Genomic DNA, 72089 nt, shown 5'->3' on the forward strand with positions numbered 1-72089 from the left:
CCTGCTGCGAAAATACGCAGAAAGTTTTCTTGAACGATCTCCAAAATTTTGATTGTGGGGTTTAGGTTGGCTGGGTATTCAACGTCCATCCAACAACTTCCGGGAGTAATTTTATTCCTGGCGCATAAGCGACGTCAGCGCGGTAATTACTGTGGCAAATTGAACAAACTACTGTAAACATCAGATGTGCGTTCGGTCAGCCACTTGTGAGCAGAAGTGTTAAATAGTGGACGTGCGGATGTAGTGTGAGAACATTGTAGTCTCACAAATCGCAATGGAACAACATCTCTTGTGTTCAAAACATTCTCCATAATGTTTTGAAGAAGAAGATAAAACTGTGTGCAAAACTTATCCTGCTTACCTTCAATCCCGAGTAAAAACAACAACGCGTGGTCGTGCCATAAATTGATTGAAATGCAAAAGGTGAAATATTTTTTTCTGGAAAAATCGTAACGTGTGACGCGAGTTGGTGACATCAATACAAACCTGCTGCGAAACAACAGAATGGAAAAATTAACGTGGACGTCAACGATTTAACGACATAACTGATACTCAAGCCAATGTGTTGCGTGAGTTGAACAACATCCGAAAGAAGGAGTTTCACATGATTTGTATGAAGGTGCTGGTTTACTCAAGGGAGGGATGGGAGAGGGGGCGAGACTTTGGAGAACACCTCGAGCGTTAAAACAACCATTTTTACATTTTTCTGTTTTTATTAAGCCAGCTTCTAAACCTTTAGGCCTGTTAGCGTAAATAACCTCTGAGATGAATTGTAATCTTGTCTCACACAGTGTACATATATCATATTTTTACTGACATATAACAAAAGTGTAATTTCCGTAGTGACGAGATAAGATGCGAAGTATATCTTTCACGCAGTTCCGTATGAGTGCTCTGTCAGTAAGTTTACTCCATTACTCCGTCTTGAAGTCAACTTTGGTTAGACAGTGAGTATTTTGTGTTACGTGGAGGCTTTGATAAGCACATGAAGGATGTCCGCGACGGTCACTTGGTCTCACGGCATCTCACATTTTTCACCTCCGCTTTCGGCGAGGAGACGCATCGTCTCCGGCAGGTCGCTGGACACTGGCCTCAGAAAACGACCGGCAACCTGTTCCACATCAGAGGGCGCCCACGCTTCTCCATCCCGCGATGGCCTCAGGAGGAGCAACCTGCAGCACTGCCACTCCATCGTCTTGCATATGGGTTTAAGGGGTGCGTCGCATCACACAGCCGGAAGTAATTCGAAGTGTCTTCTCAGTAACACCATCAAAAATACCAGAGTAATACCTGCTATTATATCAAGATCATAAATCTTCAATAGAGCTGCTTCTGTAATTTTGTGATTAAATTATGAAATGTAAAATGGCAAACAGGAATGAAATTACAATGAAATGAATATCCCTAGCTGCATACAGGCGTTGATATAAGTCACCGGGGACAGTTGAAAATATGAAAATGTGTGCCCTGACCGAGAATCGAACCCGGGATCTCCAGCTTACATGGCAGACGCTCTATCGATCTTTTTTTTTTTTTTTTTCTTTTTTTGACACTTTGTTCGGTATTGTTCGTTGTAATTGGTAGTAGCCGACGTCACATGACATCCATTTAGGTTCTCCGTTGATCTGTTCACTCAGTTTCTTGTTACAAAGGGTAGCTAAACCTCTGACCGAACACGCTGAGCTACCGTGCCGGCTGCCATCCATCTGAGCCATCGAGGACACAGAGGATAGTGCGACTGCAGGGACTTATCTCTGGCACGCCTCCCGTGAGGCCCACATTCCCAACTTATTGTCCCGCACTATATTCATAGTGCCCCTGCCCATTATACTCATTACTCGTGGCTTTTTTGCCGAGTCCTTTAAGAGTTCGGGCACTGTTTGTGCATCCGCACAGAAGATGATGGTCTAATGGCCGGTGAGCCATAGCTATATACATATATATATATATATATATATATATATATATATATATATATATATATATATATGGTATCTGTTCTTTCGGACATGTCCGAAAGAGTTCAGACGATAAAAGAGCACAGAGTTGAGAATGGAAAGCTGAGAGGTGGATGGAACATACAAAGGGTGTATGTAGGAGAAGAAAAATTTGAGAAGAGAGGAGAAAATACGTGAGGATGAGAGAGAATATACGGTATTGAGCCAAGAATTTGACAGAGCATTGAAGGGCCAAGTAGAAACAAGGCCCTTGGAATAGATGATATTCCTTCAGAATTATTGACATACTTGGCAGAGCCAGCCACGACAAAAGTATTCAACCTGGTGTGCAAGATACTTGTGACAGGCAAAATATCTTCGGACTTTAAGAAGAATATAGTAATTCCAAATCCAAAAAAGGCAGTAGCTGGAAGGTGGGAATCTTACCGAAACACCAGCTCGATAATACATAGCCGTAAAATAATGACACGGATTATTTACAGAAGGATGGAAAAACATACGACTTGAACAGGGAAGAGGTAGCGATTTGGTTCAAAAAGGTTCAAATGGCTCTGAGCACTATGGGACTCAACTGATGTGGTCATCAGTCCCCTAGAACTTAGAACTACTTAAACCTAACTAACCTAAGGACATCACACACATCCATGCCCGAGGCAGGATTCGAATCTGCGACCGTAGCAGTCACGCGGTTCCAGACTGTAGCGCCTAGAACCGCTTGACCACTCCGGCCGGCAGGTAGCGATTTGGGTGAATTATTAACACTCACCTTTTCAACAGTGAAACTGCATTCGGAGTTTGGCTTTTCAAAACATCTGACAATTGAAATTACATTATTCAGTAAAATTACATCCTTTTTACTAAATGAAAACCTTTCTTTGCTGACGTATCCACAAAAAATTAGATCTGTACAGCAAGTATTACCTAACATCACTAAAAGCATAAAGACAAATCATTAAATTACCTATACCTGTGCTAACAAATCTAAAAAACGTTAGAAAACTTTTGAAAATTTGTGGTTAGTTCCTATGGGACCAAAGTGAAGAGGTTATCGGTCCCTAAGCGTATGGTGTTTTTTAAAGACATAGAATTTTTCTTAAATATTTTCATTTATCAGCCAAAAGAATTTCATGTGCATTTCAAAGTATTTCGGCCAACACTGCACACCGCTGAGTCGGTAACAAGTGTATTTCATTCTTCTTCATGAGAGAGCAGAATATAACGCGATCCACCGTTGATGATTTTGAGGTAAGATTAATTTCATTTGGTTGTTATGTGCACAGGGGCCAAAGTTATCAGTTTTGAACAGGGCCAGAAGATTTAGTACCAAATGGCCTGAATGTATTTTGCAGTGACTGTATTTCCTTATTGGAATTGAGAGTTTCATTACCCAACCAGTTCGTACAAAGTTTTGGTAATACTAACACAGAGTATGCTCACCATTTTCATTTACAAGAAGCTGTACGATAACTCTAATTTTATATGCATTCCCAGTTCAGGTATTCATTTAAGTATTTGAATGACATATAAAGGTCGTTATTTATTTAAGTAATTCAATAAATTTTGTAAAGAACGTGACAAAGTATTTCCAAATGACTCTTCCACTTTGCAACGGAGTGTGCGATATTTTCAAACTTCCTAGCAGATTGAAAGTTTATACTATACTGGGCTGAACTCATAGCTGTGCCTTTCTCTAATAATGCACAATCTGCCTGAAATTTTCAAAATAGTACGCACCTCGTTGCAGAACCAAGGATTCCTTCTGGAAACGATCTCTTAGGCTTTGGCTAAGCCATTATTCACAATATGCTTTTAGTCTCGGAGTAGTAGTGTCTACGTTTGTAAGAGGTCTGCGAAGCTTGGAAAATATGGGAGAGGTAATGGTGGATGTAAAACTGTGAGGCCTAATTGTGAATCGCGCTTTAGTAGCTCAATCGGTAAAAAATTGTCCATGAAGAGGTAAATCCCTGTTTAGCACACTCTTTAAACTGAAAGGGATGTGACAGACCTCTTGCATATAATTGTTCTCGCTATCAAGTTATTTCACTGCTTAAGGCTTGAGACTGTGGTAATCTTACTTTTATTTCCACCCTTTTATGAAGTGTACCAACACCATTCCTTTATTCTAATACGGTGTGTGAAGCTGAACACATGATAAATTTGGTATGAATGTGTTTCTTGTGCGTGACGGGAATTATCAGTGTGCTAATCCAGGCTTGTTTATCTTTGAGATACAGCGAATAAGCAAAGAAGTGTAACTGTACCATCAGAGCAGGCTGCTTAGGTCAAACATGAACATTCAGAATCATACGGTTCCTGATCAGTTGGATACTGGAGCGTCTGTTTCACTCATGAATCGCAAAACTTATGATGTTAGCTACCTACAGTGGTCAAAGTATCCCAGTTTTAGGACTGTGGAGTTTGCCAGGGAAGTACCGTGGACAAACTCAAGTCGCTTCTTTTCATGTATTGTGTTCACCATCATCTGTAAATATTTTTGGTCTTGATTTATTTCATGTATTCTCCTTAACTGTGCGCCATGACTTGCTAGCCCTCACTAAACGTGTTCCCATAAATAGTGTTTCCGACCTATGTCAAGAGATTGCTGACATTTTTTCGCCAGGCTTAGATTGGGTGAAAAATTTTCAGGCGCATATTGAACTGAAGGACAACGTACAGCCTAAATTTTTCCGCGCTCGCACAGTGCCTCACGCGCTTCGAGACGAAGTTGCTAAAACATTGCATGAACTTGAGGAACAAGGAGTGATTGAACCAGTGACAGTATCGCTATGGGCTTCACCGTTGGTTAGCATCAGGCAAATTGCGACTGTACGTGAATTTTAAAGCTTCCGTCAGCCCTCCACTTGTTGTTGCAACGTGTCCTTTGCCACGTCCAGAAGACTTGATTGACAAATTGTGTTCAGGCAAATATTTTTCTAAGTGAGATTTGCAAAATGCATATCTTCAAATTCCTGTGGATGACAAATCCCAGAAGATTCTCGTCGTGAATACGTATTTAGGTCTCTAAAAATTTAAGAGGCTTCTGTTTGGATGTTCCTCTGTACCGGCACTGTTTCACCAGTGCTTACAGACTATTTGTGCGTCGATTCCTTCAGTGTATAATTACCTAGATGACATAGTAGTTTCTGGTTCTACGCAGCATGAACATTTGCATAATTAGAGATAGTTATTTGAAGTGTTACGTGAGAATGGACTGAAACTCAATAAGGACAATTACCCTACTTGGGACACGCAATAAACTCTCAAGGCATCCATCCAAGTCCGGATCATTTAAGAGCAATATCAGAGCTACCAGCACCTAAGACAGTTATAGAATTACAATCCGTCCTTGGGAAGCTCAATTATTACATACGTTTCTGCCTCACGCATCATCTCTTGCAGCACCGTTACATCGACTATGTCGAAAGAACATTCCGTTCATTTGGTCGCCTGAATGCGAACGTGCCTTTCAGCAGCTTAAATCTGCGTTGTTATCTAGTACACGTCTTATGCCCTTCGGTCCTACAAAACCTCTTGTCCTTATGGTTGACGCTTCCGATTTCGGGATCCGAGCTGTTCTTGCTCACAAAATTGGTTTGCGCGATCGCCCGATAGCATTTTCATCGAAGCTACTCTCCTCTGCGCAGCGTAACTACTTGCAGATCGAGAAGGAAGCTTTCGCTTTGATTTCTGGAGTTACGAAATTCCACGACTTCTTATATGGTCTAAGTTTACCGTTCTCACCGGACATAGGCCTTTGACGTCTTTGTTTCACCCGTTAAAGCCCGTGCCTCCGCGTAAGGCTCAAAAATTTATTCGTTGGGCACTATTTTTGTCACAGTACCGATACTTCTTGTATCGGCCTACTGCCCAGCACGGTAACGCCGACGCGTTATCCTGATTGCCAATAGCTGAAGAACCGCTGTTCGACTCTTCCGAACAGGCTTGTATATACAGTGGTGTGAAAAATGAAGATGTAGGAAGTTATCCTGTTGACTTTCGTCGTATAGCCACACCAACAGCTAACGACCCAGTATTAAGTGTTGTTTTGCGTTATGTCACTACGCAATGGCCTTTGTCTAAAAATCGGATTGAAGATCCGTTGGTTCGTCGTTTTTTTTTTTTCTGCTCGACTTTTTTGTCCAACGGGGTGTCATCTGTCATCTTGCTCCGCACACAGAAACGATCAGTCTCTTGTTATTGTTCCACGTTCTTTGCAGTCAGCTGTGATACGAATTCTTCCCTAAGGTCATTGGGGCATCGTACGGACAAAATAGTTAGCTCGCCGTCACTGTACCTGGTTTGGTATTAATGCTGACATGACCAAGATTTGTTCTTCTTGTTCTGTGTATCAAACAATCAACAGCACCGCAGAAATTTTTCTCCTGGCCTAAGACAACTTTGCCATGGAATCGCTAACATTTAGATTTCGCTGGTCCTTTGTGGGACCCACGATGGTTAATTCTTGTTGATTCTTTTAGCGGTTTTCCATTTGTTGTTCGCATGTCCTCAACGACATCGGCTGCAACCATCAAAGCCTTGTCTTCTATATTTTGCTTCGCCGGCTGAATTGTTGCATGGTTGTCCTCACAGAACTCTGATGAATTTGTTCCATCCTCCACACCGCGTTTCTTTGCCACGGCAGACCCACAAATTCTTGCCAGATGATATTGTCTATTTTCGTCATTTCCGCGGCAATCGCCGATCGTTGAAAGGGCGCATTCTTGGCCGCGCTATGTTTATCATATCCGGTCCATCTGGTGAGGTGCGCAGCCTCTTCAGTCGTGGGGTCTCTGCCGCTTGCCCTATGTTTCCAGTGTCGGCGCCGACGGGGCTGCCACCGCGGGGACATCTTCCATGCTCTCCTCGCCCCTGCGTGCCAGCGCCCCTAGCTTCGCCTTTACCATGTGAGGACGCGCCAGCACGGACGCCATTACTCGCGCCGGCGTCGCCCGCAGTGCCAGCATCGCTGCGGCGACCGGATGACCATATGGACCAGATTGTCTTCAACTGTGATCGGGCACAGTGAAATTCCGGTTATAACGCCGTCCACCGCCGTCGAACAGTCCGCACTTCCTGGTTTCCAGTCTTTATTGCCGGTCGGGTGCCTCGACCCAGTGGAGGTCGACCTTTCGGTTCCTCCCATATTTGTAGAAGCGCAGACACCGCATGTTCACGTGCACCATGGAGTATGTTTCCAGGTGTTTCCTGTCTCTCCTCGGTCCGAATGGCAGGGTGCGGGTGGGCATGCCTCGGCTGCTATCAGGCTCCCCACCTCCTCGACTACGTCAGCATGGGGTCCTCCACCCGGTGGAGCCATATTCAACGGCCACTCGCAGATTTGCGGGGGAGTAATGTGGTATCAAAGTACGATACCACACTTGTTAGGGGTTGCAGTTATCGACCGCGGTCCGTATTAGTACCGCTGGACCCGCAATTCGCGACCAGCGCCGCTACAGCCGCTCCGCGTCTTATATCAAGTTTCTAGCGAGCTCTCGTCTACTCTTGCTCGGAACGTCCAGTAACAAATTAGCATAGCCTTCAGCTGATACGAAGCAACCTCTAACAAGGCGCTTAGTAACGCATGGCGTAAGTGAGGCCTCAATGGCTATCTACAGGGTGATTCAAAAAGAATACCACAACTTTAGGAATTTAAAACTCTACAACGACAAAAGGCAGAGCTAAGCACTATCTGTCGGCGAATTAAGGGAGCTATAAAGTTTCATTTAGTTGTAAATTTGTTCGCTTGAGGCGCTGTTGACTAGGCGTCAGCGTCAGTTGATGCTAAGATGGCGACCGCTCAACAGAAAGCTTTTTGTGTTATTGAGTACGGCAGAAGTGAATCGACGACAGTTGTTCAGCGTGCATTTCGAAGGAAGTATGGTGTTAAACCTCCTGATAGGTGGTGTATTAAACGTTGGTATAAACAGTTTACAGAGAATGGGTGTTTGTGCAAAGGGAAAAGTTCTGGACGGCCGAGAACGAGTGATGAAAATGTAGCACGCATCCAGCAAGCATTTGTTCGCAGCCCAGGAAAATCGACTCGCAGAGCTAGCAGAGAGCTGCAAATTCCACAATCAACTGGATGGAGCGCCACGACATTGGCACTTATCTGTCCGTAACTACCCGAGGCGATGGATCGGCCGCCAGGCAGCCTGTGACAGAGCACTTCATCACTGGCCTCCAAGAAGCCCTGATCTTACCCCCTGCGATTTTTTCTTATGGGGGTATGTTAAGGATATGGTGTTTCGGCCACCTCTCCCAGCCACCATTGATGATTTGAAACGAGAAATAACAGCAGCTATCCAAACTGTTACGCCTGATATGCTACAGAGAGTGTGGAACGAGTTGGAGTATCGGGTTGATATTGCTCGAGTGTCTGGAGGGGGCCATATTGAACATCTCTGAACTTGTTTTTGAGTGAAAAAAAACTTTTTAAATACTCTTTGTAATGATGTATAACAGAAGGTTATATTATGTTTCTTTCATTAAATACACATTTTTAAAGTTGTGGTATTCTTTTTGAATCACCCTGTATTTATAATTATATGTATGCAGCCAAGAAGAATCCTGTACAACCAGTTAAGTACAATATATATTATTTTTTACCAACGACTTGTAATTGTTTTAGTCGTTGCAGATCCAGACTATGCAGCCAGCACCTTACCGACGTTACTGACAAACCTGCTGTGATTTATATCTCTATTTAGCACTGGACAACGGCCTTGCCGCAGTGGATACACCGGTTCCCGTCAGATCACCAAAGTTAAGCGCTGTCGGGCGTGGCTGGCACTTGGATGGGTGAGCATCCAGGCCGCCATGCGCTGTTGCAATTTTTCGGGGTGCACTCAGCCTCGTGATGCCAATTGAGGAGCTATTCGACCGAATAGTAGCTGCTCCGGTCAAAGAAAACCATCGTAACGACCGGGAGAGCGGTGTGCTGACCACACGCCCCTCCTATCCGCGTCCTCACCTAAGGATGACACGGCGGTCGGATGGCCCCGATGGGCCACTTGTGGCCTGAAGATGGAGTGCTTTATTTAGCATTGGCCCCCAGTCAACATTGGCAACGACTCGTTCGTCGTCATCATAACAGAAACACCACACATTACCATGTCTAATACGGTGTAGGAAGACTGGTGACATTGAACACAGTTACAGTCGTCTCGGAATGGATAAATGTAGGTCATGTATGGTTTAAAGGGAATAGTCCAAATAGTGCTAAGTTCAGGTAACGGTAAAGGAGTTGGATAGCGATCAAGCACTCTTTTCTTCTAAGCAGACCACAAGGGCTTATCAGTATTGAGATCTGGTCACTGTGGTCGCCAGGGGAGATGCGACAATTCATCCTCGTCTTCACAAAGCCAGTCCTGGACGATGCGAGCTGTGTCAACGGGGATCCTGGCGGTATGTAGCACATCACCACCATTCGGGAGCAAAATCTGTATGTACGATGGGATGGTCACACAATCCTCGGCAGTACACTAGTATAGGGGTATCGTCTTTCATTAGTAATTAACAAGTCCTCGCTTCCGGCTTCGCTCTGCGTTCAAGCTTAACTTTTGAATAAAAAACATCAGCAAAGGCGGCCGAAGACTTCCGGTATGAGAAGTCACCCTCATTCTGCCAACGGCCTTGTCAAAGAGGGCGGAGGAGCGGACAGAGGTTCAGGGCACTCTCTTGCACTTGGGCTGAGAAACTGCCCATAACGGCGGAAGAATCACGAATGACCAATGACCAATGCCAAGAGGATGCAGAAGGCAATGGAAACCATTGCACTAAAGACACATAACGTATGTCCACAGAGCACGTGGCTTGCGATTAAAAAAAGTGTCATGATGATCTTTCCATTGGCAGACGATTCCGGAATAGTCCCTCATTCATATCTTCGCGAGGGGACTGCAAAGATTTTTACGTCAGATTTATGTAAATGAGAATAAGATTGAAGAACCAACAAAAGGGCAGGTTCTAAGAGTCGCGGATTGAAATGTCACATGTTTGAACGTGATAGGGAAACTAGAAAATCCGAAGAGGGAAATGCTAAGGCTGAATCTAAATACAGTGGGGGTCTGTGAAGTGAAATGGAAAGAACACAAGGATTTCTGGTCGGATAAGAAATATCAGCAGCAGCAGAAAATGATATAAGGGGAGTAGGATTCGTTATGAACAGGAAGATAGGACAGAGAGTGAGTTACTGTGAACAGTTCAGTGATGGTGTTGTTCCCACCCAAATCGACAGCAAACCAACAACGACAACAATAGTTCAGGTTTACACGCTGACATCGCAATCTAATAGCCATGGGGGATTGGAATGCGGTTGTAAGGGAGGAAGTAGAAGAATGGGAACGACAGAATGTGGACTTGCTCCTAGGAGTGAGAGAGGAGAAACACCAATTGAGTTCTGCAACAAATTACGGTAAGTAACAGCGAATACTCTATTCAAGAATTACACGAGGAGAAGGGGGTACATCTGGAAAAGGCCGGGAGATAAGGGAAGATTTCAGTTTGATTACATCATGGTCAGGCAGAGATTTCGAAATCAGATACTGGATTATACGACGCACCCAGGAGCAGATATAAACTCAGATCACAGTGTAGTAGTCATGAAGAGTAGGCATAAGTCTAAGAGATTAGTCAGGAAGAATCAACGCGAAAAGAAGTGGGATGCGGAAGTATTAAGGAATGACGAGATATGCTTCAAGTTCTCTAAGACTATAGATACAGAAGTAAGGAATAGCTCAGTATGAAGTACATTTGAAGAGGAGTGGAAATCTCTAAAGAGGGCAATCACAGAAGATGGAAAGAAAAACATAGGTACAAAGAGGGTAACTGCGAAGAAACCGTGGGTAACAGAAGAAATACTTCGGTTGATCGATGAAAGAAGGAAGCACAAAAATGTTCATGGAAATTCAGAAACATAAGTCTCTTAGGAATGGAATAAATAGGAAGTGCAGGAAAGACAAAGCGAAACAGGTTCGTGAAAAATGAGAAGAAATAAAAGAAGAAACGATTTGTCAGACGGTCTGACTCAGTATATAGAAAAGCCAAAACAAGCTTCGGTCAAATTAAAAGTAAGGATGGCAACATTATGACTGCAATGAGTATTCCACTGTTAAATGCAGAGGATAAAGCAGATAGGTGAAAAGAGTACATCGAAGACTTCTGCAGCAGGAAGACTAGTTTGATGACCTGATAGAAGAAGAAACAGGAGTCGATATAGAAAAGACCCACGGATCCAGTATTAGAACCAGAAGTTAGAAGAGCTTTGGAAGCTTTAAGATCGAATAAGGCGGAAGGGGTAGTTCAAAACGTTCAAATGTGTGTGAAATCTTATGGGACTTAACTGCTAAGGTCATCTGCCCCTAAGCTTACACACTACTTAACCTAAATTATCCTAAGGACAAACACACTCACCCATGCCCGAGGGAGGGCTCGAACCTCCGCCGGGACCAGCAGTGGAAGGGGTAGAAAACATTCTATCAGAGTTCCTAAAATCATTGGGGGAAGTGGCAACAAAACGACTATTCACGATGGTGTGTAGAATGAGCGAGTCTGGTGATATACTGTCTGACTTTCGGTAAACATCATCCACACAATTCCGAAGACTGCAAGAGCCGACAAGTGTAAGAACTATGGAACAATAAACTTAACAGCTAATGCATCCACATTGCTGACAAGGATAATATAAACAAGAATGGAAAAGAAAATTGAGGGTGTATTAGACGATGAACAGTTTGGCTTTAGGAAAAGGAAAGACACCAGAGAGGCAATTAAGACGTTGCGGTTGACAATGGAAGGAAGAAAAAAAAATCGAGACATGATCATAGGTTTTGTCGACCTTGGGAAAGCGTTAGAAGATGTCAAATGATGCAATATGTTCGAAATTCTAACACAAATAGGGGTAAGCTATAGAGGAAGACGGGTAACGCATAAGAATTAGGAGCGAACAATAAGAGTGTAGGACCAAGAACGAAGTGCTCGGATTAAAAAGGGTGTAAAACAAGACTGTAGCCTTTTGTCCCTACTGCTGCTTCAGCACTAAAATAACCCACGAGTTCGGAGCAGGGAAGACATGAAAAGCAGACAAGCAGTGGCAAAAAGAGGATCCCTACCCAAGAGAAATATGCTAGTATCAGACGTAGAACTTAATTTGAGGAAAAAATATCTGAGAATGAACGTTTGGAGCACAGCAATGTACTGAAGCGGAACATGGACTGTGGGAAAACCGGAACAGAAGAGAATTGAAGCACTTGAGGTGTGATGTTACAGAAGAACGTCGAAAATTTGATGGACTGATAAGGTAAGGAATGAGGAAGTTCTCCAGAGAATCGGAGAGGAAAGGAGTATATGGAAAACACGGACAATAGGAAGGGCCAAGATGGTAGGACATCTGTTAAGACATCACGGAATAACTATAAATAAATGTCGTACGACTAGGGCCTCCCGTCGGGTAGACCGTTCGCCGGGTGCAAGTCTTTCGACTTGACGCCACTTCAGCGACTTGCGCGTCGATGGGGACGAAATAATGATGATTAGGACAACAAAACACAACACCCAGTCCCTGAGCGGAGAAAATCTCCAACGCAGCTGGGAATCGAACCCGGGCCCTTAGAATTTACATTCTGTCGTGCTGACCACCCAACTACCGAGGGCGGACACGGAATAACTTACACAGTGTTAGAGGAAGTTGTAGAGGATAAAAACTGTAGAGGAAGACAGAGACAGGAATACATCCGGCAAATAATTGAAGACGTAAGTAGCAAGTGCTGCCCTGAAATGAAGATGTTCTCACAAGAGAGTAATTCGTGGCGGCAGCACCAAACCAGTCGCTCTCATTGGCAGTAACGCGACCTCGGAGATTAACTATGGGGCCCACGGAGTACACCCCCGCCATGTTCTACTGTTGGGACATAAACTTGGACAGAAGCTGGAAACCGTGTGAAATAAGATCAAATGACTTTCTTCCATTGCTCCCTAGCCAAGGTTTTATGACTTTGGCACCACGTATTCACGTTACTGTCATTTGCATCAATAATGTTTGGTTTTGAAAATCCAGCTCGTCTTGCAGTCCGATGCTTATTGATTTCGCTTCGTGTTGCTTTGGTGCTGATAAAAAAATGGTGCAAATGGCTCTGAGCACTTTGGGACTTAACTGCTGAGGTCATCAGTCCCCAAGAACTTAGAACTACGTAAACCTAACTAACCTAAGGACACCACACACATCCATGCCCGAGGCAGGATTCGAACTTGCAACCGTAGCGGTCGCTCTGTTCCAAACTGTAGCGCCTAGAACCGCTCGGCCACCACGGCCGGCTTTAGTGCTGATAGGATTTGCGAGTGCAACATTCAGTTCTTAAGTGAAGCATTCAGCTGTCTTCTTCTCGTTTCTTGTCAAAATCTTCTTGAGTAACCATGTGTCACGATCACTCAGCAATCTCTTTCGTCCGCGTTGAGACTTAGCAGATGATGTTTTACGCTTTCCCTGTTTAGAGTATGAATCTTCGATACGGCGCCTCTTGAACTCCGACGTGATGCACTCACAAGAATACAGAAGACTGCTCCGACAACGAGTGACGCTAGCAACGTACTGAGGCCTTTACACAGGTGCCGTTCGTGGTCAAACACAATAGCGCAAACTACAGTATTGGCTAGCATTTGCATGTATGTTCAAGCATATACTTCTCGCGGTCCCATACTTTTGGCCTTGTAACGGATAATCTCATTTTTGACACTCCTCATTGTTTTAGTCTTTCTTCGGTCTACTGTCAGTCCATGATGTGGCTCATCATACTGTTCATATCATTGAACAGATGATGCCCTCGTAGCTACTCACTTTTGCTGAGGTCAGTAACATCATCAGTGAATCCTATAATCGGTACGATACTTCTACTGTAGCAAATGTTAGATTTTTGTGGCGAACTGGAAGTTGTTTAGTAAGGTAAGGTGGACTGAAAGACAGGTTATAGCTATAATTACTCCATCGTAACAACGAATTTCAATTTAACAATTACATAATTAATACTTATAACTTATAACTGACTGAAAAATATCGCTCAGTTTCACTGCAGAAGATACGCCACTTTCTTTATTTCAGCGAGTTGTCCGTGTCGTAATATACGGTAACTGCATATGTGGTTAAGTCCATAACGTTGTAACCTATAAATTTACCAGACCTCAAATTTTAGCAAAAAAGTTTTGAATGCATTTTACTCCTGGCATGAGTCACATAGACTATGCAACAACAAGAGTAAAAGGAAACAGAACGAGACAATTACGTCATATCCGAACACAAGCAACTTTTGTCATTCTTATTAATAATACTACCCTCATAAAAAATTGGTATAGTACATAAATTTATATTAGAGGATACAATAAAAAAGGCAAACAAAAGAAATTATGCTGCAGGTAATAATACTTACGCATCCACACAAGTCATTGTTGTCCCCATTCTCCGACTGATATTTTTGAGTGACCTACCAAACCTTTCAACCGAACTGCTAACATTTACAAAGAATTCGGAACGAATTGTAGCTAAGCTCCCACTACAACATAATTGTCATTTTGAGACACAGAGACAAAGTTTGACAAAGATATGTGTTCACCTGTGTTCGTCTTGTTTAATATAATTAGAGAGAAAAGTATTTACCTACGAGAAGTAAAGGGAATGAGCTGTCACGAAATATGTGTGCGTATGTGTGTTCGTGTGAACTTTATCGTTAATTTGAAACCGTTACTGATTTCATAAATGAAATCCACTATCTATATTCCTAAAGTAATTTAAACATTTAATAGCATCTCATTACGTAAAGTTGATCAATCATCCCTCTACTTTCATATGAAAGCTATAATAAAAAATAAAGTTAGAACAAGCAACACACAACTGTTAATATTAGGACCGTATTTATTTACTTGCAAAACCGGTTTGGCACACGGTTCTCAATCCTCCTACTAGGTGAAATCTATTTACCGCTGTCAGCTAAAAAGCCGTTCAAAGCTTAAATAAATCTGAGAATAATATTCGCAGTTGGGCATTTCTTAACTGAATATAAAAATTTTCTGCCAAGAAGGGACGAAAACTCAGTAAAGGAAAAATGTAATTCGAATGGTTCAAATGGCTCTGAGCACTATGGGACTCAACTGCTGAGGTCATTAGTCCCCTAGAACTTAGAACTAGTTAAACCTAACTAACCTAAGGACATCACAAACATCCATGCCCGAGGCAGGATTCGAACCTGCGACCGTAGCGGTCTTGCGGTTCCAGACTGCAGCGCCTTTAACCGCACGGCCACTTCGGCCGGCAAAATGTAATTCGCTTTGGCACGTTTTCAGCATGTCATCCTTTTATTTCATTCGGCCACACAGAGCGTTACGTCACTACTTCCCCGCACATTTCATGCACATTCTACCGGTTATATTGAAATATATAATTGAAGCGCTACTGCATACGAATATAGTTATTAGTTATCTCATTGCTAATTTATTCATAATTTCCAGAGTCTTGCATTTTAGGTATCTATAACAATGTAATGGAGCCTTATGTCACATCGTATCATCACTCAAATAAACTTCTTAGGCTAAAGTGAATCTCCGAAATGGATTTCATAGTAACAGTTCATTGTTCCATCGCTGTCACATGAAACAAAAGCCAGTGGTTCGTAATTTATGTCTAGTGTTTTTGAATTAGAGTAGGGTTTTGAGGGATGAACGCTATACTTAATTCATCAAGAAACAAAGCGTAACTGAAACATTTAGGTATAGAAAATAACGAGACGTAGGGAAACCGTGTAACACCTGACAGAACATTCTGCCGATTATGGTGCCTAAGGTCCTTGCAGGAAACACATGACAATCAAGTTCTGAGAATGAAGATTGCGAGCAGCAACACTATGTTAAAGAGATCAAACTGCTCGTATCTTTAGTTCCTGTGACATTGCAAATCGAGCTGATGGTTTTAATGGCGTCGATACTTCTTCAGTTTTCTCTAATTATGAGATGATTTGATCAGTCTATCATCAGATCCCAAGTTATTCTGCTCTGTTTTGTCACATTAATTTGTCTGTCTTCCTGATGTAGGTTTTACAAATTTTTATCACTGAACTTCGCTATATCTACGTATATTACTATCTCATTCTTCTAGTGTTATTGTAATACCTCTTTTATTTAATATTTTGTCCTCCTTACAATACTATTGAACTGGTACCTCATAAAAACGTATCTTGTCCAGCCATTGGGCATAAGAATCCAACTGCCAATGGAAGAGGCAAACGTCACATCTATGTATTCCCGATAGGGTTAATGTTCCATTAAATTTCAGAAATACTTAGGAATATACACTGACGGAAAAAAATTCCAGCACCAAGAAAGAGTCGTGCGAGATAACCGGAAGCTGACAGGCGTGTTTGTACACCCTTAAAGGTGATGCCTATTCAAATTTCACGCCAGTCGCATAAGAATGCCGCTAGTAGCACCACTATGAGGATGCAAATCAGATTTACTTCAAGTACACGCTGTAACGGTTGCCAGAGCTATTTACCTCGGAAAGTAGAGCTGGTAAATGTAAATGGCGTGTGAGTAGGGCCTCCCGTCGGGCGGGTAGACCGTTCGCCGGGTGCAAGTCTTTCGATTTGACAGCACTTCGGCGACTTGCGCGTCGATGGGGATGAAATGATGATGATGAGGACAACACAACACCCACTCCCTGAGCGGAGAAAATCTTCGACGCAGCCGGGAGTCGAACCCGGGCCCTTAGGATTGACGTTCTGTCGCACTGGCAACTCAGCTACAGGGGGCGGACAGTGGACCTGGTGAGCTTTTAAGACCACAAAGACGCCATTATCAAAACCTCACTGAGTTTGAACGAGATCGTGTAATAGGGCTACGAGAAAGTGGATGTTCCTTCTGCGATATTGCAGACAGATGTGGCAGGAATGTAGCCACTGTATATTATTGCTGGCAACGGTGGTCACGGAAATGTACGGTCGCAAGAAGACCGGTCTCCGGACGGCCATGTGGTACTATCGAGAGGAAAGACCATCGTGTCAGGAGTATGGCTCTGGCATCGTACTGTATTTGCAGCAGCAATATGAGTAGCAGGTTGGTACCACAGTGGCACAAGGAGCTGTTACCTCAAGGGCAGCTCCGAGCCAGATGGCCTGTAGTGTGCATTCCTCTGATCCTAAACCACCGCCATTTGCGGCTTATCATTGTGTCAAGCGAGAGCTCACTGGAAGGCATGGTGGAGGCCTGTTAGGTTTTCTGACGACAGCTGTCTCTGCCTCGGTGCCATTGATGGCCGTGTATTGGTGAGAAAGAGGTCACTTGAGGGCTTGCAATCAACCTCTCTGCTTGCTAGGCACACTGGGCCTACGCCTAGGGTTATGGTCCGGGGTGCGACCTCGTATGACCGTAGGAGCACTCTCGTGTTTATCCCACGCACCCGCTGTTTTTACTTACAAGTTTCCATGGCTGATGGACAATTTGTGTCTTGTATATGAATTCTGAACGAAACAGTACAGTAGTTACATTTGCTTTACTGTGACGTGCGGTATCACGCCATGGGTGTAGTAAAGTTGGCAACGGAATTGCATGTTTCTGTCAGATGCCGATAGCAGTCATGCAGGATCCGGCAGGCACAGTGGTGCACACCTGTTGCGCTGCGCCCTCTGTGGCTCTGAACTAAGGGCGTCCTCTGCCACTACGATGTAGGACGGCCGGTAGCAGCGACGTGATCCACTGTGGCATGGAGCGTCTTCGCTACGTGAAGCTACGCAGTCGCCACCTAGTCGTAGTCCCATCGTCGTACGTTCTTAAGCTCAGAGAGCGTCATCCTCGCTGACTTTGTAACAGCCGGACTTTCTTTCTTGCTGCATTATTTGTAATGAGCTCTCGTACACTTGAAGAAATACAAGTTACGTAAATCTGTGTTAACTTTTTCGCTAATCATTTCTGCTCCTGTCAAGCTTTCCTATGACAGCTGCCACACGACTCTGTAGCCAACCTCTCCATAGCGTTGTGCACGAAGTTGTACACAACATTATGTATGTGAGATTACATTAGTTCTATACCACATGTACATACATATGTATTTCACAAGTATGGTGTATGGCGAAAAGTACCTTGTACCGCTATTAGTCATCGCTTTTCCTGTTCCACTTGCAAATAGAGCGAAGGACGAAAATTTGTCTACAAGCTTCTGTGTGACTCCTGATTTCTCTTACTTTTCTTTTTGGCCGTTAAGCAATTCGTATGTTGGCAGTAGTAGAACCGAGGATGCAGTGAACGAATTTAGTACTGTAGGTGTATACGGAGTCTGGAACTGCCTACATGGGCGACAGAAGAAGGCCAGTCAGCACACGGGTAGTAGAAAACGAACGCTGTGTGCGATTTGCTCTTCACAATAAGTCGGCGATCGCGAAAGCCAGCCGGCCAGAGTGGCCGAGCGCTTCTAGGCGCTTATGTCCGGAACCGCGCGACTACTACGGTCGCAGGTTCGAATCCTGCCTCGGGCATGGATGTGTGTGATGTCCTTAGGTTAGTTAGGTTTAAGTAGTTCTAAGTTCTAGGGGACTGATGACTTCAGAAGTTAAGTCCCATAGTACTCAGAACCTTTTCTGGCGAAAGCCACCATGACTGTGGACAACCTGTCATGTCCCAAGGAGCCTGTGTGGTGATGAAAGGATCGTCGACGAGCCAACACAATGCAAGAGAGGCGACTGAAATTATTAAGCATCCTGACAGCACTAATAGAGAAGGTGGGCACAAAGTTCTGGCCTCCTGGCTGCCGTCTGACTAAGTTCAACAGGTTGCAAGCGATCGCAGGGCAAAAGTCTTACCGGGCACGGATGGAACAGCCTAAACAAACAGCCTCTGCACATACCAGGAAGAAAACTTACCCCCCAGAAAACAAGCGCTGATCTGCAGAAAATCGCCAATCATTGACAAGCCGGATAACCCACGAATAGCTGCCTTCCTATCCTCTTCATTTCCTCATGACTAGCCTGTTATATTCTGTGGTCAATAAATTTTCATAAATATGACATATTGACACCGATTGTCTTCAGCAAATATGGGTATCGCCTCTACACCGCTGATAGGCTCAAACTACCTCCCCCCCCCCCCCCCCCCAGGTCCACATCCTTCAGTATTTCAGTATGCTGATGACACTGCTTTCCTGACTCTCTATCCTACACTCGATCCCTCCAAATCCACCTCAGTCAGTTTACCTCCTGGTGTAACTAATGGCTCCTCAGATCAACCCCTCCAAAATTCAGGCAATAATTACAGTACGAACCACCCACACCTTCCGCCCCCATGACTTCTATCTTGCCACTGATGATCGTCCTGTCACGTTAACTAACTCAGTAAAAGATCTTGGACTATGCCTCGACTGGCAACTAGCGTGGACACCTCGCCTACTAACCATCCAACAGAAAGCCAACAATAAACTAAAACTAGAAAACTACTAACAGACCGAACTTGGAGATTACACCCCTCCACTATTCTCCACACCTTCAAAACCCTGATCCGACACATCATCTGCTATGCAAATGTTGTATGGATCTCTACCCCACCAAAGTTCTATAATTCCCTCCAAAGACTCGAACGCCATGCAATCCATCCCTTTTTCGACATCGGTTTACCTTCATCCAAGTGGATCCTCTACCATCTTATCAAATTCCACCCTTCCTCATTCACATAGAACACCTCCGCATTTCCTACAGCAGCATTATGTCGCCTCTGATCACCGACCCTGGTGTGCAAACACATCCTCCCATCCCTACGAGTACGCACACTTCTTATCCTGTCTCAACGCAACTGCAACCAATTCCCTCTCCCAGAAAATGAGATCCGCCTCGATATTTATCTCTCCTACCAACTTTAACCCTTCCCCACCCGTCGCACTCCGCTCGAGGGATCCTTTCTTTTTCCCTCTCCATCCACCCCTATCCCTTTCCTTTTGTACCACTAATCTCGCCACACACCATTACTCCTCTCCACACTCTTGTCTTTCCCACCGTCCTTATTCCCACTGTTCATTTGATCTCCTACCTATCATCTCCGTAGTTTCTCCGCTTAACAGACCCCCCATCTCATTACCCACACTCTTCTACCTCTATTGAACTTATTCTCTCTTCCTACAGTACTTCTCATCCATTTGGCAAGACTGCCCATCCCTACGAACTCCTGAAGATTCGGAGCTCCGTAATGCGTTCCCCGTCTCGGCCTTAGCGTTGCCTATGAGCAATGTTCTTCGGGATGGTCCACTAGTCATTCCTTATCGGAGCGCGTGTGACATAAAACACGTGCTTGCGTAAGGTAGGCCGGCGCAGTATATTAACGCCGGCGAGTAGGCAGGCAGCCGATCTGCCAGCCGCACTCGCCACCGCCCAGACAGCTGAACAGCGTCCTGTGCGCGGTAGCTGGCTAGCTGCGCAGCCTTCCGGAGGCTAACGGGTCTCTCTCTGACGCCCGCTGCCTGCCGTAGGCGTTCAGTGTGATTTGCAGCCCGTCGAGAACTTCAGTTTCCGCAGCTCGTAAAAGTGAGCTAACGACACCAGGCAAGCTCTCGGTAGCAAAACCTATCCAAAGGGGTGCACGCTCAGTCGGAGGCACAGAGCAGAAAACTGAACGAAATAACGATTCCGATGTCCGTGTTTGCTTTTATATCGGGACCGGTCATCTCCCCTCGAGAAGCAGGGCTACAAGTATTCCTCCCTCGATATCATGCTTTAGAGCTGAGAATCCTTTCAAACTGTTACTACACTTAAATGCGCGATTTACGACGCGAAGATCTGTCCTCTGTGTTAGCAGCTACCTGAATTTTACATCGTCGTAAAGTCCTATGTCTAACCTATTCGGTTTATCGACCGATCAGTTGTTAACACCTGTAAGCATTCCCTTTCTCGTAATACATGACTTTCTTATTCCATTTTTTGTGGTAACGCTGCTTTTTGCATATAGGAGACTCATCACGTCGTAGTCTTTGATTCTGAGAGTATGGCCTAGTAGGACTTGGATTTTATACCCACCTGCATACTGAGTTTCACGAAGCGTGTATCATTTACTTTTTAATTATAATGTTACACTTTCAAGTAATAAAACAACCGAAGATGGATTTGGAACTTTATACTTTAATTATCCCGAAGATTTCGGATCAAAGGACTACAGGAAGTAAGCGCTCCTTAGAATACGAGGGATTCTGGTGAAACTACAAATAACGATAGAGCTTTGTTGTAAGACAGATACTGCAGAAATAATTACATGTTCCTTGATAGCCCACTTCTCTCAAGGACTTCCTAGTGGCAGCTTTCCACAATTAGATGCTCGAACAATTTAGTTTCAGTTCGTGGAGGGAAGGTCTCTGTATTTCAATGTCAATATGAGCTGTGTAATGGTATGCAAACAAAGTCTGTTCACTAACAATCATTGCTTCTGTGAGCTTTTATGAGAATGCATAAACCGAATGATGGACCCACAGTGTTGTAACTTCATCGGTCTCACTAAAGAAAGCCTTGAACGAAACAAAGATCATTTTCGAGACTCCGACTCCGTCATCAGAAACATTTTAAAAAACTCTAAAAAACATAAATAAGTAAAATATTAATTGTAAGAGGCGAGAACCTGTAACAAAATTAACTGAAATTTCTGACGGTGCTCGACAAAAAATTATAACAATTTAAACAGATAACAGTTCCTGGTATCATGCAAATTTTTATATATATATATATGTATGATCATGAACCGGCTTTCATATGTTTAGGACATCGTCACGTGACAAAGTCCAAACACAGTTAAAATTACGTGCGTCATTTACAGGCATCATTTATGCAGAAGGTACAAAAGATGGTTGGTTCAAATGGCTGTGAGCACTATGGGACTCAACTGCTGAGGTCATTAGTCCCCTAGAACTTAGAACTAGTTAAACCTAACTACCCTAATGACATCACAAACATCCATGCCCGAGGCAGGATTCGAACCTGCGACCGTAGCGGTCTTGCGGTTCCAGACTGCAGCGCCTTTAACAAAAGATGCTAAAATGACTAAATGAAGAGTGTTTACATCGGAAAGCATAATTTTTTTATGTCACGCGAAAAAAGTTACATCAACTAAAAAAGGAAACAAAGACTTTATGTGAAAATAAATTTAACAACCGATGAAAAATAAAGTTGAATTTACAATTTTAATGTAGTACTTGTAACCAAAACTTGATTTAACAGGGCGGATATGGAGATTGTTTTTGGACATTTAATACTAAGCTGGCGTTTTGTGTTGTAAGTTGCCTTATTTCCAGTATTTTCAGTAGAGTCAGCTACCGAATTTTCTTAACACAATGTAAAATTTCACAGGCCTATCGTTAGGAGTGTTCGGTTCACTGTGTGTTCGGACACACTTGTACTCGGCTCAACATTAAAATCTGATGGTAGTCCCGCCACAGTTCGCCGCATGTCCTGATTTACCAATCTGCCCTGCGACAGATGTCCGACATCTGTAATGAGGGGTCGCTCATCCCCACGCCCTCTGGACGTGGTTTCACCTCATGGTGGAGACACTCACCACAGCACTCCTCGAGCACCAGACAAGTCGTGCAGCTTCCTAAATGCCCGTGCCGAGCCTCCAGCCCGTCAAAATCTGTCGTCGGTCAAACTCAAACAGATCGTGGGGCTTCCTCATTCCACACGGACAGCACGCACACTCATACTATGTACTTGCACCATGCATGTGACTAGCAGTCATTCCTCGCCAGGTGACGCTGCTATCGATAGTAGGTCGGTGGTCATAATGTTCTGGCTGGTCAGTGAACAGAGAGTAAGTATGATGCTGTCACACTTCCATGACGCGCTCCTAAGATACACTGGTTCTTGGTGAACACTCGCCGTCGGGAACAACGTACTGGTTTCTGTAACTTAAGAAGAGTTCTAATCACTTACGTATCTAGGAAACTGTTCCATATGCTGGGACATTCGTTAAGTCTGCAGTGGCGCACCATTTCAAATGCTTTCCAGAAATCTAGGAATATGGAATCTATCTGTTGCCCTTCATCGCTGTTTATCAGGATATTCTGTGAGAAAAGGACAAGCTGAGTTTCGCACGAACGTTGCTTTCTAAGTTCTTGACGATTTGTGGAAAGAAGCTTTCCTGTCTCAAGGAATTGTTTTCAAGGATTCTAGAGCGAAATGATGTTAACGATATCGGTTTAATTTTGGGCACCCGTTCTTTTACCTTTCTTATAAATGAGAGTCACATGCACTTTTTTGCAGTTCGTTGTCTAAGTCGGATACTAAGAAATGCTTACCTGCTCTTTGCATGATAAATACTCTCGTAGCCTTTGTAACGGAATTATTAACATTAACAACCATATTCGCTATGGCGACGTCATGATCGCTATTCTACGTTCTATCCTGACATTGTCGACAAGATCAGGACTATTTGTAAAATTTTTACGTCGCCAGCGAGCCCAATAACTTGGTTCGGTTATCTGGTCTTTAATGCCGCAGTTGATCTTGATTTCCACTGTCTAAGAAAGTCGTCGATATAAATATTGAGAAGTGTGACCGATCACTGTTATGGTTCAAGTATTCTCTTCGATCGTGCGTTTATTATGATTTTTGTTTCTTGATATAAACCTCTGTTAAGTGCTTCGGGTACCTTCTACTTTCTAAAATGCTTCATAAAACATACTGGCTCACCAAATCGAAGCCTTCCCGCAGTCTACAAAACCAATAAGAGTTTCGACATTCATCCTATTCCTGGTTCTTTGATGACTCCTTTGTTCGTCTGTATGGGGCTCGTCCTCCTTCTCTATTACCTCCTGGAGTCCGCTTTCGGCACTTCTTATGGCGGCTTCACTTCACACTACCTGCAACTTTCCCGGTGGGTGTGAACCCTGCACTACTTTGGCTTCGTGAAGCGGCCCATGTTAACATTGGCCTTCATTCCCATCCTAAGGACACTACTCTACCCTTGGTCTATCGCCTTCAGTTTCACGACCTTCGCATGGAACTTCGAGATAGTACCTTTGTATACTCTGATGGCTCTCGGACTGACCGTGAGGTTGGGTGTGCCTTCGTAATTGGTACCCGTGTCTTCCGATATCGGCTTCCGGGACACTCCTCAGAATTTACAGGCCAGTTCTTCGCCTTGTGTCAGGCCACGGAGTACATCCGGTGACACAGCCTTTTCAATTGCGTCCTCTGCTCAGATCCACTCAGTGCCATTCAAAGTCTATACGCGCTGTACACCGCCCATCCTTTAGTGCAGCGGATCCCGGAAAACTATCAACTGCTCAGTCTTGGTGGAGCCAGTGTGATGTTTCTGTGGGTCCCTGGTCATGTCGGTCTGCCAGCAAACGACGCTGCTGCCGCTGCTGCCAAGGCTCCAGTCCTAGTATCTCAGCCCGTGAGTACCTATATTCCCTCCGATGATCTCTGTGTTGCCGTCTGTCAGGAGGTGGTGTCCCTTTGGCATCGCCAATGGTCCTCCTTTCTCTCCCAGTGGCTTGGACGACCTCCTCTCGGCCCTCCCTCCGGAAGGAGGTTATTTTAACTCGGCTGCGTATTGGGCACTGCCTTTTTAGCCATCGTCATTTGCCAAGTGACGCTACCCCATCACTCTGTACACATTGCACTCAAGTTTTAACTGTCCGCCACTTCCTGAAGGAATGTCCATTTTTTAACCTTTTACGTTCCCATCTGGGTTTGCCGTCTAAGTTATCGGCCGTTTTAGCAAATGACACAGGGGCTATCGAACGCGTCTTACATTTTATCCGCCAAATCAATATGGCGAAGGCATTTCATTTTTAGTTTTGGACTTCCGTTTCTTTATGGTGCCTTTTTAGCATCTTTTCCATGTGCCTGCTTTTAGCTGTGTTCTGGTATGTCAGTTGGAACTAACGTATAGTCATTTTTTAACTCCTCTCTGTCTTCGTGTTCTATAGTTTTGACTTGGGCGCATACGACTCCTGTCGTTTTTGCACCCTAAAGCAAAAACAAAACCGAACAAAAACTTATTAGGAAGAGTTATTGCACGGTAATTTCCGAAACTCTTACGATCTCACTTCTTAAAAAGGGTGTTACTTCATTTGCTGTCCAGTACTGTGCTACTACCTTCATTTTCCAGAATGTATTAACTACTTTTCGTAGTGTATTTCCAGCAATAGCGCTTCATGTTTTATTAACATTGTTAATTGCATGCAGTATTGTAACTTTTCTACCTGTTATTTGCCTTAGGACTTAATGTGGCTCGTCCGTAGTTACCCGTCTCCTTGCTAAATTCTGCTGTGTCCTTCTAAGTCGGTATTCTTGGCTCATTTTCTTCCTTCCATAGCCTTTTATGGTGGTAAGTCCAAACAACTTTGTCAGTTATGTGTTATCTTTCCGTGTTTCGTTCAGGTTTGTTTCTTGTGTATGCGTGGTACTTCCTGCCTGTCTACCTTTGATATCAGTATCTATGTTATTTACGAGGGCCATTCTAAAGGAATATAGCGTTTTGATCTGATGAGCTGCGCAGTTCTCACCTCCCAGTCACTGGCTTCAGTCTCTGACCAGTAGCGAGCAGGATCGAGCGTTTACTGTTTATTCGTACGATTTTAAAACGTGAGAAAAAATTAACGTTTGCGCCAAGTATGATGTTCGTAACGTAATACTGTTTATACATTAAAAAAATTCACCCCACCGTAAATTACACATATCACAGTTTATGGAAATAAAATCTTCAGTTTCGAAAATGGTACATCATCTTTAATATTCATCTTCAATATTCGTCATGAGAAACGATCAGGGTGACCTTCAGTTGTGACACGAACGCAAAGCAAGAATTGAGGAAAAAATTCAACGGTATACTATGAGCCGTGCCACCTCTTATCGACACTGTTCGTGATTACAACCTTCGGCTGTTGCCCAGCAACGGCTTTGCTCGTGCCACCTGACAGGGCGTACGCGGCGCCTTCAGAGCCTTTTACAGAAGGACCGGGCTCCGGAGTGTAGTCACGGTTTGACTGTCAAGAGGGCAGGTTCCAGCTGCTAAGAGGACAGCGGCGTTCATTCCGAGCGGACAAGTGGAGTGGGCGCTTCTAGAGCAGCTTGTTGGCGAGTGCACGACCACGACGCCGGAGCAGTGCCTGCAGACAGGGGACGAGGTGGGTAGCTGCACATAGGGCAAGCGAACTGTCGTTGGGCACGACGAAGGAAAGATTCGTGTACCATTTATCACATGAAACAACCCCTGCACAACCAGGAAGAACTGAACTTGGTGGACAGGTTTCACGACATTTCCTGCTGTTGTGCGCTTGTGTCGTGAAGGCGACTTCAACATAGAATCCAGACTGGTTTAGTGCTGTTTGCCGGAACTTCACTTCCTATAAGTCTACAGGCAGTTTCTTAGTTGGTGTTTGTTACTGGTGCTGACAGATTTGAAAAGAGAAAAGAGTTTATTAGTTATTATTTGATGCTAAATTCCGTCGGCCCATTAACTAGTTTCTGTTATCGTGAGTCGGAATTAAATTTTATTTGCCCTAGGTTTAAACTGGCTATTTATTCGTTTGAATACTGGGGCGTATAGCGAGAATAGATTTGAGTGGTTCATGTGGTCTTAACTCGCTCAGTGAATGTGTCTGGTTTTAAGATTTTTATTACTGAGAGTTATAACTTATCTTAGTCTACGCCGTACCATTTGCTTAGTTCAATTCGATTAGGTTTCCGACATCAGCTCTGTCTTGCATCTTTCAGACTAGCTGTATTACGCTTGTACCAGTTTTTTAAGGACTTGTTGTTGTTCGTTTATTACACTCCTGGAAATTGAAATAAGAACACCGTGAATTCATTGTCCCAGGAAGGGGAAACTTTATTGACACATTCCTGGGGTCAGATACATCACATGATCACACTGACAGAACCACAGGCACATAGACACAGGCAACAGAGCATGCACAATGTCGGCACTAGTACAGTGTATATCCACCTTTCGCAGCAATGCAGGCTGCTATTCTCCCATGGAGACGATCGTAGAGATGCTGGATGTAGTCCTGTGGAACGGCTTGCCATGCCATTTCCACCTGGCGCCTCAGTTGGACCAGCGTTCGTGCTGGACGTGCAGACCGCGTGAGACGACGCTTCATCCAGTCCCAAACATGCTCAATGGGGGACAGATCCGGAGATCTTGCTGGCCAGGGTAGTTGACTTACACCTTCTAGAGCACGTTGGGTGGCACGGGATACATGCGGACGTGCATTGTCCTGTTGGAACAGCAAGTTCCCTTGCCGGTCTAGGAATGGTAGAACGATGGGTTCGATGACGGTTTGGATGTACCGTGCACTATTCAGTGTCCCCTCGACGATCACCAGTGGTGTACGGCCAGTATAGGAGATCGCTCCCCACACCATGATGCCGGGTGTTGGCCCTGTGTGCCTCGGTCGTATGCAGTCCTGATTGTGGCGCTCACCTGCACGGCGCCAAACACGCATACGACCATCATTGGCACCAAGGCAGAAGCGACTCTCATCGCTGAAGACGACACGTCTCCATTCGTCCCTCCATTCACGCCTGTCGCGACACCACTGGGGGCGGGCTGCACGATGTTGGGGCGTGAGCGGAAGACGGCCCAACGGTGTGCGGGACCGTAGCCCAGCTTCATGGAGACGGTTGCGAATGGTCCTCGCCGATACCCCAGGAGCAACAGTGTCCCTAATTTGCTGGGAAGTGGCGGTGCGGTCCCCTACGGCACTGCGTAGGATCCAACGGTCTTGGCGTGCATCCGTGCGTCGCTGCGGTCCGGTCCCAGGTCGACGGGCACGTGCACCTTCCGCCGACCACTGGCGACAACATCGATGTGCTGTGGAGACCTCACGCCCCACGTGTTGAGCCATTCGGCGGTACGTCCACCCGGCCTCCCGCATGCCCACTATACGCCCTCGTTCAAAGTCCGTCAACTGCACATACGGTTCACGTCCACGCTGTCGCGGCATGCTACCAGTGTTAAAGACTGCGATGGAGCTCCGTATGCCACGGCAAACTGGCTGACACTGACGGCGGCGGTGCACAAATGCTGCGCAGCTAGCGCCATTCGACGGCCAACACCGCGGTTCCTGGTGTGTCCGCTGTGCCGTGCGTGTGATCATTGCTTGTACAGCCCTCTCGCAGTGTCCGGAGCAAGTATGGTGGGTCTGACACACCGGTGTCAATGTGTTCTTTTTTCCATTTCCAGGAGTGTATTTAAGAGGTGACAGGTACTTGTGTTAGAAACAAGCACTGTTGTTTTAAGTTATTCTTGTTTGTGGTGTTCAAATTATTGAAAGGTGAAAGGTTATTTTAAATATGTTTCGGTGCACGAAGACTGCAAAGTGTAACCCTGTGAAGCTTCGAAAAGTCTCCTGCTTTACTGAACAGGTTATTGTGTATTTGTTAAATGTATTTTGTTTATATGTTTTGGAAGTACCAGTAACTGCACTATTTGGCCAGTGTCATGTGTAACGGCGTTTCGACATTGTGAACTGATGCCGGGTTTGAGCCCTGCTCACTCTGTTGAATGTAGAAGGATGCTGGCAATAAAAATTGCACTCTAAACATTTACGCAAGCCTTTGTATCTTGTTACTTGATCGCAATACTGGTTTATTTTGATAAAACTGTTATTGTGTGATTGATGTTTATTGGACGGCTTAGCTCTACCGTTCCCCAAACACCTAGCTCACTGGCCGTTTCACACACGTTTCACTGTTGATGGACTGAGTTTGTGCTTTCCTGAATCATATCTATCAGTGGTGATTTGGACTACAGAAAATGTGTCCCGGATGGGTTACTAATCAGACAGAAGAAGATGAAAATCTGCCCGGACAGCTGAGAGTGTTAAAGCTCCACCTTCGCGACTGGGAACCGCGCCGGCACTGGATCGAATCCATCCACCGGATTAACGTCAAAGATCGCTATGCAGGCCAGCCTGAATGTGGTTTTTAGGCGATTTTCCACATTCCACAAAGTGACTACCGAGGTAATACCCAAGTCCCGCCAAAAATTACACGACTCGCAAACATTTTGAAAACTTTCACTCACTTTCACACACCGAGCAAGGAGGCGCCTTGGTTAGCACACTGGACTCGCTTTCTGGAGGACGATGTTCCAAGCGCGCGTCCTACCATCCTGATTTTGGTTTTCCGTGATTTCCCTAAATCGCTTCAGGGAAACGCTGGGATGGTTCCTTTGAGACGGTATGGTCGATTTCCTTCCACTTACTTCCCTGATATGAACTTGTGCTCCGTCTCCAATGATCTTGTTGTCGCGGCACGTTAAACATTAATCGCCTCCTCCACCTCATTTTCACACGTGTGACCCTTCACGCAACAGCTGGGGTACACGTTTTCCGTCCCGGGGGGTAACGGGGTCGCGACAGGAAAGGCATCCGGCCACCTCTTAAGTTAACCATGCCAAATCAGTTAATAGCCGTTCCGAGCTTTCACCGATACGGGAAAAAGGCATAAAAGGGCGCAAGGAAAAGAAGAAGCCCGATGAACACAGAAAACAACGGATGTGAACTCTTCTCATCCGGTACGACAAGGATGGCGAGGAATTTTTGAACTTCGTAATTATTGGTCACGATACTTGAGTATCTCATAAATGTCCTGAAATAGACTTGAACTGGTAGGGAGCTAGCTGGATCTTGGAGCAGTAAGGTGTTGAGCGAAAATAATACAATGTCTAAAAGAAAATTATTTACAACAGAGGCCGATCTTCAGATTACAAAAGAAAATGACAATTGTCCGCCAAAGAGGATAAATTTTAAAACAAAGCTTTATTCCATGGAATACCGAAAAATGTCAATTTTTTTTTTCAAATACACTGACAGAAGAAAATAGCAAAATCAAAAAATAATTGATGCATAGAATGAAATGTCGGAAATACATTTGTTTAGGTAACATAATTAAGTGATTAACATTGCAAGATCACAGATTAATGTAAGCGCGAGATAAACCACTGAAAATGCGAAGTGCTGGTACATTTATAACCAGTGTAACCCCAAGACTGTTGACTGCAGGGATACGAACGTGCACACATTGTTCTGTATAGATGTCGGATGTCAGTTTGTGGGTTTAGTTCCATGCCTGATGCACTTGGTCAAGTTATGCTGTTTATGGATGACACTTGAGTTGTCGTCCGATTACGTCCCATATGTGCAGATCTGATGATCGAGTAGGACAAAGCAACTTGTCAACTAAACAACAGAGCGCTCCTGCTGTCATTCGAAATCACACCTTAAACCATAATTCAAAATGTAGGTCTAGTGCGTCTAGGACGCATAGAGATTGGTTGCAGGCTCTCAGCTGGCCTCCTCCTAACCAGCAAACAACTGTCACGCAGAAACAGCTGTCATCAGAACACACAACAGACCTCCACTGTTGTCAGCATTCGTGTATAGTGGCTACATTCCTGCCAAATCTTTCTGCAATATCGCAGGACTATCCAGCTTCTCGAAGCACTATTATACGACCTCGCTCAAACCCAGCCAGGTGTTGATAATAGCGTCTTTGTCGCCTTATAGGCATCCTTGACTATCGTCAACTCAACACGTCCAATCTCAGAGGTAACTAACACAAACGACCATTACAGCGTATATTTAAAGCAAACTGTCGATCGATAGAAACGTGTCGGATCTTCGACTGAATCACATTTTTGCTCCACTAGATCGATAGTCGTCTCCACAAACGCCGTCATCGAAGTGAACGGCGGCTCGCCACTTCCGGCACGCCACGGACGCAGGCTTGTGGGAGCAGTATTATGCTATGGGAGACATACTCCTGCTCTTTCATGAGGCCTGTGGCAGTAATGGAAGACACATTGACAAATGTGCATCCCTTAATGGTTGATGTCTTCCCAGACGCCGATGTTATCTTTGAGCAGTATAATTGTCCGTGTCTCGGAGCCAGAACCGTGCAACAATGGTTTAAGGAGCATTATAGTGAACTCACGTTGATGTCTGCGCGACCATATTCGCCTGATGAAAATCTATCGAAACCGTCTGGGTCGCTGTCGAGAGCCATGACTGCGGACGCTAATCAGCGGCCCGTTTTTTGAGTGAATTACATGATCTATGAGTAGACATCTAACGCCACGTACCTCCACCAACGTACCAACCAACTTTTTGATCCCTGATACGCAGAATCAGTGATCTATTTCGTTCCCAATGTGGATAAACAAGCTATTAGGAAGGTGGTCATAATATTTAGGCTCATCAGTGGGTTTTTCTCATTATGATTAATAAAAATGTCTGGCGGAACAAATGTCCTCTACTTCTAGAATGACCCTCGTAATAACCAGTGCCAGACATTTCTCGTGGCACATAAGTAACTACAGTACCGCTACAGTGACAGCTGGTTTGCAGCACCGCAGGGGCACTCGGCAGGTTGTGGGACGCGTTGCGCTTGGCGTACAAGGCGCGGGTCGCGACCTCTGCACGCGCGGCGCGGGTTCGCGCCCAGGCTGCGCTGGCAGGCCGCAGGCCGCTGCGATGCAAATGCGCACCGCGCAAGGCGCGCTGACGCCACCGGCGCTCCTAATGAGCCGCGATTGTCTCCGGCGCTCACACCTGCCAAAGCCGCGCCCCCTCGCGCTGTCGTTTCACGTCACGTCCGCGCCCACTTCTCCAAATTTGACTCCAGCCGTGTACAGCACGCACACACACACGAACATACACACACACACACGCCATCACTTCGGCAACAAACGCTGTGGTTGCAAGGGCGCGCTCAGATGGATTGCCTTCTGTCATCATGCTATAAAGGTCACGTCCAATCGGCCGCATCGATGAGTCAAATACAGGGTGACCCAAACGTGTCTCAACATTTGAAGATGCACTAATTTACGAAATAATGTAGGTAGAGAGGTAAAATACTTTACACACATGCTTGAGAAGAAAAGGAGATTTATTGAAACCGAAAACGAGTGCAAAAATGACCAACAGATGGCGCTCGACAGCAACATGTCAATGACACTGCTTGAGAATCGAGTATAAAATGAGCTGTAGGGAGGAAGGGAGTCTCATCCTCGACCGTCAGCTCACCTGGACCCCTCACCTCCTGACCCTCCAGCAGAAAGCCCAATCCCGCCTCTGCCTCCTGAAACTCCTGTCTGGCCGGACATGGGGATTACGTCCTTCCACCATCCTCCACACCTACAAATCCCTCATCCATTCTATCCTCTGTTATGCCAGCATTGCCTGGATCTCCGCACCCACCTGCTTTTGCAAGGCCCTCCAAATCCTCGAACGCTGTGTGCTCCGCCTTGTCTTCCATATCTACCTTCCTTCCCCCACATGGCTCCTGTACAAACTCATCCCTTCGCCCACCTCCGCCTTTTCCTCCAACATCTCCACATCCTTCACAGTGCCCATAGGCATGATCCCCTCCATCCACTTGTTTCCTCCTTCCTCTCCACCCGCCGCCCATTGCAGTACCTCTATCGCTGTATCCCTCCATCTCTCCATCTCCTTTATCAGGGCAGTTTCCAGCACCTCCCCCTCCTGGATGTTGAAGTTCGCCGTGACGTCTACCCTTCCTTCCAACTCTAACCTGGCCTTGTTCCCTTCCCTCCCCAGGGCCCCCTTTTGTCCATTCCCCTCCTTCTCCTTCTCCCAGAGCGGATTTTCCTCCTTCCCCCCCCCCCCCCCCCGAGTCCCTGCATCCCCTCCTCATCTGTGTTCCTCCCACGTCCTTCCCTCTCCATAACTCTTCGACCCGCCCCCACCCATCTCCCCCTCTACCCCTCTCTCTGCCTTCTTCCCTTATCTCCATGTCCGTGGCAGATCCTGTGTTTTTCTCATCGTCATTAGTGTGCTACGTCAATGTTGTGTTTTGTGCTGTTCTCCTGTGTGTCACGAGCTGTGATTTTAATTGTGTGCTGGGCTTGTACATAGTGTTACTGTCGGTGATCGTTATATGCCATGCCGTCCATCGATACTTTTATGCTCCAGCCATACTTCGCTTTGTGTTCTTTTAACTGTCCCAGTGTGAGGTTGTTTGTGTACAATACTTTATTATGGTTTTTATCTCCATTTTAAGGTCGCTCCCATTTTGTCTGTTCTCTTCCGTTATGTAACCCTTTTTTACATTTTTCTCCGCCATATTTTCTCCTTTGTAATTTTAAATGTTTTCTGTTGTATCATTATTGTCTTTTGGCTGAAGGTCAGCGCAAATGCTGCTGCCAGTGTGACCCGGATGGGGAATTGAAGTATAGCCATGTATGGAAGTGAAACATGGACGATAAATAGTTTGGACAAGAAGAGAATAGAAGCTTTCGAAATGTGGTGCTACAGATGAATGCTGAAGATTAGATGGGTAGATCACATAACTAATGAGGAGGTATTGAATAGAATTGGAGAGAAGAGGAGTTTGTGGCACAACTTGACTAGAAGAAGGGATCGGTTAGTAGGACATGTTCTGAGGCATCAAGGGATCACCAATTTAGTATTGGAGGGCAGTGTGGAGGGTAAAAGTCGTAGAGGGAGGCCTAGAGCTGAATACACTAAGCAGATTCAGAAGGATGTAGGCTGCAGTACGTACTGGGAGATGAAGCAGCTTGCACAGGATAGAGTAGCATGGAGAGCTGCATCAAACCAGTCTCAGAACTGAAGACCACAACAACAACAACAACAACAACAACAAGAAAAACAAGAAAAAAAGACAGGGAGTGAGATTATTCCTAGCCTGGTTGATAAACATCTGCTAGAAGGTATGATTCTTATGCGGGATGGCCCTACACCACATATCGCTACAGATGTGAAAGATCTCTTGCGCACATCGAGATGCTTGACCTCCCAGGTACCCCATTTAATGTATTATTATTGGTTATTCAATAAAAAAAATTCCGTATTTATTAAGTATTGTAAATAAATATTCTTTATGGGTGTTTTTATTTTAATTGTTGATTTAGTTATGGGTTTTAGTTGGTTTAGCTTTGCTCCTCATTTCCTTTTATCTTTACTCTCCTGAAAACCTGGGAAATATAAATATTTTGTTTTAAATACCACAGGAGAGCAAGAGATGTATTCCTCAGCGGCGATCTCGCGGAAATTCTTCGTCGTTATCTGCTCCACATGAAATCTCTAAAACCTTTCCTCGCTACACAGATCGTTCGGTACCCCTGTGTGCTATGTTGTTTTATGAGTCTGGATGATAGATTCAACAATTTAGCAAGTTAAAGTTTATTAATTCGGAGATAATCTCTCGACGAATTCTGACTGTGGAAAATGCAGGTTCGCTCTACCAGTCCAAACTTCACCTCCGAGCGATCTACGTCTCGTAATATCTGTACCTCGATAATTAACTAATTTCGGTATGGATGCATACACACCTTGAACACTTGACGTTGGTTATTGGTTTTTACTTTGTGCAAAAAACTATTTGAACATTTACTATACGCCGTAATGGCGTATCACAAAAATACAATCTCTCTCCTCCTCTCACATGTCCGATCTCTCCATTTTCTTCACAAAGAGTCCATAAAACAAAATCTTTCAATTGGTATATGCCGTTCAGCACAATATCAATTCGTCACACCCAAATTAGAGTATTGCATACATTGTTACACCATGCTTGACCTCAGTCTGTGTTATTATTGGTTGTGGGGTTACCTGAGTCGCGATCGTCCGACCTCATTAGGGACGCTAAGAAACAACATCCGACAGCAATTTTTCGCCGCACCTACTGATATGCTGTACAGTGCTGTTCATAACATTGTCACTGCACCACAGGTATTGTTGATGAATGAGGGTCGACACGATGAGCTTTGGTTATAAAGAGCATCAACTTCGCTGAAAGTCAATTCTTATGTCAATTATTGCTTTTGTATTATATTAAGTGCAGTCGGTTAGTCATTTTGTGCACTTTGTTTTGATTTCAATAAAATCCCACGTCATTTCAGGCAAGTGTGTCAGTTTTTCCTCTCTACCAACTTTATTCCGTGAAGTATTGACTTTTCAAATGTTAATAACTTTTGGGTCACTCTTTGCTTTGAACTGTGTCTAATTGTTGTACTCTGTCTAGTTTACAGAAACCTGGAAACTAACGCATTGATAGATGAGGACAGATTCTTTCGTTGCCTTATTAAAGTCCAATATGCAGATATCCTGAAATGAAATTTAACAAACAGACATGGAATATTCCGGGCGTTTCAGTCCTGATAATAAAAACTCCTAAAATGCCTTCCTCCGCTTACAGTCACTTATTCTTAAGGTTTTTACTAGTTGAAAATCACTCTTGTCAAATTACTGGGGCAGGTAGTACACAGAAGGAACACACCCATTTAGTAGACCTCACTAATAGTTCAGGTGAAATTTCATCACCTGTGGGCCAGCATATTCAATAAAACAACACCTATTGTCTCCAGGAAGCATCAGCGAACATTTTGTCTCTAAAGTTGTTCCTCATGAGGTGCTCTATTACCCATAGTTGTTTGTTGCACAGGTTTTGAAACAGCTTACGTAAAAGTTCACATCTTGAGAAGCAAGTTTCGTGAGAGACAAAGTGTTCACCCACACTTCCAAGCGAAGTTACCTGTATTTAATAATTTATTATGCCTGTGAAAGGCATCGGGGCGTAGGCACCTTGTAGCTCTTTGTGTCTGTTCCACATCTATTCCTAAACCACTGGATTAGTTTCAGTCAAATTTAGGAAAAATTCTGCTTTTTGTTTGAGAAGACCTACTATGGGAGTAAGAACCTTCTAGCTTCTATAGGGGTGGTGGTGGGGATGAAAAGTTTTAGAAATTCTTGACATCTACTTCACACTGCACAACTGATGTGTTGTGCAGGAAGTATTGGAATGCATTTCTGGGCGTTTATAGCCATACCCACGGCTGATCAGATAGAGGGTGGAGGAGGAAATAGATAGTGAGAGGGGGAAGATGAGATGGGCAGAGAAATGACCACAATTAGAAAATTCGGGAAATTAGAGCTAATATAGGGTTTATTGACAATCATTTCTCCACATTCCATTCACAAATGAAACAGGGAAGGGGACATGAGTTAGTAGTACCAGAGATAGCTTCCACTACACAGAATGAGGTGGCTTGGGGAGTATTGATGTAGATGTAGAGATAGACAGGTGGGAGTAGAACAGAGAGACATTGGAGGAGGAGACAGACAGATAGTCAGGAGAGCAGAAGACAGTCAAAGAGAAGGGGAGAAGAGGAAATGGACAAACAGAGAAGGAAGAATAAGAATTAGGCACAGAGAGAGGGAAGAGGAGGTACAGACAGAGAGAGACAGAGACAGAGAGAGAGGGAGCAGAACAACAGAATGGGAAGTTTTGCAGATAAAGGAACAGGAGGAGATAAACAGAGTGAGGGGGATAAGCAGATGGATAGTGAGGAAGAGGAGGGGATGGACAGAGAGAGTGAGGAGGAGGTGATGGACATAAAAGAGGAAAAGAGGAGATGGGCAGAAAGAGGGGGAGCAGAAGGTGGATGTGGAAGGGAGAATGAGGTGGAGAGAGGAGATAAGGAGATTGGAAATGAACAGAGAGAAGAGAAGTGATGGACAGTGGGAGGGGGAGAGAGGAAGAAGTAGACAGAAATTGGGTAGAGATGGACAGAGAGAGGAGGGGGATGGACAGAAATAGGAAGAAGGGGGAGATGTACTAACAGAAGAATGGAATAAATGAATTCCCAGGCAATGATGGGCTTCACAACTAGTATATATATAAAGTGGATGTATGTGTGTATGTTACAGACCTCGTCCTAATCCAATGGATCGATTTCATCCAAGTTTCTGACACACACTATTTATTATCTTGAAACAAATATTATGGGACATAACAACCACCTTGCTCCATTGTGAATAGGGGTGGAGATGGAAAGGCTGAGATAAATAATTGACTTGTTGTGCACATAGTAATGGAATAGTTTCCAATTGGGATACTTGCTGACAGGCATGGCTGAACAGAGAGACAGGTTTCAGAAGATATGTGTAGTGAGAGGCGGACGATGAGATGGACAGAGAAATGGAGAGGAGGGTTGGAGAGATAGGGGTGGGAGTCAGAGATTGACAGAGGAGGAGGGAAAGGAGGAAATGAACATAGAGAGGGTGGGAGGAGATGGTCAGAGAGAGGGGGAGGAGGAGATCGACAGTGAGAAGGGATAGAAAGAAACAGACAGCGAGAGGGGAAAGGAAGAGATGGACTGAGAGCAGGTGGAGGAGAAGATAGACAGAGAGGAGGAAGACGACAAGGAGGAGGAGGAGATTAAGATGGAGAAACATAGGGGAGAGGGAGATGGACAGAGAGAGCGGGATAAGGAGATGGACAGGGATATGGGGAGAAGGAGGAGATGGACCCAGACGGAGGAGGAAGAGATGGATGGAGACAGGTGGAGGAGGAGATCGACAGAGAAAGAGTGAGGAAGGGATGTGTAGGGTAAATATGGAAGAAGGAGATTCAAAGAGATAGGGTGAGGGTGGGTAGAGAGTGAGGGAATGGATGTGTGAAACTATTGTGCTGTATGTGTATGTGGGTGAATAAGCGAGTAAAAGGTTAGGCATGTGTAGACTCTGATATTGCTGAGTCATTCTCATACCACTATGGACAAATGTAGAATACTGTGGCTACAATAGATCTAGGTGTAGGTAAAGTTGTGGTTTGTCGACAAATCTCTCAATGTCTTACTCGTCCTGCCCTATATAAATTATTAATATTTAGGAGAAAATGCCACATTTGTAGACTAAAATTTATCGTTAAAACGATATCTTTTCTTTGAATTACCTTCAATTAGAATTTTATGCTAGTAATCACCAGTGTGTGTTACATATTAATCTATTGTCTGAACCTTTTCCAATCGCATAGAGAGCTACGATGTAATCTGCGGTGGTAGTTTATAAAGATATTTAATATGCAAAATTCTATTATATTTTGTTTGTTAAGTGTATCGTGAAATTTATTATTTGTATAACCGGATGATGCAACGTACCTACACATTATTTCGTGGTCTAAGAGTAAAAGCACCGTCAATAACTGGCCTTTATACAGTAACTCCATGGGATTGGCATGTATAATTTCGGATCTGGCAACAGTGTGTAGAGGGTGGCCAGATGCCCTTCTGTCGCCCGCCTAGACGAAATTTGTGTCCCCGCCATCTAACTGCGTCTAATGTTATCCAAGTGAAAGACGCTCCTTGGTTGTCAATTCGCCTTGCGGATTCGATGTGGGACTGGCGCCCCTCCACGAATCTCGATAGCGGCGGGTCAAGGCGCGCGGCAGTTCGAGCGGCTTACTTGAGATAGTAGATATCCTAAATATTTCTCTCTCTCTCTTTCCCACATTGGTAACAAAGTACACAATCTGTGCTGATTTCCTAGGGCTGGAAATCAATGTGTCCTAATTGCTATTTCTGTATTAGTGTTACAGCGACATGTATAAAACGTATTTTTATTTTTCTTATGCCCTCCCAGGAATAGGCCTAGGGCCTTCTGTGGTCTCGTCATCTCTTCCTCGGTCTTCTGACACTTCTCTTTCTCCGTTGTTTGTAATCCATTATTAGTGTAAGAACTCTTTGTGGTGGCATATGAAATACAAGTTCGCTCAATTTTTCTTTGTACTGGACTGTCTTTTGAGTTACTAGTTGCTTACTGAACTCTTCTCTTAACACTTCGTTTCTAATTTTGTCTTCCCCTTTCTTCGTGAAACATAATTGTATAAAATATGGAGTTAAATTTTTGTTGTTTTAATGACCTGTGGAAACTGTGAAGGTTGGTGTCTTTGTTCGGCCATGACTTCACGTAACCAGTAGTATAAATGAAGTTCATTCTTTCATTAATCTTCAGTAAATACCTCTGCCGCCAGCACTAATGTAATATAAGTGTAGGTTTCCAGATTTATATTGATTTTTCTCACAGAATAGACGGGTTTGCTTTGTGTGCACAGAAGTTATGTTCAGCCATGTGTTACTCAATATGCATCGAAATTCATCTCATCGGACTATTCTAAACTTGCGTAATAGAACGAGTATCTATTTGTGTGGATTATCTTCCTTGGTTATCATGATGTAACATATTTTTAGTGATTAGCCTTGAAAGTCGTGAGCTCTATCTTCTTATCTCGTGTTTTCTACTGAAAATATCGTGTTTGTACTCTTGTTAACTTTACTATTACAGAGACCGCCTATACTTTTTTTTTATTCGTCCTGTGCGCAACAAATAACTTACTTGGTCTTTCTGCTGCCACTGCTTGTTGTGCTGCTTTCCATTATTTAACAAAAACAAAATCAAAAACCTATTATTCATGCTGAGTGCAATGCATGTTCTGTATGGCGGCTCCTGCTGTTGCTGTGGCTGCTTACTACAACTACATATAATTCAAGAGAAAGGGTTTGGTCAAATCTAAACTAGATGAATGATAACCCCTTATTTAAAAAACTATATTCTGAAAGCGATTCTTTCTCATTCAATTAACAAAACACTAGAAGCTCTTTGAACAATCACGTCGTATGTAGATCTGCCTCCAGTGGCATTAAAGCAATATTACAAATTAATAAAATTCTTGAGACAGACTGAAGTACTTCTCAATTAAATACATAGTGAAACAATTCCCTGACAATTACAAAAGAAATCAATACTTAATCTATTCGCCTAACAATGGTTTCCCTTAAGAATTCAACTCCTATCATTATCAAAACTACCGTCTGCTGCTATGCAAATACACAAACCCTTTTCTCTATTAATAAGCGCGCTGCAAATTTAAAAAAATATCAACTCAATACCAAATCCTGTGTCGCTGCTGGCGGACAAGGCATTACGGCTGTTCGGCGACGACCTCTCGCCCAACACACGTGCGCACCACAGCAGGCGTTCTCCTACACTGGTTTCCAAACTGCCACTTATTAATCCGTGCGCTGCGAAGCGCGACAACAATATCTTAAGACTCCAGAGCTTGTGTTCGCACGCTGTAGCCAACCTTTAAATCCTAAGAGAGTATTGCCAACTTTCAGCCTCTTGCTTGGCGTTCAGCCATGACTTCTCTGCTAAGTACGCAGTACGCTTCTTAGCTGCTGTCGACAGTGGAAGTTCGTTTTAATTTTTATTTTTTTGATGAATGAACTAGTGTGCGATTGCGTAATTTTTTATCTTAAAACCTATATTCTTTGTGTGCATACCCACGCCTTCCCCAACCACACTGTCTCTTTCAATAACAAAAGTCTTCCGTGAAAGTTAAATATTCAGTATTGATACACTGGTAAAGTTATTTTCTTTATTTAAAGTGTGGCCATGCATGTACCTTATGTTACTGAGTGCAATTTCCATGTATACTTTGCAAGAAAACCATTTGAATGGAATCCCAGGTTTTATATGTTATGATCAAGTCAAACAGTAAGATAGATTTTCATAGTTAAAGGTGGGTGTCATAGTCTAATTTTCCATTATATGATTTAAGTGAGATAAGATCTTCCATTACGCATTATAAGAAATATTATCAGGTCCCATTCAGGATATCTAATCTATAAAATTAAATAAGAACTTAGAGAAAAGTAAAGCGATGAAAGCAGCAATTTGTTTATATGATGACCCAACACTGTTCGGGTAGTATAGGCAGAAACTGTAAGAATTCATACATTCGTGTGTTCTACATGACTGCCACTCCTCAGGTTAGTGAAAAATGCTATTGGGGAGGTGCTTGGTCAAGATGAAACAGTAACAGCTTCTTTTATCCACAGAAGATTTCATACTGAGTATAAACTGATTCTTAGGCGTTTTGTGACTTCGTATTTATGAGAGTGTTTGTTGTCACTTTCAATCCTTCAGTGGCTTTTGTGTTTTAAAAAGGATAGGTAAATACAGTTAACATAGGTGAAAGCACGTAGCGCCGCAACAGTAGCGTTGCGGATATTGCGACATACTCGTGTGTCGCCAACATCTGTCGGCCCAATGAGCACAGTTATACGGAAACGGTACGGGTTTTTGTGGATTGGAGGCGTCTTCCGGCCCATGAACTACGCATCTTTTTTCTCAACAGGAGCACCGCGACACAGAGTAAGCACAGGCCTGTTCCGGACAGTGGCCTCTGCCTAAAACTCATGTCAAACTACAGCTTCCTGTGCGTATCCTAAAGGCCGCCGTAATTCGTTTCTTGTCCAACTGCAACACGGTGGTCATGGAGTGAAAGAAAATATTTTCCTACTATTCGCCCACATATGCCTACAACAACAGCTGTTCCAGGTTTCTAGAGAAGTGTAAAATGAACTGCTTCAAAACTAGCTAAAAAACGTAGAGACAGTGCGATGGTATCATTTTAAAGCTCAAATGTGATCCGTACAGTGAATGACTGATCAGAAAATTGATTGTGCTTTACTTATGTAGTATTTACCCAGAATGTTCCTTACTTCTTACGCTATTCGAACAAATTACATAAGGTTCACAACCAGATACAAGTAAATAACCCTTGAAATTTCGGGATTACAGCCATGTGACAGTGAATCCGTAGATGGTGGTATATGGGGCATACAGGTAACTGATCACTTTTTCCACCAGAGTTATGCGATAATTAAGGTAGTCCGTCCTTGAACTGACTTAGCGTGCTGCCTTGTAGGAATTATTCCTACCCGTTATGTGGAGATGCTCTCATAGTTTCACGCCCCCTTGCACAGCCGCAGCAGCCGCTTCGGGTTCTGAAAATGCAATACTACTGTCTATGTTTTACATAAAGAAGCGAGCAGTAGTTTTTCCTTTGGGCAAATAATTTTTACACAGGATGCCATTATAACCCGTTTCCTTATGAAACACCGGAAAATGAACTTGTTCACAATGATAATTAGCTATCTATTAACGGTATGAGACAATGGTCTACCGCATGAGTGGATCGAAAGTCATCCTATCGACGGCTGCTGATTATGGCGCACAGTCCGTAACTTGAGCGTACAATCGGTACAGTTAGATGGTTCAGACGGTTCTGAGCACTATGGGACTTAACATCTGAGGTCATCAGTCCCCTAGAACTTAGAACTACTTAAACCTAACTAACCTAAGGACATTACACACATCCATTCCCGAGGCAGGATTCGAACCTGCGACCGTAGCGGTCGTGCGGTTCCAGACTGAAGCGCCTAGAACCGCTCGGCCAGACCGGCCGGTTCGGTACAATTAGTATGTGATCATATGTCTTAGGTTATGGCAAAGTTATTTATTTATTTATTAATATCAGCATGTCCAAACATTACAAAATTGCTCAAAGACAGCATTTATGGCCCGGAGACTCCGCCTAATATCTGAGTGGCAAAAAAAAAATTGTTAGCAAGTATTTATTACTAACAGTTTCTTGACTCCCACCGGAATAAATGTATATTTCCTACGTGTCTCTTTGCTGATGTGACGAGCGATTTCTGGATCGACACCTCATCTCACTGGCCTGGAAAGCGCCAGGTGGCCAGCAGCTTCTGTTAACCAACGTGAGTACCTACCGCTCGCTCCTTACTCCGTAAGTACTGCAGCACTACACATTCACTTCATGTATGTGAAAAAGCGAAACTGGAAATAAAGTCAAATGCGCTATTGTCTGCAAATAAGGGGTATGTTACAAGATGGCTGAGTGGTTGTCAACCAGAATATCATGCCAAGATGTCGACATCATCTGGCTGCAATCCAGAAAATTCTCGGAATACTCAATAGTCAGGGACAACATCAAGAATTACAGTGATTGACCATCAGGCACCGACCGATGCAAACTCATTACCTAACTATGAACATGGCGAACAATGCAACAATGCAGACGACAGGAATCAGCTCGCATGCAGAAACTGTCTGCTCCAAGATCACAGTTCTACATGCGGGTGGAATATAGATCAATTGTTCCGGTTGATACCAACTAGTCTTTAAAGCCAGTAACAATAACGCAGAAAGTGCAGTTAGATCCAACGTTTTGTAACCGGCTTCTGCCATTGCATACTGATTTTCCACTAAAACATAACAGAGACATTTTAATATCGTAGGCAAATGGCATCATGGATGGCAACTTCATACCTGTATTTTACGAAGCTAACTTATTAATCACGAATAAGACTCCTTTTTCATATTATCTTATTAGAAATACCGTTTTATTTGCATTAAAGTACTTATTAACTGGATAATTTGTGCACACCATCGATAATTTGTATACAGCATTTTCATAGATAACAACCGTGACCCTTGCTGCTAGTCCATTGTCCAGCCCCATTATAGAAGTTGACTTTTCTAAACGAATATACTATCCGGAAGCACAAACATTTTTGGCAGCGTCACCAGCTATCCTTATCCCAATGACTACACTTATTCAAAATATTTTGTCCGCCACTGGTAGCTGGGTGGTAAGCGCGATGGAATGTCATCATGCCCAACGGCCCGGGTTCGATTCCCGGCTGGGTCAGAGATTTTTTCCGCTCAGGGACTGGGTGTTGTGTTGTTCTTATCATCATCATTTCATCGCCATCGACACGCAAGTCGCCAAAGTGGCGTCATCTCGAAAGACTTGCAGCAGGCGAATGATCTCCCCGAGGGGAGGCCCTAGTCACACGGCATTTCCATTCAAAATATTGTCATTAATTACAAGTGAAATAGGGCGACAGCTTCGTACTGGGCGCCTGTTTACAATTATTACTCAGCTGATCGTCGACACCTGAAAAACTGTCGTAATACCACTATTGGACTTAAGACCATCTGATCCAAGCATTCGTTTTCAGTTGCCAGGAACACAGTTGCCTATTAAAATTGCATTTGCGATCGCTATAATCAAGTCGCAGGGACAAACGCTTCAAATAACAGGACTATATTTACCAAACACCGTTTTTACTCACCGTCAATTGTACACTCCTGGAAATGGAAAAAAGAACACATTGACACTGGTGTGTCAGACCCACCATACTTGCTCCGGACACTGCGAGAGGGCTGTACAAGCAATGATCACACGTACGGCACAGCGGACACACCAGGAACCGCGGTGTTGGCCGTCGAATGGCGCTAGCTGCGCAGCATTTGTGCACCGCCGCCGTCAGTGTCAGCCAGTTTGCCGTGGCATACGGAGCTCCATCGCAGTCTTTAACACTGGTAGCATGCCGCGACAGCGTGGACGTGAACCGTATGTGCAGTTGACGGACTTTGAGCGAGAGCGTATAGTGGGCATGCGGGAGGCCGGGTGGACGTACCGCCGAATTGCTCAACACGTGGGGCGTGAGGTCTCCACAGTACATCGATGTTGTCGCCAGTGGTCGGCGGAAGGTGCACGTGCCCGTCGACCTGGGACCGGACCGCAGCGACGCACGGATGCACGCCAAGACCGTAGGATCCTACGCAGTGCCGTAGGGGACCGCACCGCCACTTCCCAGCAAATTAGGGACACTGTTGCTCCTGGGGTATCGGCGAGGACCATTCGCAACCGTCTCCATGAAGCTGGGCTACGGTCCCGCACACCGTTAGGCTGTCTTCCGCTCACGCCCCAACATCGTGCAGCCCGCCTCCAGTGGTGTTGCGACAGGCGTGAATGGAGGGACGAATGGAGACGTGTCGTCTTCAGCGATGAGAGTCGCTTCTGCCTTGGTGCCAATGATGGTCGTATGCGTGTTTGGCGCCGTACAGGTGAGCGCCACAATCAGGACTGCATACGACCGAGGCACACAGGGCCAACACCCGGCATCATGGTGTGGGGAGCGATCTCCCACACTGGCCGTACACCACTGGTGATCGTCGAGGGGACACTGAATAGTGCACGGTACATCCAAACCGTCATCGAACCCATCGTTCTACCATTCCTAGACCGGCAAGGGAACTTGCTGTTCCAACAGGACAATGCACGTCCGCATGTATCCCGTGCCACCCAACGTGCTCTAGAAGGTGTAAGTCAACTACCCTGGCCAGCAAGATCTCCGGATCTGTCCCCCATTGAGCATGTTTGGGACTGGATGAAGCGTCGTCTCACGCGGTCTGCACGTCCAGCACGAACGCTGGTCCAACTGAGGCGCCAGGTGGAAATGGCATGGCAAGCCGTTCCACAGGACTACATCCAGCATCTTTACGATCGTCTCCATGGAAGAATAGCAGCCTGCATTGCTGCGAAAGGTGGATATACACTGTACTAGTGCCGACATTGTGCATGCTCTGTTGCCTGTGTCTATGTGCCTGTGGTTCTGTCAGTGTGATCATGTGATGTATCTGACCCCAGGAATGTGTCAATAAAGTTTCCCCTTCCTGGGACAATGAATTCACGGTGTTCTTATTTCAATTTCCAGGAGTGTATGTAGGTCTTTCAACAGTTACTAACTCAACTAACATCTTTGCATCCCTTAAAGAAAATGAAAAACAAAAAATACACGAAGATTAAATTCTTACGTGAAATAACACTTACACAGAGGTATTGTAATTCAATGTGAAGAATTTTCTTCTAAATTATGTGCCTCGAAATGTACGTACAAAAATGTTTCCTAAATTCATGATTATTATTTATCGTCGTTCGGTTGATTTTTAAAGATGTTTTCTCTTCATTTCCACAATTACCCTTTTTCTAACGACTACACTTATTCCAAATATTGTCGCTACTTAAAACTATGAAAGTTCGAAAGTTTTGCACGGATCCCTTTGTCTTATTATGAAGTGGTATGAAACGAGGGAACTAATCAATACATCACAAAACCACAGATACCGGCAACCATGTAAAGATCTATATTAGCCTAGTATTACATACCTTAAATTTCTACGTCATTAGGCACCGTCGAGCGTAAAAAGACAGCAGCAAACATGGTTTGTCAAACGTAAAGCTGTTCCTTGAATACTTTCACAAGGCTCAGATTGAAGGTAGCTGTCTTCATCTACCAAAGATAGTAGCCTACTATCCCGTAACACAAATAATAACACAGCCCTCAACGATGCTACACTCTACTGTAAAATCTTTGAACAATATGTCAAGTCCCACTTTAGCGATGTCCGCCTTGAGAAACTGCCACCAACTTACTCCACTTCGTGGCGTTAGGTTTTAAAGGGTCCTATTGGTCATTCTGCAACATGAATGCAGTATTGGTTTTTAGGATTTAATAGGACTTTGCATCGTACTCTTAGCCTTACGTAGAAACGTTCTCGTAAGCTGAAGCTTATGATGGAAACGATTTAATAATTTGATACAGATCTGGCAGGTTTTACACTGACGCGACTTGAGAACTCATCCTACAAAATTCAATAACAAGTACAGTACTGCTGATCAAAGGGAGTTGGTGCTATCGATTTTACACGTTTAGCGAAAGTTTCTAGATGCGAGAATAGCTTCAGAAGGGATCAACAGATCTGGTATTCACAGATTTTAATGAGCCTTAGATATGTTGTAGAGGGACTTGTCCTGAGTATCTAGTTAGCGGGTTTTCACACTACGGACCCTCAGTTTCAAGAAAATCGATGTTGAAATTTTATCCATATCTCCTATACCTGTAACGTTAGTCATGTTTCGATAAGGCGAAAGTAGCGCAGCAGCTTTGGTTCGGACTATCACGCTGACGTTAAGGGTCCAGATACCACGGGTGTACCTTTTTTTTCTATTTCATCGTGCATAATACCATTAAACACTGTATATCACGCAAAATTATTCAAAAACAGTCGCTTTGGCCGTAGTAATTTCATTAATAAATCAGTTATTTCAAATGTGTATTCTTTTTTCTGCAGGATACATTACAGACTACTACTTGCATCACTTACTCTACTAGGAACAGAATTCTGGACGGCATTTGTTGCAGATGCAAATTCGTAGAGCATCACGCGGAAGCTATTGCTTTCCAAGCATATGGCTTTCTTAGCAGTGATACAGGAAAACATAGTTTATTTAAATTCAAAGAGACTGTGCTTTCTTCGATGCAAACCACGCGTATTTAATCGTTCCTGTGAAAGCATGTGCGCTAAATCGACCCAATATTAAAGAACGTATTTTTATGGAATCTTTCCTCTACGCGAATTTCTCTATTAGTGTTTAGTAATCCGGGAGCATTTTAATTCTTTTTTCGTGAAAAATTTAACCTGACTGTAAAAGCAAAAACTCGAAAGTTTGACAAACTCGAGTTCATTTGGTTGGGATGATTTCTATGGTGTTGGTAAGTGCTTGTATTTCATCTACAAAGATTCGATCGTAAAGAGTCTTCCTTCCCCACGAATCAATAACGTAAAGAAATTTTTCTTGTCCCACATACGGAATAATGACATTTTCAAAATTTTCGTGCAGTATTTTCGTGACCTTCCTTTATTTCGTGCAGGTTACAGTTATATTTTTTAATTTATGCGTTAACCCATCAACTCTTTTTTCAACATTCCAACGAAATTTACCTGATGGTTCTTGCATTCATAAGAAAACATAAGGGAATGCTTTTCCTGGCACAGCTGGCATATACTGTGCCGTGAAGGAATGACTAATCTTGTTCAAACCAGTTTTCGCTTCTTGTTCCGCAAGGGATCTGTTGTACTTCAGTTGGTATTAGCAGTCGGTTTGACTGGTATTAATTACTTGATCGAGATGAAAATTAGGATTGAGCATTTTCGTATGAATCTCGAATTCTTCGTCCATGGTTGAGTAATTTTTGGAGCTCTCCAAATAATTGGAATTTTAACTACGAACCACAATGGAATAAACAGTTGAAGCAAGTGTAATGTAACTATTGATTTATAAATGAAATAATTATGGTGAAAATGACTATTTTTAAATGATTTTTATTGATATACTACTTAATGATATTCTCTAGATGAAATAGGAAAAAAAAGAAAAGGAGCATGGGTACGGTTTTAAACGTGCACCACAACCATGATAGCCGTGGCCTTAGCCCTTACACCATGCTCGCTCGGTCGAAACATGACTGACTTTACGGGTACAGGAGGTACTTTGAAATTTCAAAATCGATTTTGTCGGAAACAAGTGGCCGTCGCATGAAAAACACCTAGCGAGGTACTGAGGACACGTCAGTCTGCAACGTACCTAAGACTTGTGAGAATCCGCGATTAACACCTCTGATGGTCGCCTGCTTTGCTATGCCGTAAGTGTACAGGCAGCACTGGCGACACAGAAGTCACGAACGACGGCACGAAGCTCCCTAGACGCTGGTCTTGTATCGCCACGGTCAGCCGGAAGTTATGGACGGGTTTCGACAGTGTGTTGAGCTATCGCGATGTTCACCGTACAGCTGCATACATGCCTACAATCACGCTTTGCAGACTGCTATGACGTCCACGGCAGTGGGAACATCCCACAGTACCACATGGGGTAAGTTCTGGTAAAATCGGGTATGGGGAACCCTCCTCATATTTCTCATTACGAGTTGCTCACTCCTTTTTTTTTTTTCATTACATCATGCCGACAACTTCTGTACCGCCTTGGCGCTTGGTAGTGTATGACTTCGTTCAAATGGCTCTGAGCACTATGGGACTTAACTGCTGAAGTCAGCAGTCCCCTAGAACTTAGAACCACTTAAACCTAACTAATCTAAGGACATCACACACATCCATGCCCGAGACAGGATTCGAACCTGCGACCGTAACGGTCGCGCGGTTCCAGACTCTAGAGCCTAGAACCGCTCGGTCACTGCAGCCGGCTATTTCGTTACATATGTATGTGTGATGTAAGAAGTATATGACTTTAACGCTACTTGTTTGTACAAATTTTAATAACTAAGAAGGTTGACAGCAAAGTAATGCCTCCACCTTCGTAACTCTTCAACATTTGGCTGCATTGATATGCGGCAGGTACTGGCTTGTTTCGTAACCTGTTCTCTACAGCTCCAGCCTTACCATTGAACGGTTGTGTTGTTGCAGTGTAAAGTATGGAAGGCTGCGCAGATGGTCGGTAAATGCGATTTAAGCAGTCATTGAATTCTTGACAGCAGAGGGTGTCACCCCAAAGGACTTTCATCAGAGAATGAAAGCAGTTTATGGTGATTGTGTTGATGTGAGTACTGTGCGTCTCTGGGCGAGTAAGTTTAAAGATGTTGACGCGGAAACATCTGACCTGCATGACAAACAAAGAGTTGGACGTCCTGTGACAGCAACCACCGAGTTTCTCAAGTAAAATGTTGACAGATTGATTCAGGATGCCCTGTGGCCGAGCGGTTCTACGCGCTTCAGTCCGTAACCGCGCTGCTGCTGCGGTCGCAGGTTCGAATTCTGCCTTGGGCGTGGATGTGTATGACGTCCTTAGGTTAGTTAGGTTTAAGTAGTTCTAAGTCTAGGGGACTGATGACCTCAGATGTTAAGTCCCATAGTGCTCAGAGCCATTTGAACTTTTTTTTTTTTTTACTCAGGACGATCGTCGTATCACTCAGAGGGAAATTGTAAGCACAATCGCAATTTCACAAGAACGTGTGGGCCACATTTTCTGCAGCATGGCACTGCTAAACCACAGACTTCACGTGCCACCGCAGTAGAACTTCATAGACTGAATCTCACCACCGTTTGGCGTCCTCCATACAATCCAGATTTAGCACCGTCTGACTTCCATCACTTCCCGATAATGAAAGACGATCTGCGGGGACGTCTTTATGCTTCTGATGAAGACGTTGAGAAAACTGTGAGACTGAAATAGGGTGTCGACTTCTTTCGTGTCGGCTTCAGAAAACTTGTTCATCGTTGGCAGAAATGTATCCAATTGGCTGGTGATTATGTGGAGAAGTGAATATTGGTAATATAAGATAACATTCTAAGGATTATTTCTGCGTTTGATTTATTAAAATATTCCCATCCAAACCCAATTAACGAAGGTTTAGGCATTACTTTTCATTCATTCGTAGAATTTAATAATTATATACAGAATTTACAATTATTTTGTGCATTGTTGAGATTATTTTTGTCACTAATAATCTAATTAATTATCCCCTATTGAAGAGATATATTTTCATTTGAGATGCGACAGAGTTTTATACGGTCAGGGAATTAAGACATGGGTTAACAGCCATCTGGGAAGAGTGCCAACCCGGTACCAAATAGCTCACTTGTTCGGACTTGCATATACTAGAGCAGCAACAACGCAAAATGACCTAAATGTATTTTCCCGCTTAATGCAAATACATTTGGTGAAGAGAAATTTGCAACGTCAAACGCAACAGAAAGAGCAACGCCAGATTCCTAGAACACAAGGGGGTCAGTTACTGTTTCTCCACATCCTGGTCCGTCGACCAATGTGTAATGTCTTCATTCACTGAAGCACCGGACGGTGTACAGTCAGTTTCTCGTTGCGAGAAACCATCATCAATCACGTGAAGAGGAAAATGCGCGGTGATCACGGAGTATCCCTATAAAAAAGAACTCAATGCAACAAAAGCATTCTTACCGACAGGTTAAAACAATTGTTCAAGGTCTCCGAATCTAGATTTTACAACAGAACAAGAAGAGTCTGAAGACGTGTAAGTCAAACAGCTCTTCTGGACATGAGAATTAAGCACCTTGTCTGCTTCTAAAAGGGGTCTACTCGTCAAACAGAAAATCAGATGACTGGGTAAACTATTTAAAGTGCGACAAATGGATCCATGAGCATTGTAATGTTTGTACTGAAGATGACTTGAGTGAGTAGCGGTGTGTCCATGCCTCAGATGAAAAATATAACATTGCCCGTTTGTGCCCCACGGAGTACCTATTTTCATCCTAAGGTGTGGGGTATAAACGTATATTGCACAGTGCTGAGTTATAATAAATATAATGTAAACCACCAAAAAGAAGTCCTCAGAGTTCACATACATTTTTCATGCCTTGTTTGTCCCTCACTGAAATAAACTGGAAGTCTCAACAGTAAAAAGTGTCATCGTTATTTAGCTTTCTCCTTAGCTCCCCGATTATACCCCAGCCTCCCTTATTAGTGTTTATTCCTGTTTCATACAGCTGCGGTGCGAGGAAAATGTTGCTGTGCTAGCTGCAGTTACAGTGTCTTAAGTATCCCCACGGGAAAGATATGTTCGGAGCTGTTGCATATTCGTTATTATTATCTGAATTGTTGTTCTCCGAACTTAGTAAGCAGGCGTCCCCAGGATAGTTGGCATGTGTCATTAATGGCCTCTAAGCTGAGGTTTTTCAGTATTTTTATGTCGTCGTTTGCCTTCGTTTTAAATGTTAAAGAATCTCAACCAGTTCTGTAAGGTACGGTACCATACGTGATCAGTATTGTAGGTCACATGAGCGCTTTGTAAGATATCTCCTTCATAGACTGGCTGTCTTTTCCCTGTATCCTACGAATGAGCTGAAGTGTAGTCTGCTTTATCTATGACTCGACCAATGTGCTTCCCTCGCAATTTTGTTAAATCTAGGTAATCCTTTGAGCTGTTTAATTCAAAGTGTGACTCAGCGATAACGTGTTCATAGGGTACTACGATTCTGCGTTTTGTGATGTGCACAATTTTACGCAACTGGGTATTTGAAGCAAGTTTCCAATCATTTTGGAGTTCTTGTCCAGATCTGACAACACCTGCGCATCTTTTTTTCTGGAATTACTTCATTATGCATAACGGAATCATCTGCAAATTTTGAGCTTACTATTACTATTGTTCGCCAAGTTATTAATTTACAACATGAACAACTGTCGCAACACACGTCCCTGTGGAACGTTTGAAGTTACTTCAAAATCTGTCGCTGACTCTCCACTCGAGACAACATGCAGCGCCCTCCCCACCGACATCTTCAAAGGAGATAACACCGAGACCATCGAGGCAGGCCAGCTCTATCGTTTACAGGTACTTCTCGCACTCATTTTGACGACCTACTTTCCATTATCCCCACTTTTCTTACAACTAGTCTTATAGAACTATTATGCATCAGTATGACAATAACTGATGACCAATTGTACAGCGGGAAACCGCGGTAATGATTGCAGAAATAACAGAAATAATCCACGAGCAGATTTTGCAGGGAAGAAGGAGATGATTGTACTTGTCGCATCAGAAAAAAAAAAGAATTGAAAATGGACTTGACAAGGAGAAAATGGGCCTACAAATTGAAATTAATTGTATTATATCATACAATAAAGGAATTTCAAAGGTTGTGACAGATCTAAACAACTCTAGTATTTCATATAGATGTAGATTAAAATAGATACAAAGCTAGAACGAAATAGTAACTCAGAAACGTAGATCATGAAAATATGTTCAAGAACAGTGTCATACACCAGATTGTGGACCGTCAGTCTGGGAGCGTTCGTTTAAGATCTAACTGTTTGCATTTTCGTTAGTGCACAATATCAGCAGGAATCAAGAGGGAACAATAACAGCTGAAGGTCAAGAAAGAAATGCGTCAAGCTTTAAGGTAGGGATGAAGCTTGCATTTACATACGTACTCTGGTAGCCGCTGTACGGAGCATAGACGAGGCCACCCTGAACCACTGCAGGTCGTTTTCTCTCCTCTCCCATTCGCAAATGGAGTGAGGGAAATACTAGTGTCTATATTCATCCGTACGAGAGCTGATTTCTCTTATCTTTCCTTTGCGATCCTCACATGAGATGTGTGTTGGCGGCTCCAGGATCGTTCTGTGGTCCGTCGCAAATGACGGACCGCCAGACTTTCTCAACGGTGTTTACCGAAAAGAACTTCTTCTCTCCATGGATTCACATTTGAGTTCATAGTTCATTTTCATATATTGATGTGTAGATCGAATCTACCGGCAACATATCTAAAAGGATGCCTCCGAAATCGTTTGATGCCTTCCTTGGATCCGACAACATGGGGATCGCCAACACTGGAGCAGTACTCAAGAACGGCTCGTGTAAAGTTTCTGATTACGGTCTCCCTTATACACTCGTTACACTTACTTGGAATTCTACCGATAAACCGAATTCGATTATATGCCATCCCAAACACCGACGTTACCTGCTCGTTAATTTCATATCGCGTTGCAGTTTTAAGCTTGGATATATAGTCTATATATATGTGGCAAACAGCACACCACTGATACCGTACTGGAACATTACAGGATTCTTTTTCCTACTCATACACATTAACTTCATTTCCCATATTTAGAGCAACTTGCCCATCATCACATCGAACAGAAATTCTTTCAAAGTCATCCTACATCTTCCTGCAGTCAGTTAACAAGGATACTACCCGTACATTACTGCGTCATCAGAAGATAACCGCAGATGGCTTCTCACCCCTTACTTAAGATCATTCATACTTCTAAAGAACAAGAGCGATCCTACCACACATTTTTGCAGTACTCGTGACTTCTGTCCGTGATGATCACTCGCTGTTCGGAATAATATAATCAGTTCTATTCCTGGAAAGATCTTCAAGTCAGTCACATAATTACGAACGTGTTTTCTTGAGAGCCTAGAGTCATGCACTGCGTCAAACGCTTTCTTTAAACCAAGAAATATGAACACTGCCTGCTACACTTCATCCATGGTTCGCAGGATAGCGTGCGACAAAATGACAAACAAGCGCGATGCTTTCTAAATTTGTCGACACAAGATTTCTCTCTCTCTTGCTATATCAAACTTAGAATATGCTGAAGAATTCCGCAGCAATCGACATTATAACCTTAGTAGTAGCGATGTATTAGCTCCGCCACTACACATCTGGTGAAAAATCACGTGGGGAAAACCGTGCTCTGAATAACAATTTCATGCTACAGCAAACCAATGCTGCTACCCACTAACACTGTTTGGCAGCAGCAAACCTAAGTGGTATTAGGCATAAAGTGAAAGAACATCTATCCCCTTGCTCCCAATTTTTTTTTTCAATCCGACTTCCATCTGTTCCCACATCTGAAGAAATTTGCGTCTGGCAAATTGTATGTGTCCAATGAAGCGGTTAATGTTGATGTCAATGAGGATTTTACAGTACTTCTATTTCCACCGTTCCGAGATAGAATCCACTCACTGGCAAGAAAATGGAAATAATCCACTGACGTAAAAACTTGACTGTTGCAAAAAATAATATCATATTTTGCCTAAAAACAGTGTTCGAAAGCAAGATCAAGAAATTTTCCTCTCTCTGTTGGAAAATACACGTTAATAGATGTAGAGTAGAGGACTGAGTAGGTGCCATTTGACATTAAATATTAAAACAGGTTCTTCACATCGCAAAAGAAAATTAATGATGGCAAGAGGAGAAGCTGTCAAAGCACTGTTCTTTGGGCAGAGCACTGTAGAACAAGATCTGTATCTTGTACGATAAACATGACGAAATAGTGGAGTCAAGGTCTTATAAAAACTTTAAAGGTTTGTCAGAGGAACAGTTATCTGATGCAACAGCTTGACGGACGAGGTGTATAACGAGAGACTCAGCTGGTTATGTGTCATCGACAACGTACAACATCAGCAGCCGTATCTCATGTGGTGGGCTGCCGCTGAAATCTTTTTTGGCGTAATGATAGGTTCAGCAAGTGAAATTTAGGCGCGCCTATCGTCTTTTTCTTCGGTGTCGCCGGTGCGCTGTTGTGGCCGGCCCTTCCCACGAGCCACAGGTTCCGGTCCCGTTCGGCAGCGCCAAAAATTGCGAGCGCAGGCCATCTCGGTCAGCGGTAATCAATGCAGTAGGACGGTAGCCATGCGGAAAGGTAGACAATGAGTGTTAGTTAGCATGATGCCCAGACATAAAAATCTCGTCAAACACTGACAGCTGGACAGCCGCCAGTTGGAAAGAACACACTCTCGCAGCTGCTTCGCCTTTCAGAATTAGTTGACACGGTGAAATGAATGCACTGGTGGTATATTTACTAACGACATTCCAGAGGATGTATGATTTAGTTTTGAAACCCTTTTGTGCCAAACTAGTATCGATCCCCATCACTCTCTTCAGTTAAGAGCTTTAAACTATCTATAGTTTCAAAGGGACCCAAGAGCACTTACTCAGCGTTTATTCACACAGATCACGAGTACTTGCAGGCATCGACTATTGACGTCGAAATATTGACACTGTTGAGTCAGCGACGTCAGTTTTGACATAAGTTGTGGTTGGCCGGCCGGGGTGCCCGAGCGGTTCTAGGCTCTACAGTCTGGAATCGCGCGACAGCTACGGTCACAGGTTAGTATCCTGCATCGGACATGGGTGTGTGTGATGTCCTTAGGTTAGTTAGGTTTAATAGTTCTAAGTTCTAGGGGACTGATGACCCCAGATGTTAAGTCACATAGTGCTTGGAGCCATTTGAACCATCTGTAACAGCCGTGAATATAATTAGTAGGGGGAAAGTCTGTTTTTATTATGAGTAGTAATAAAACGAAAGCTGAGGCGAAATGGCTACATGAAAAATGCGAAGAAATCGGAAAAGAAATGATTGTCGAAAGGACTAATTTAGCATACAGAAAAGCAAAAAAAAAAAAAAAAAAAAAAAATTGATAAAATTAAAAGCAAAGTGGGTAACATTAAGAGTGCAATGGCAATTCCATTGTTAGAGGCAGAGGAGAGAGTGAGTAGGTGGAAAGAGTACACTGAGGCCTCTATGAAGCGGAAGACTTATCTGATGAGAAGAAGAAACAGGAGTCGTTATGGAAGATATAGGGGATCCAGTATTAGAATCAGAATTTAAAAGAGCTTTGGAAGACTTTAGATCGAATAAGGCAGAAGGGCTTGATGACATTCCACCAGAATTTCTAAAATCAATGGAGTAAAGGGAACAAAACGACTATTCACATTGGTGGGTAGAATGTATGAGACTGGCAACATACCATCAGATTTCATCCGCACAATTTCCAAAATTGCAAAAGCCGAGAAGTGGGGGAATTATTGTTCAATCAGCTTAACAGCTCATACATCCAAGTTGCTGACAAGAATAACATACAGAAGAATGGAAAAGAAAATTGAGGATCTGTTACAGGACGATCGTTTGGCTGTGAGGAAAGTAAAGGCACCAGAGAGGCGGTTCTAACGATGATGTTGATAATGGAAGGAAAAATAAAGAAAAATCAAGACACTTCCATCGAATTTGTTGGCTAGAAAAAGAGTTAGGCAATGTAAAATGGTGCAAGACGTTCGAAATATTGAGGAAAGGAGTGATAAGTTACAGGTAACTGAGTATGTGTAAGAAACGAGTATGTACAAGAACAGAGAGCGAACAATCAGAGTGGAGGACCACAAATGAAGTGCACAAATTAAAAATTGTATAATACAGGGATGCTGCCTGTCGTCCCTACTGTTCAATCTTTACATCGAAGAAGGAATGACGAAATTAAAGCAACTTTTAAGAGAGAAATTAAAATTCAAGGTGAAATGATGTCAATCATTCGCTAATGACGTTGCTGTACTCAGTAAATAAATCTCGTGTGACTAGGGCCTCCCGTCGGGTAGACCGTTCGCCGGGTGCAAGTCTTTCGATCCGACCCGACTTCGCCGACTGGCGCGCCGATGGGGATGAAATGATGATGACTAGGACAACACACACCCAGTCCCTGAACGGAGAAAATCTCCGACCCAGGCGGGAATCGAACCCGGGCCCTTAGAATTGACATTCTGTCGCGCTGGCCACTCAGCTACCGTGGGCGGAAGCTATCCTCACTGAAAGTGAAGAAGAATTACACGATCTGCTGAATGGAGTCAACAGTCTAATCAGTACAGAATATGGACTGAGATTAAATCGAAGAAAGACGAAGGCAGTGAGAAGTAGCAGAAACGAGAACAGCGGGAAACTGAACATCACGATCTGTGATCATTGAGTAGACGAAGGTACGGAATTCTGCTACCTGGAAGCAAAATAGGCCTTGACGGACGGAGCAAGGAGGACAAGAAAAGGAGACTAGCACTGGCAAAAAGAGCATTCCTGGCGAAGAGAAGTAAGAACGTACGTGTGGAGCGCAGCACTTCAGTGAGAATTGAACTGTAGGAAAACCGGAACAGAAGGGAATAGAAGGATTTGAGATGTGGTGCTAGAGGATTATGTGGTCTGATAAGGTAAGGAATGAGGAGATTATCCGTAGAATGGGTGACGAAAGGAGCATATCGAAAAAACTGACAAGAAGAAAGGACAGAATGACAGGACATCAGGGAATAACTTCCATGGTACGAGCGGAAGCTGTGGCGGATAAAAACCGTAGAGAAAGATTGAAAATAGGATACATCCAACAAATAATTGAAGACGTAGGTTGCAAGTACTACTCTGAGATGAAAAGGATGGCACAGGAGAGGAATTCGTGACGGATCGCATCAAACAGTCAGAAGACTGATGACTCATAAAGGATTGTTTGGTGCTCATTCTGTGAATGATTATTAATGCAGTTTTCGTGCCTACCACGCTGGTCAATATGCATTACAGTGAGTTCCTATTTGTATTTTTGGATATACACTAAGTGATCAACAGTATCTTGACACCTCTGTATAATGCAGAATTGAACACTAGAAAACACTAGAGGCGGTCCCGCCAGAGTGAAAAGTGGCGGGGGAGGAGGGGGTTATAATAGTAGAAACAGCTCAGCGACTTCGAACAATGACTAGTCACTGAATGACAGCTGAGAAACATATATATCAGGGACATTTCAACGCTTATAAAGCTGCCAAAGCCGATTATTGGTGACCTGATTGCGAAGTACGAGTAGCAACGAGAAGGAACAATCACAGTCAAACCAAGATTAGGCAGAACTCATGTACTGACAGATAAAGGCCGTCGAATATTGCTACCAGCCGGCAGGGGTGGCCGAGCGGTTCTGAGCGCTACAGTCTGGAGCCGCGCGACCGCTACGGTCCCAGGTTCGAATCCTGCCTCGGGCATGGATGTGTGTGATGTCCTTAGGTTAGTTAGGTTTAAGTAGTTCTAAGTTCTAGGGGATTGATGACCTCAGAAGTTAAGTCACATAGTGCTCAAAGCCATTTGAACCACTTTTTTGCTACCAGCAGTCCAGATAACAAAATGACTGTACTTAGAGTGCTATAAAAAATGGGGTACAAACCTCGGTCAGCTTATCATAATCCACATATTTCCGTAGACAGTGCTAAGTGTGACGCTTGAAGTGATGAAAGAGATTGATGCCATTGGACGGTGGATGAATGGAAACAAGTGACTTGGAGGGATTAATCATGCTACACACGTGAAAATTCAATGGAAGGGCTTGGATATGCTAAATGACCCGAGAACCCCAACTACCACCATGTGTTGTGCGAACAGTGTTACGTTGTGGGGATATTTCTCGAGGTTAGTGTGTAGTCCCCTTAGTGACCTCAAGAAAACGCTAAGTGTAGAAGGGTATGAACACATTTTACAGCAATGTGTACTGCTTTCAGTAGATAAAAACTTTGGATACTACGATGATTGTTTGTTTCAGCTCGACAATGAACACTATCATAAACCAGTATATGTGAAGCAATGGTTTGTGGACGATAACAGTTCAGAGATGGACTGGCCTTCCCAGAGCCTCAACCATAACCCAATGGAACACCTTTGGGATGAATTGAAACGTCGACTTTCCTGCAGATCCCTAGCATCCAGCGGCACTACCTTCCCTGGTTTCGGCTCTTGAGGAAGAATGGGCTGCCATTGCTTCACAGACATTCAGACACCTCAGTGAAAGTGTCCCCAGCAGAGTTCGAGCTATCATATGGATGAAGGGTGGACACACTGCACATTAATGTCCACTAACAGGTGTCCAGATACTTTTGATCACACAATGGATGTGTACAAACAAAGTGGTGTCAGACGATTAATATTTCATTTCTACCTTCATTGAGGTTAACAGTCATTAGTTTACGAGACGAAAGGGTGACTATCTCGTATTTGTATTTAAAAAGAACACATACGTTTGACTATGATTTAGATTGCAATGAAATCTCAATTGTCTTCAATATTAGTACGTAGCCCTAGAACACCACTGCTCCATTCCCGACACGGTTACCCTTCTCTAACTTTACACTATTTTTGATTTCAATTGACATTCCGAAGCATCAGTAGCTTGTGTTAAGAGTTCCATACCCAAGGAACTTAACCACCATTATGTAATTTTGCTGCTAAGGTGCTTTTGTTCACTACTCTTTTCACGATTCTGTATATAACATTCCATGGCAGATTAAAACGATGTTTCGCGAAGGGACTCGAACGCAGAGCCGTCCCTCTCGCGGGCAATCAATGTTCCGATTTCGAGACCCAATCCGTCATACAGTTTTAACGTGCCACGAAGCTCCAAATCAGCGAAAACTCCTTCGCAGAATGAAAGATTAATTCTGGATTACGTGTCTTGTGTTGGACATGAAACTTTAAACATTTTGACTATGTTGTACTTATAAGACTGAAGCGTTGAATGAAAATTTGTACCTAGGCCGGGATTCGACGCTGTGTTTCCTGCTCGCTAGGCAGATGCGCTAACCGCTAGGCCATCCTCGCACAGTAGCTTTGCACATCTGCGCAGCCTACCCTATCGCGCCTCTCTCCTCAATCCAAATTCCCATTCAAGCCTCAGCTAAGTTCGTCCCCCTAAACTCAAACTGTTTGGTACAAATTTTCATGCACTGCTTCAGTTTACATAAATGCATCATAGATATCTGAGACTTGAAAAAGGTCTCTGGAACCATGTAGTTTAATTTGATTTTGACTACGATTTCAAAAAGTTTCGGTAGTATTTATAAAAACGTGTCCTTCTTCGATGGCATGTCTGACTGCCTTGAGGATGATGTGGGTTCAATGTACAGACCTCGCAAGGATTTTTCTCGGTCTAGAATGGGGTGCACTCACTTAGTAAGACATCTTGAGAAGATACATGAATGAAAAGTAGTTTCTCTAAGTTCTGGCAAATTGACAATCGCCAGGATAGTGATGTGGTAGCTCCATGCACCTCCACGTCACATCTAATTGGCACAGAGGACGACAAGACGTTCAGTCAGCATCAGGTGGTCCTCTCAGCGTGATCATACCGTTGCTTTTATCTTTAACCATGCAAGCATCCACTATCAAGATATTGTACGAAATCGTTGCTTCATTCACAATATGGGCTCTCAGCACTATGGGACTCAACTTCTGAGGTCATTAGTCCCCTAGAACTTAGAACTAGTTAAACCTAACTAACCTAAGGACATCACAAACATCCATGCCCGAGGCAGAATTCGAACCTGCGACCGTAGCGGTCTTGGGGTTCCAGACTGCAGCGCCTTTAACCGCACGGCCACTTCGGCCGGCTCCATTCACAATACTTGTAAATGGAGTAACATACACTGAAGTGGCGAAAGTCACGGAATACGGATATGCACATGTACAGATTGGGGCAGTATCGTGTACACAATGTATAAAAGAGGAGTGCATTGGCGGAGTTGCCATTTGTACTCAGGTGATTCAAGTGGATATATTTCAGACATGATTATGGCTGTGAGACGGGAATTAAGAGACTTAGAATGCGGAATGGTTTCTGGAGGTAAATGCAGAGGACATTCCATTTCTTAAATCGTTACCTAATACAATATTCCGAGATCTACAGTGTCAAGAGTGTACCGCAATACGAAATTTCAGGCATTACCTTTCACCGAGTACAACGCATTGTCTGACAGCCTCCACATAACGACCGAGAGCAGCGGCGTTCGCATAGTGTGGTCAGTACTAAAAGACAAGCAACGCTGCGTGAAACAACCGCAGAACTCAATGTGTGAAGTACGACGAACGTATGCATTAGGATAGCGCGGCGAAATTTGGCGTTAATGGGCTATGGCAGCAGACGACCAACGTGAGTGCCTTTGCTTACAGCACGACATCGCTTGCAGTGCCTCTTCTGGGCTGGTGACCATATCAATTGGATCCTAAAGGACTGGAAAACCGTGGCCTGGTCAGAAGAGTCCCGACTGCAGTTGGTAAAAGTAGACGCTAGGGTTCGAGTGCGGTACATACCCCACATAGTCAATGACTCAAGTTGACAACAAAGTACTGTGCTAGCTGGTGGTGTCTCTATAATGCTGTGGGCAGTGTTTACGTAGAGTGGGCTGGGTCCTCTGATCCAAGTGAACCGATCATTTATTCGGCTACTTGGAGGCCTTTTGCAACCATTGATGGGCCTCATTTTTCCAAACAACAACAGAATTTTTATGGATGACTATGCACCATGTCACTGGGCGACAGTTGTTTATGACAGGTATTAAGAACATTATGGACCATTCAAGTGAATGCTTGTGGACACCCATATCTCTCGACATGGATCCTATAGAAGATTTATAGGATATAATGGAGCGGTCAGTTGGTGCACAAAATCCAGTCTCAGGAGCACTTACTCAATTATAGACACCTACGGAGCTAGCATGGCTCAATATTTCTGCAGTGGGCTTCTAACGACCTTTTGTGTCTATGCCATATCGAGTTTCTGTACTGTGTCAGGCAACAGGAAGTCTGCCACGACTAGGAAGTATATCATGACCTGTCACTTCAGCGTATATTTTAGGATTTAACTTTTATGTTGTGTGTCATTGAAGATAGGGATACGGTTTTAAAAATACATTTTATACACTCGCTGTCGACTTTGTCATAAAAATGAAATTCCTGAATTTCGCGCTAGAAACAGCATAAAATGAGAATCTAAGGTAACATGAAGTATACAGCAACAGAAATAGAGGAATGATTTTGAACTATACTGTATTTAGGATCAAATACAGTAGTTGAGGACTTCCTTGAAAAATTAAGCTGATTCTTATTTTATATTGTTGATAGCTTTTACTTAAACTTATGGCTTTACTTTTTTGGGTTCATAAACATTTTATTTTTACCTGTTATTACTTTTACGTTGTAATTTCATGTACTGACACGTTCCATGGCCTTGGAGATTTGCTCCTCAATTTGGTCCTATGGAACTTGACATGAAAATAAATAAATAACTAAAGTAAAACAGAAGTGATTTCTAGCATTCCCCATGTGGATTTAGGAGACAATCTGAGCAGCCGTCTTCGGTTATTTGCAGATGATGCTGTCGTTGATCGACTAGTAAAATCATCAGAAGATCAAAACAAATTGCAAAACTATTTATAAAAGGTATCTGTAGGGTGCAAAAATTGGCAATTGACCATAAATAGCGAAAATTCTGAGATCATCTATATGAGTGCTAAAAGGAATCCGTTAAACTTCGATTACACTATAAATCAGTCAAATATAAAGGCCGTAAATTAAACTAAATATGTAGGAATTACACTTACGAACAACTTAAATTGTAAGGAACACACAGAAAATGTGAGGAAGGCTAGCCAAAGACTGCGTTTTATTCACAGGACACTTAGAAAATGTAACAGACCTACTAAGGAGACTGCCTACAATACGCTTCTCCGTCCTCTTTGAGAATACTGCTGCTCTGTTTGGGATCCTTACCAGATAGGACTGACGGAGTACATCGAGAAAGTTCAAAGAAGGGCAGCACGCTTTGTGTTTTTGAGAAATAGGGGAGATAGTGTCACTGGGGAGGGACGTTATTAAAACAAAGGTGTTTCTCGTTGCGGCGAAATCTTCTCGCGAAATTTCAATCACCAACTACTCCTCCGAATGCGAAAATAATTTGCTGACGCCTACCTACATAGGGAGAAACGATCATCATAACAAAATAAAGGTAATCAGAGCTCGCACGGAAAGATAAAGGTGTTCGTATTTTCCGCGTGCTGTACGAGATTGGAATAACAGAGAATTATTGTGAAGATGGTTAAATGAACCCTCTGCCAGGCGCCTAAATATGATTTTCAGTATATCCATGTAGATGCAGATGATGACGAGCCTGATTACTTGGAAGTCTGAATGACCACCTGTACTCGAGGTTCGTGCAAAGAGTTCTACCTGAGTTGTTGGAGAACGTAACCTTGTCTGTTCGGTAGAGAATGTGGATACAACATGACGACGCACCGCCGCACTTCAGTGTGGGTGTCCACAACCATCTCAGTGCTGTATTTCCTGGTCACTGAACGGTAAGGGGAGGTCCTATTCCATGACCTGCGAGGTCACCTGACCTGAATCCCCTTGATTATTTCCCATGGGGGTATCTAAAGTCACTTGGGTATGAGACCCCAGTGGAAACGGAGATGGAATTAGTTTCCAGAATCGAAGCTGCCTGTGACATGATTCGAAACACACAAGGGATATTTGTCAGGGTGCGTCAGAATCTTGTTCGTCGATGTCACGATTTCATTGTGGTTGATGGCCGTCAGTTTGAGTACATTTTGTAAGACACAGTGCAAATGGTACGTTCACTGTGCCAATGGTGGTATTTGCAGTTAACTGTAACTAATGTAAATAAAAAAATACGCGGCAATTATCTCCTTAGGCTGGCTTCTTCCCCCTACATCAGAGTGATCAGTAAAGCACGGTCTATGTTTTGTTTCTACTATGGCTCTGTAGAGATGTTATACGTTGTCAGTATCAGTAAACACCATCTGATTATAAAAACAAACTAGTCTTACTTCAGTACATCTCAGACTGATTATTGTGGGAACAAAAAGCTAGAAATGTGTACCGTATTTACAAGTAATAACTGACTTTGGGAAGAACGTGGAACAGCACACATTATGACTGACTAAAATGTTTCAGTGGTTGTGCGTCAGGCATCTAAGACTTAGTTCAGAAAAGTGTGAGCGCATACTGGAAGAAGTATAGTATTTAGGGAACATAATTGGTTAGTAGTGATTCTGGACAGACCCCAGTGTAATAAAATCTGTACAGGGTCTACCAGAGAAAGATTTGCTGTCTTTGTTTTGCCTGTAGTATTATTATTTGAAGTATGTGCCAAAAGTTGTGGAAATAATGTGACCACTCACTCAACAGTAGAAGAAAACAGCGAAGTTTCACTTGTCAAAGGAGTGCAGACATGCCTTCGGTCAGTTGAAATAATTGTTAACAACTGGACCAATGTTAGTTTTCCCAAATTATGACAAGGAATACGACCTACCATGTGATGTGAGAAATCTTACACTCGCCTGTTATTAAGTAAGGAAATGGATGGGGCAGAACATTCAGTCACCTATGCTTTCCTTTCACGATAGTCGACCACAGTAGGAACGAATTGTTCTGCAGTGGAGAAAGAGATGCTGAGAATCATAGATGGCATAAAATGTTTTCGATGTAATGTGTACAGAAGAAAATTCAAGGTCACAATGGATTGTGCAGTTTTGAGATGGTTGTTAGGACTAAAAGATCCATCAAGTCAGTTAGCACGCTGGGCACTAAATTTAGTGAATTTGATTTGAGGTTATTTATCAACCCAGCATATCACACGGAAATGCCGATGCTTAAATAAGAAAGTCGGTGTGGGGCAAAAAATTGGTTCTACCTCTACGGAGTGGCAAAAGGAGCAAGCAGCTGATGCAGTTAGGAAGCTATTTGCTACACAACCACATTTCATTGTGCACATCAAACTGTTATGTAAACAAACAAAACTCGGATCTTACACTGTGTGTCAGCTATATTGTGAAATGAAGTACTGAAACAGGAACATGATCATATATTGGCAAGACATGGAGTTTATAGAACAAAAGAACACTGTGTAACTGAACAATATTTTGGTGAACATGTAAGCAGGTCACTATACGTAAAGAACCTGGATCGCAATTTTAATTGAGTAATGTATTGCCTACCACTGTTTCCATGTCAGACGAGAAATTACACCCACCTGTTAATCTTCTGTTTCTGGAACGTGCAGGCATCAGGCTTCTCCTTGTTTCAGGTATTTCGTTGCCTCATGGATAGTTCAATTCAAGAAAAGTGACAGTGGGAAAGAAGAATACATCCAGCCCCTAAAGAGAGTTATGAATGTTCAATTGACGTGATTCACGAAGATAAGCAATGCTGCTAAAAAGCTCAATTTTACGAATAGAGAGGAAAGTGCTGAACGACCAAGATCAGTGGAGTTGCAATGTTGGATAATCACCGCGCGAACGGTGTGATCGCACTGCAGGAATTAATGTGATTCCTATAAGCTTCCGATCATAAATAATGCTGACCAAACTGGGCGATCTTAGTACCTCGCTGCTACCAGAGAGACAGAGAACAATACCTTGTGTAACAAAATGGCAGTAACTTTTGCTCTGCTACTATCTGCAAAGCATACAGAAGCAGCACTTGAATGTGCCTGGAGATTGACTTGATGTGTAATTTGTAAACTCAGACACTGCACCGTAGTGTGCATCTGCAGGTAGCAAATAGGCTCAAACATAACCAACCTGACAGAGGTTGGTGGTGTAAACATTGCCACAGCCTCAACCTTGTGGGGTGGCACGATCTGTTGGCTCTCAAGTCGGAACACCTGTTTGGACACTAGTTCTCCGTTTGAGGGATCAATTAGCGTAACTCTTCTACTGCGAGGCTTCACCTCAAATTTTAAATTTAACGGCCCCCATACTTTACAGAATTTCGCTATTTTGTGTGCTTTTTAGATAACTAAATAGTAACCGTAGAAATTTTTTCACCCCCTCCAATCGATGATCGTTCATTCTGACAAATGACCAGTGGCATTCGCTGGCCAGGAAAAAGTGATGTGATTATTTAAATTGGCTGATTTTATTTTATGACTTTTTAATCGAAGATCCATCCATGCTGAGAATACTGCAAAAGACCTCAGGCAGCCTGAATCTGCGATTCAAATTACTAAACTGATTTTATTTAGCTTTCTTTCTCTGCTATAGAACTGGTCTGACAGTCACTGTGGCCAAGTCATATGCGTTGTATGCCTTCAGTCTGTTTCAACAAGCCCCTCAAAGGGTTATGATTGGGAGTTGAGTTACCCATGAGGGAAACAGAATCGCTACCTAATCACCATATACAAGCAAACAAATGTGACAGATAAAAATTAATTTAGATCGTGCACAAAAAACAGCACTGGAGCTACAGAAGTATACTAGAAAATCACGGAAAGTGGATTCACCATTTAAAAGTTTACGGTAAAATACATTTTTGTTCAAATATCTGGTTTTTTCTCCTATTGATCTTCTTGAATTAGAAAAATCACCGTTATAATTTTGATCAATGCCACGTTGTAAGAGACTGTCGACTGTTGATTCAGTGACACACCATTCTGCAGGATCATGACTAACGAGGCTATTTCTTTTTGTAATGTCTGACTCGACCCTTAGTTTTACGTGAAACTCGAAATCAGGAACAATTCACTTTACTTTATTTTTAACTTTCGTTTCGGATGTATTTACTTCTTTTACAACAGCTTCAGTGCCAGAGATATCATCTGTACTACTTGAACTTGAAGTAGAACCAGCAACATTTTTTGCGAAAAATTTATCTACCCTGCCATTTTTAGAACATTGGTTTCTTGTTCTCGCCTTTCCTTCGATAATTTCCGAAATGCCGCCCCACTTAATTTTGCTCGTTTGCTTTTTTCACTGTTATTCATGTTAATGAACTTACAAAACTGTCAACCAACAATCAAAACAAAAGAAATAATTTGTAAAAGGAAAGAAAGAAAGAAAGACTGTATCTAGTTCCAATCGTACTGCACCTCACATGAGCACAAAGCTATTTACTTTAAACACGGCACACGAGTACAAAGATTTTTCCTTTAAACAGGGAGCGATGAACTGACCTGCTCGGATTACTCGAAGTAACTGTGCTATGAACGAACGACAATCCAGAATAATTTAATTTCATTGTCGCCTGTTTCTCTGTTGTCAGTGAACAGCAGAAGAACACCTGCCGGCTGGAATACTTCTCGCAAAGAACACGGGAGAGTCCCTTTTTTTGGCTTCTGTTTCCCGCGTCGACGGAATTTTAGCTGGGACGCAAATATGTTCTGAATATTCTTGACATCGTCTTTCTAATTTAAAAAGCAAATAATTTTTGCAATTTCATGCAGGGAGGTGTACTTGGTCAACACTTATCCCACTCGTTCTTATAACATTTTAGCGGTTTCTGTGGGCAGAAAAGGAAGACTACAAAGTTTAAGTAGTTGATGGCACTTGATGTGGTGTGTTGTCATTTGTGTGAACACTGCTGTTATGTCGACACGCAAATGCACCTTTTGTTCCAACATAAAATAAAAATTACCTTTCCTCGAAGAAAAAAGCTTAGTTAAGAAGAATAATATAAGATTTGCAATGTCACGTACTATTCGATTGTACAGAGTGAGAACTTTGATATTGTGCAGACTGCAGCGCAATATATGAGACGAACGAAAGTTGGTTTCTTTTTCTTTTTTCGTCAAAAAAAGTAACTAAGTAAATGAATAAATAAAATTTTGAAACTGTTGTGAAGTGTATATCACAAATTTTTAGATATTCTGCTTATGTACTTTTTGTATAAACATGTGTTTAAAAATCTAAAACATTCCCAATATCAACATGTTTTGTTAAACGGGTGTCATTAAATCAAAGTTCAGATATTGAAGACCACAGAGCTTTCACATTAATTACAGTAATGGAGGGTTGACTTGATGCTACCCTGTAATTTCTGCAAGGAATTTAAGTAGAGTAGGATTTTACGTACTGAGGCCCACACATGTTAGAGTATTTAAGAAACTGCTGATTAGTTTATCACAGCTTTTCATGGGTCCCGGTATTTTCATGGGGAAGCCGACAACATTCTCGGAATAATAACATATCAAATATTGTATTGTAGATTGCCGTCCTGGCAGCTTACTTCAAAATATTTTGAACAATCATGAAGATGACACCAGATAGAAACCCAATGTTAAATTTCTATTCAGTCACCAAGTAAACTATGTACATTTCCAAACTTGTATTGTCGAATTTGGTTCTTAAGGCTTATTTAAACTGGCAAGTTGTTTAAGGATATTAAAAATTTTTGTCGTTTGTAAGCGCAGTTATTTCAAAACGTAAAAGGTTAAAATGAGTACAGAGCAAAACATGCCGTCCTATAGGTAAATCCACCACTGCTTGTGTTACAGATTTTTTCCGACAGTGCAGTACATCAGTCACCACCTACACCATCACCACATACAGCTTGTAGCCAGTGGGAAAGAGGTGGCAACCCGTCTCTACTACTTGCTCGTGCAAGTGCGGCCATCATCAAGAACTGAGATAATTGCAGTGAAAGACATGTGATCAGGACTACGTGGAGGATTTGGCGAGCATAAAACCTAGTCGAATCTTGTCACAGGGTCCTGCAGGGTCGCGAAGTGTGTAACTTGATCTGCAGTTGGTATGGAGAAATATACTGTCTACCATAGTGTCCCTATCAAACAGCAAGTTATAATCATTTTTTACTCTTAGGTGGCTGGATATTGAAGGACATTGAGTTTCTTCTCTTTACCGACTTTTGATAATTTAGTTACAGAAAAGGGTTAATGGGAAGCTATACATCAATGACAGTCAAGCAATACAATTAGCTTTGGAAATATTGCAGAAAAAGAAATAAATGTGAGGTATTCTTGGCACAGCGTTTTATAGCGAGCACTCACAATTCTGTGTGATTTGGCTAGTCGCCAATTTGCTTTACAGCAAGTAATTAAATGTACGCACTTTGAGACATAGTGAAAAGTAAAACTAGAGTATGTCCATTCCATAGAGAAAATAAGAAATGTTCAGTTGAAATGAATGACGAAGAACAGAAATGTTCCAGGCATCGAACGGCAAATCTTAACAAGTAATGATCAGTGGAGTTGTGATGCCGAATAATCAGGGTGCAAATGGTGTGTATGCACATGGTTGCGGTATGCTTCCTATTGTGAGTAATGTAGACCAAACTGGACGGCACAAGGCTTCTCCCAAGGTGATGGAAGACAACGCTTGTATATCAAAATGACAGCGCGTTCTGGTCTGCTACTATCTATGAAGTGAAGGCGACCAGAGTTAGCACTGAATGTGACTGGAGAAAAAATTCGCCGTTTTGTTTGTAATCTCAGACAGTACACCTTAGAGTGCATCCACAGTTAGCAAATATGCTCGCATAACCAACCTAACAGGTGGTGGAAGCAAACCGTTGCCACAGCCTCGGCCCAACAGGACACTGTAGTCATGTGGCCATCAAGTTGGGGCATATGTTTGGGCCCCAGTTCCCCAAACGAGAGAGGAGTAGTGTGTCTCTGCCAAGAAGTAGCTTCATCTCAAATTTTAAATGGAACTCAACAGAAGTCAGTCATTCTTAATTAAATGATAAACATAAGATTTTATTCAACTCTCTCCAAACAATGATCTTCCATGCAGCCAACTCATCAATGGTATCCGTTGGCTGGGAAAACTGATATAATTACATAAATTGGTTGTTTTGGTTTTATGAAGTTTTAATTAATGATATGTTTGATCTGAGATTACTACGAATGATATCGGAAGCAGGCAACCTGAATATACAAGTGAAATTACTGAATTAATTTTCTTTGGCTCTCTTTCTTTGTGTTAGGGACTGTCAAGACAGCCATTGCGACTGCACCATGTGGATTGTATGCCTTCAGAAAGTCTTAGTGCGGCAAACTGTGTACCATACACATAATGGACTGGAGTAAGTCGTGAACGTTTTCCACGGCAGAGATTACCAGAGGCCTTCAAACTGTTTCGTATGATTGGCTTAGACGTCTTTGGTGCTTCTGGACCAATGCTGCCAGAGACATAACATATTAATGAAATAGATCGGTTTGGGCAAATGCTGGAAGGGGCATAATATGTTAATGAAAATAGGTCAATCTTTGTGATTCTTAGATACGATGGCTATTCCAATCCATGTCTGACACCATGTTACAAGATATTGTTGTAATTGGTTATTAAAATATGGTTTTCCAGAGATGGTGATTGGCCGGCCGCTGTGGCCATGCGGTTCTAGGCGCTGTAGTCCGAAATCGCACGACTGCTACGGTCGCAGGTTCGAATCCTGCCTCGGGCATGGATGTGTGTGATGTCCTTAGGTTAGTTAGGTTTAAGTAGTTCTAAGTTCTAGGGGACTGATGACCTCAGATAATGCTCAGAGCCATTTAGATGGTGATTGCAGACCAAGGAGCTAAGTCCATCTCCAAATTGATAAAGCAAATCAGTCGATTTTTAAAAATTCGTTACACCTGTAAGACAACAGCACAATGGGAAGGGTTCACTAAACATTAGGGAATATGTTGAGTCACTACATCAACAGTCATCATAATGATTTGAATACGCTGCTCTGTTATTCAGCTGCAGTGTATATTTAAAATGTGACTGTCGCCTTACAAGATAGTGCGCCAACACCACTTAAGATAGTGAAACCCACAGTGGGGGAAATGACGCATCAGTGCGAAATTTTGTGAAAACTTTACATACAGTACGATGTCAAGCGCAAAAGACGAAAATGAAGGCCCTAAAGCGGCAGGAGTGAATGGGACAACAGATTTCCAAGTTGCCTATACATTCTGTAGGGTAATGGGTGATGTTAACGAGCCCTTGCACATCAAAGAGAAAACCTATATGGTTCAGGACGCACCAGATACTTTACGACAATTGCTGGTGTCAGCCCTATAAAAGGGGAGAGAGGGTAAGAAAGAAATTGTAGCATGACAAGTGAGCATGCTGCTCCCACATAGTCTGTGCATATCCCGTCGTAAGCACTAACATCAAGAAATGGACCGAAGAAGAAAAGAAAGGAGGATGTTTGGAGTAGGAGGTACTAACGGCAAAAGCGAAAGCTATGCAGTATACCAGAATTCGATGAAATGGGGGACTTAAGGGATAATATATCTTTATTGCTGGGCAAGAAGACTCATTTGTTGATGACAACCGGCCGCTGTGGCCGAGCGGTTCTAGACGCTTCAGTCCGGAACCGCACTGCTGCTGCGGCCGCAGGCTCGAATCCTGCCTTTGGCATGGATGTGTGTGATGTCCTTACGTTTTTAAGTAGTTCTACGTCTAGGGGACTGATGACCTCAGATGTTAAGTACCATAGTGCTTAGCGGCATTTGAACCATTTTGTTGATGACAGCAGAAAAGCTGGGCCAGTAGCAAAAGGAACAGGTTACAGTCTGCTTCTCCAAGGATACCCAAAATACTGAGGGGACATTTGAAATGGACATATTTCTGTTGAGAACAGACGAAAATGAACGCCGACAGTTCATCCATACAAACTATGTATATTTTCAGAAAGTAGGGCTTCGCTGGGTATACTCATTGTGCGACCCAGTCGTAGCTATCACGACATACTTTGAGCAAGACGATCAAGATATGCACAGCGACAGAAATTATAAAACAGCAGGATACTGCTAAAAGGGAATCAGTGTGACATTTTGGCTTCCAGTGCCAATAACGAGGACTTCTGCTGATAATCTAAAGTGCCCCATGCAATATCTACCCGATAATTCTTTTGAAATCCTGCCAGCAAAGAACCAAACCTACCTGAATGGCAGCCGTAATTAAAAATTACTTAGTTCCCTCGACAAGCTGTTACGAGCAGAAGATGGGCACATTAGTGCAGAAGAGCTGCTCCTGAATATTCAGAAACATTGCAATGTACCAGTACTGAGTCATGGTACGACATTTTATCCTCAGGAATTTTCCTATTTCGCCTATGTCCTAGTTGGAGAGCTACCCACCCACCTGATCTCCCAATACACACATAACTACCCAAACGACTGAGAAAGGTTTCGGAACATTCTGTGTTTACCGGTCGCCAAACACTGTGTCTAGGAATTAACAGAGAATGTGTAAAGTGGTGTAATCTCCACATCAGTTATCACTCGAATATGTCGCTGAGCTACTAACGCCTCATCGAGTGCCACCAGTAAGGCGAATCTGATGATCTACAAGTCGTCAGCTATCCCTGAAGATTACTGTCTTCGAACTTGATCCACCAATGGGAGGATATCCCGTGGGTACCGTCGAATGAAACTTCAGTCTCCGAGGGTTCCTGGTCACCTTGAGGAGACTAGACGTTAACGTCAGCTGCCTCAGGACTGTGGGTGGTATATGCTAGCCCAGCCACGGAGCTTCGCTGGGCTGTAGACCTGACAGCTGACATGTACCAGCAAGGGCATCGTCGCCAGTAGCTGCCGTTGTGCCACCGTAGCATTCCGCTGTATCATTATACGTCACACGCTGTTTAGTAACGTCGTCCGGCTCGTGAGCCGCTGACATCGGAGTGTTGTATGAAAGGCAACAAATAATAATGTTCTGTTAAGAAAGCATCCTGACTCAGCGCTCACTGTGGTACTGGAGATCCCAACCCACAGGTTCCCGCACACGCGAATCGGGAGTTGGAAGTGACCTTCCTGTAACACTGGTGTCAGCCAGCTGTAACGTGAATGTAGAGCGATATAAAATAGTGTAATGATTTTGAACTGTAATAACGGTCGAATCCAAACGGATGCGCAAATACAAAGAATTATGGTTGGTTGGTTAGTTTGTGGGGGTTGAAGGGACCAGACTAAAGAATTATGAACAGCCCA

This window comes from Schistocerca americana, chromosome 5, assembly GCF_021461395.2.
Source record: "Schistocerca americana isolate TAMUIC-IGC-003095 chromosome 5, iqSchAmer2.1, whole genome shotgun sequence".
Taxonomy (NCBI): Eukaryota; Metazoa; Arthropoda; class Insecta; order Orthoptera; family Acrididae; genus Schistocerca; species Schistocerca americana.